Source organism: Xyrauchen texanus, chromosome 33 (genome assembly GCF_025860055.1).
Source record: "Xyrauchen texanus isolate HMW12.3.18 chromosome 33, RBS_HiC_50CHRs, whole genome shotgun sequence".
Classification (NCBI taxonomy): domain Eukaryota; kingdom Metazoa; phylum Chordata; class Actinopteri; order Cypriniformes; family Catostomidae; genus Xyrauchen; species Xyrauchen texanus.
The window spans coordinates 3,059,019-3,131,107 of record NC_068308.1 but is presented as its reverse complement, the minus strand read 5'-3'; the positions used below and the strand labels follow the sequence as shown (position 1 = coordinate 3,131,107).

The following is a 72,089-nucleotide window of genomic DNA, read 5'->3' as shown; positions in this document are numbered from 1 at the left end:
AAAAGAGAAAAGAAGAAAGTAAAATAATAACTAAACTAAAAAGTGGACATTAGTGGAAATATTGTGCTCACCATTTCCTTTCATATTGTCAGAGTTGCTATTAGGGCCCAAAGCGTAGCCTGAAAACAAGACATCTATTGAGTTATGCATCTTTCTCAGCTGAAGAATTCACCATACCAGAAAAAAGAGAATTAGTACCTTTGTTAGGAGGATAACCTGAAAAACAGAATGAAATACAATAAATACTTTATTTAAAAATACAAATGTGTATCTGTCTGTCTGTCTGTCTGTCTGTCTGTCTGTCTGTGTATCTATCGACGTACCGTTAGGTTTGGCAGCTTGTCCATGTGATCCAGCAGGCACAGCTCCATAGTCTGGTGAATATTAATAATCATGATTATGATTATTATAAAGAATTAAAAACTCATAAAACATCAAGACTCATTTTGTCACTATTACAGTATTAATCGATGTACTTACTCTTTCCTCCATATGCGTTACCATTGGACTTTGCACCATAGGCATTCTGTAGCGGCTGCAGCTGGAGTTCCATAACCTTAAAAAAAATATATATATATATATATATATATATTATTATATATAAAAAATACATAAGAGGTAGATACAGCAAACAAGCACTGTGTCACAGACTCTACAGCAAATCAGATGTACCTTTGAATTGAGCTCCATGTGCATTTGCTACCGGACGAGAATCACTCTGACCTGCAGAAGATTCAAGAAGGATGAGGTAATGAAGGAGCAATTATATATACCACTTAATTAATGAACAAGTTATATTGCCACTAGAGCTAGATAAACACTACTGGTTGATATTGGTTTATCAGGGGCTCACCATTATTTTCAGGGGCTACGGCAGGTGGGCTTCCATAACCTGAATCATATGAGAAAACCAGTGAACAAACAAATCTTAAATAACACAATCAGAGAATTTTGTGAAGAATTAATAATGGATTTTTCTCCAGTAATGCAAAGATCTGAGTTAAATTATTAAAAAATATATTTTGAGACTTGAGATCCAAACGATGATCTAACTGACATTAATCCATAACCAGCCCACAAAAGTTTTCTTATTTATATTTTTTGTGCAGCCGGAGGTTCCTTGGGATGTGCACCTCGAGTAAGTGTTCTTTATTCTTTATGTTTACGTGAACTGTGATTCAAAATTTTGAGATACTGGGATCTTTTCCTCACTTGTTTCTCGTTCATCTGCATCAGACTTGCACAAAGACCGCAATTATAAAAATAAGGGTAACACGGGGGTCTGGGTATCTCAGCGAGTATTGTTGCTGATTATCACTCCTGGAGTCTCGAGTTTGAATCCAGGGCATGCTAAGTAAAACCAGTCAGGTCTCCTAAGCAACCAAATTGGCCCAGTTGCTAGGGAGTGTAGAGTCACATGGGGTAACCTCCTCGTGGTGGTGATTAGTGGTTCTCGCTCTCAATGGAGCGTGTGGTGAGTTGTGTGTGGATCGTGGAGAGTAGCACGAGTCTCCACATGCTGAGAGTCTCCACAGTGTCATGCACGACGAGTCACGTGATAAGATTCCGGATTGACGATCTCAGAAGTGGAGGCAACTAACACTTGTCCTCCATAACCGCGCTACCACGAGGAAATACTAAGTTGTGGGAATTGGGCATTCCAAATTGGGAGAAAAGGGGATAAAATAAAAATAAGGTTAACACTTTACATTAATGTTCTCTTTGATAAAGGTTTATAAAAGGATGTATTAATGACTAATAAGTAATTACAAATGCTTTATAAATCAGTTATAACAACATGAATAAAAAGATGACTCGTGCAAACTTGCCAAAATAGTGAGCATTTTAACTTACATTTTACAAATGCTTAATAAATATTCTTATTCATACTTATATTAATCAAAAATGTAAAATGCCCTGATTTATGATTGATGTCACAATGCAGCAAAATCAAACTATTATAGTGAGATTAATGGAATGGATTATGATACTGTGTTTACACTCATGATTGTAATGTCTTGAATCACTTGTGTTGTCACTTTCCTTGTCACATTGATGTCGAAACAATGGTGATATTCTGAGTGTTGTCCCAAGTTTTATTTTTTACTAAAAATGACATAGCGTCCTAGGGTTAGGGATAAACATAACATTATGCAAAACAAATGTAGAGCTTCAAGCTCAGCATATATCATATAATAAAGCCTGATGACCATTAAACCATACTGAACTTTATGTACATAGGTTTCTAAAGTTGAAAATGCCTTAATAAAGATTTTAAGGTAAAGCGGACACATATAAAATACATTTTCATAGGTTATTAATGTTATATAAGTGTTATTGAGCATTTATAACATGAAGTAAAATGTCTCACTATTAGGCAGGAATAGCATGAGTCATCCTTTTTATGCATGTTGTTATAACCACATATAAATGCTTTATAATATATTTATAAATAAGTCACTGGTTATTAATGAACCCATTTATAAACCTTTAACTAAGGAGCTTTAGTGTAGAGTGTAACCAAAATAAGATATTAGAACAAACAAACCCAAATATGAAAACTCAAATGTGAAATAAATAAAAATAATATAATTAATGACTTAACTCTGTGTAATTCATTATTACTAGTTGATGATTAAACCTTGATGATTTAAGAGCACTAGGGCAAGTTAAGATTTCTTCAGTTATTGTGTTCTTCTTTCAGGTGTCACTTCCTGTCACTGAAGCAAACTGATAGTCGGCTATAGATCTGTTATTTCTTATAGCTGATCATTTCAAACATGAAATACTTTAATCAAAAAAGAGAAAAGAAGAAAGTAAAATAATAACTAAACTAAAAAGTGGACATTAGTGGAAATATTGTGCTCACCATTTCCTTTCATATTGTCAGAGTTGCTATTAGGGCCCAAAGCGTAGCCTGAAAACAAGACATCTATTGAGTTATGCATCTTTCTCAGCTGAAGAATTCACCATACCAGAAAAAAGAGAATTAGTACCTTTGTTAGGAGGATAACCTGAAAAACAGAATGAAATACAATAAATACTTTATTTAAAAATACAAATGTGTATCTGTCTGTCTGTCTGTCTGTCTGTCTGTCTGTGTATCTATCGACGTACCGTTAGGTTTGGCAGCTTGTCCATGTGATCCAGCAGGCACAGCTCCATAGTCTGGTGAATATTAATAATCATGATTATGATTATTATAAAGAATTAAAAACTCATAAAACATCAAGACTCATTTTGTCACTATTACAGTATTAATCGATGTACTTACTCTTTCCTCCATATGCGTTACCATTGGACTTTGCACCATAGGCATTCTGTGCGGCTGCAGCTGGAGTTCCATAACCTTAAAAAAAAAAAAAAATTATATATATATATATATACATATTATTATATATAAAAAATACATAAGAGGTAGATACAGCAAACAAGCACTGTGTCACAGACTCTACAGCAAATCAGATGTACCTTTGAATTGAGCTCCATGTGCATTTGCTACGGATCGAGAATCACTCTGACCTGCAGAAGATTCAAGAAGGATGAGGTAATGAAGGAGCAATTATATATACCACTTAATTAATGAACAAGTTATATTGCCACTAGAGCTAGATAAACACTACTGGTTGATATTGGTTTATCAGGGGCTCACCATTATTTTCAGGGGCTACGGCAGGTGGGCTTCCATAACCTGAATCATATGAGAAAACCAGTGAACAAACAAATCTTAAATAACACAATCAGAGAATTTTGTGAAGAATTAATAATGGATTTTTCTCCAGTAATGCAAAGATCTGAGTTAAATTATTAAAAAATATATTTTGAGACTTGAGAACCAAACGATGATCTAACTGACATTAATCCATAACCAGCCCACAAAAGTTTTCTTATTTATATTTTTTGTGCAGCCGGAGGTTCCTTGGGATGTGCACCTCGAGTAAGTGTTCTTTATTCTTTATGTTTACGTGAACTGTGATTCAAAACTTTGAGATACTGGGATCTTTTCCTCACTTGTTTCTCGTTCATCTGCATCAGACTTGCACAAAGACCGCAATTATAAATATAGCTGCGAGCAGCGATGGCGGGCCCAAGCCGGTGGCACTGCCACCCCCGTGCCTTTAGGGTTGCTGTGCACGATGGGCAATAACATAACCTCGCTTTGACCGTCGAGAAGATGTGTGCTGTAGAGCTCGCATCAGTGTGTGCTCTGCAAAAGTGCGCATCGAGGGCACATATCAACCACAAAGTATGCGTGAGCACCCTTCCGATACCTAAAATGAAAAATGAGACACCCTTCGGTCTCATGGAGTTAATGGACACATGAAATAAGTACACAAGACTGAAAATTCATATGAAGTGTGCCATTTAGGACAGGGCCTATGACCGTGAACCACAATAGTCACATCTATGAGATAATTCAAATGTAGAATAATTTTTGATGTCATAGGATGTCATAGGTCAATATCTTTTGCAGCACTTAAATGTGTTAATCCAGAAGGCCAGTATTTATCTGGAGGTCTTTGTACAGGTTTATCAATGTAATTATAATTTACGCTTATGTGTTCCTATGACATGCAATGGAAGTACATTTTTATGTTTAACATGGGTGTATTCACAATACATAGCATACGATATAATATCTTAAGATTATTTATCATTATGTTAAGTACATCACACAAATGTGACTGTATTCACCTGTAATGTCTCCAATAAGTACAGTATATTGGCCTGTATGGCCATGATATATTGCCTTAGCTAGACTTTAGCTAACCTATTACATTAGCTAGTAGCTCATGAGTCATGAATGTTAGCAAGACACAAGTTAACTATATTTGCTTTTGGCTAATTAGCTGTATAGTCGAGGCACTGTACACGACGCGGAGGAGAGAGGGCGGGCATGGACAAAATCTCATCTACCGACCTGATGTTTGATTTTTATTTAATAAATATATTTGTTTGACAGGAAGCTGTGCGCAAACAGGAATATATATATTAATTAATTTATTAAAAAATAAAAATAAACACCCCAGAAAAAAGGGCACTTTCTCTCGAGGAAGAAAAAGGGCAGGTGCTCAAGCCCCCTTTGATGTCTATGTGTGCACGTGCACACGTGAGACATAACAGACTCCTCAATATATCATGTATTTTTACACTTTGTTGTATGAAATTGTCCGTTCAGACGCAAGCAGCAGGCGTTCGAGCGAGCGTTAGACACGACGCGGCTCGATCGCTGTGTCACTCAATCTGCTCGCAAACATGTATTTGAGTTTTTTTCACATTTGTTGAGTTGAATAGTGTAAAATCGCTTGAACGTTCAAACAGGCAAACATTGTATACAACCGACAAACCTTCGTGAAGATGCGAGCAAAAATAATCTGTCAGACATAGAGCTGTCACGATAACTACTTTTTGTTGTGCGATATATTGCACATAAATTAATTGCGATAAACGATATTATTGTAATTTTCAGACCATTTTATGCCACTGATTACATAATGACAATATAATAGCATAATAATGCAAGTACACTGTTTCAAAGAACAAAGAACATTTTATTCTTATTCTATTCAATATTTAGACATTGTGAAATGTGAAAAAATATATCCCAAATAAATAAAACAAGTAAATAAATACACTTTCGTTAACAAAAAAGTGCAAGGTATCAAGAACTAGATCAAAACAAAGTAGGCTAATATGTCAATTTAAACTTTTAAAGTGTCTCACACAAAGGCACAGATGCATCAACAGGACATTTCTGCTGCCAGATTAGTTTTTTAATTGTTAGGCAGATTCCGAGAAAGGAACACCAACATGTTTACCTTGTGGGGCTTAAGGCAGGATCTTACTGGGGTAACAATGTTACCAGCTGTGCTAAACAGTCTTTCTTATAGCGAAGTTAAGCTATCCGTGAGTGTGCGCCATTTCGGCTGTCACGTTTATATTTGCACTGTCGGGAAAAGGCATCTGCATCAGATAACTGTCTGGAAGAAGGCCCCTCTCCAACTCCAGCTGCAGTTGTTGTTCCCAGGTTGAAAAACTGCGTGGGATGGTTATGTTTTAGGTGCGATTTTAAGTTTGTTGTGTTGCCTCTTTACGCTGCTACTGTTTTAAAACACAGTCGACATACCGGCTCGTTCACGTTAATTAGCTCTCCTCTCTCGTTCGGCTTAAAGCCAAAATGTTCCCACACCGAGCTGAAGATTGCGGCTTTGAAATCAATTCCATGTTGGACTCGTTCTTCCTAACTGGCTCGCTGGAGATGTCACGAAACAGAACACTTTAAAATGCAGTTGGTTCACGCCTTCTCTTCACCTGACGGTGTCCGCTCTCTCTCTCTCTCGTGTGTGTGTGTGTGTGTGTGTGTGTGTGTGTGTGTGTGTGTGTGTGTGTGTGGACACGCTGCCTGAGCCCCGCCTCCGACACAGAGTGCAGACAAGATGACAGAGGCAGCGCGATCAACTAAAATGTTGGTGACATTCATTTTAATGTAAAAATGAATCTGGTTATTATTTTTAATAATAAAACAAATTATCAGTTGCAATATATCGCGGCACCAAAAATGATCGCGCTCATTTCCATATATCGTGCGATAAGTCGATATATTGACTATCGCGACAGCTCTAGTCAGACAACCCTAAAACAACATCATACTCGGAAGTTTTGATACGTTAGGATCGATAAGCCCATCCCTACTTTCTTTAGACATATGTTTCATGTGTTGGTTTTAATAAAGACTCGGAGTACTCATAAAACTCACAGAACGAAATATGCGTCACACTTTACTGCGTTCTCAACAACATGTAAGTCTTCTTCATACGTTAAAACAACGAGAATACAGAAAATAGGCTTAGAACTCCACCTAGTGGTTATATTATAGAATTAAAGGAGAAATTACATGAGACAGCTTTATAACTTAAATGGCTTTAACTGAAATAGACTAAAGTTTAATATAACTATTCTGATAAGTGTATATTTCCAACATCATGTTTGTGTTATCCGTTTCTGTAAGTTTTTGTGACGTGTTTCAGAAAGATAATCGCTTAGACAGAGCTGATAGTTTATTTTCATCTTAACCGGACATCACAGTTGATCACTGCAATAATTCATAATTCAATATATTGATACCCGATTTCTTTATCAACTGTTTGTTCAATTGAGACATAAGGGGTGATTTCAAAGCATTTTGAAAGTGACACACTTCCTTCTGCCAGTTGGTGGCGCTATAACTTTGACTCACAGTAGTCACATCCATGTGACACACTGCTGAAGTTTCATCGAGATCAGTTAATATATGCAAAAGTTATAACACACTTCCTTGCTTTTATGCTGCCTTTATGTGCTTTTTGGAGCTTCAAAGTTCATTTGCAATGTGTTCCACATTCAAACCAAAATATCTGACTTTCTGTTGGTCTGTTTGTTCACTTGAGACATAAGAGGGTGATTTCAAAGCATTTTGAAAGTGACACACTTCCTTCTGCCAGTTGGTGGCGCTATAACTTTGTCTCACAATAGTCACATCCATGTGACACACTGCTGAAGTTTCATCGAGATCAGTTAATGTATGCAGAAGTTATATCACACTTCCTTGTGTGCTACCTTTATGTGCTTTTTGGAGCTTCAAAGTTCATTTGCTATGTGTTCCATATTCAAACCACAATATCTGACTTTCTGTTGGTCGGAGCTAATGACTGTAAATTAGAAAGTTGTTCGGCTTGACGAGAACAATATACACGCCAAGTTTTGTAACTGTAGATAGAACTAACTAAGTTATAACACACTTGATGTGTCCATTTTTAGTCATAAATCAATTTCCTCGCCACGGCCAAAACGTTCGAGATATTAAAAATCCGTCCGCAATGTAGCATCCTCAATGACTTGACTTCATGCTGACCGAGTTTGGTGGCGATTGGATTCATTCTCTAGGAGGAATATATATAATTCCAGAGCATGTGTTTCCAAACAACCCATAATAGCCGACTTCCTGTTGGGCTGGCGTAAAACTTAGAGCACGAAAGTTGTTCGGCCCGATGAGATATAGAAGTGTACCGAGTTTCATATTATTACATGCAAGCATGTTGATATATGGACAAGTGTTCAGACCCCGTTCAAGGGCGCTGTCGAAGCTCCCTGCCACGCTCGGGTACCAGATTCAGCCCGGCCCTGATGGCCGCAGGTTCTGACCTGTGTGCAAAGTTTCAAGAGTTTTTGAGTACGTTAAGGGCCCCAAAAGTCCCGGAAACCTTGAAAAACAATATCTTAATGCAAATCTCACCCAACAGAGAAATCCCCTCTCCCTCCCCCTCTCCTCCACTCCCCACACACAGACAATTGGCAGGGGGCACGTTGTCAGAGAGAGACAGAGAGAGAGAAAAACATAGAATGGGAGCGGTCACTCTGTTAGTCAGAGAGAGAAAAATTCCAAGAAATCCACATTCAAACCACAATATCTGACTTTCTGTTGGTCGGAGCTAATGACTGTAAATTAGAAAGTTGTTCGGCTTGACGAGCACAATATACATGCCGAGTTTTGTAACTGTAGATAGAACTAACTAAGTTATAACAGACTTCATGTGTCCTTTTTTAGTCCTAAATCAATTTCCTCGCCACGGCCAAACCGTTCGAGATATCAAAAATCCGTCCGGTATGTAGCATCCTCAATGTCTTGACTTCATGCCGACCGAGTTTGGTGGCGATTGGATTCATTCTCTAGGAGGAATATATATAATTCCAGAGCATGTGTTTCCAAACAACCCATAATAGCCGACTTCCTGTTGGGCTGGCGTAAAACTTAGAGCACGAAAGTTGTTCGGCCCGATGAGATCTACAAGTGTACCGAAGTTTCATATTATTACATGCAAGCATGTTTGATATATGGACAAGTGTTCGAATCCCATTCCAGGGCGCTGTCGAGCCCCCTGCCACGCCCGGGTACCATCTTCGGCCCGGCCCTGATGGCCGCGGGTTCCGAGCCGTGTGCAAAGTTTCAAGAGTTTGAGCACGTTAAGGGCCCCAAAACCTTGAAAAACCAAAATAAAAGCATTCTCATTCAACAGCCAAATCACCCCCCTCCCCCCAGACACAGAGAGACGTAGGGTCAGTGAGAGAGGCAGAGAAAATTCTCCAAAACCAAAATAACTTCCTGTTTCTCTTTTCGCGCCATCATTTCGTTTCCTCGCCACGGCCAAACCGTTCGACATATCAAAAATCCGCCGGCAATTTTTCATCCTCAATGTCTTGACTTCATGCTGACCGAGTTTCGTGGTGATAGGTGGAATTCTCTAGGAGGAGTATTTCAAATTCCATTGCATGCGTTTCCAAAAACCCTAAATAGACGATTTCCTGTTGGGCTGAGGTAAAAAGTAAAAGTATGAAGGATATATGAAACGATGAGATCTATATGTGTACCGAGTTTCATATTATTACATGCAAGCGTGTTTGATTTATGGACCAAGTTTTCGGACCTCGCTCCAGGGGCGCCGTCGAGCCCCCTGCCACGCCCGGTACCAGCTTCAGCCCGGCCCTAATGGCCGCGGGTTCTGACCCACGTGCAAAGTTTCAAGAGTTTTTGAGCACGTTAAGAGCCCCAAAAGTGCCCCAATAGTCGTAAAAAAAATAATAATATTAATCCTAACGAAAACAATAGGGCCTTGCCTTTTCAAGGCTTGGGCCCTAAAAATAAGGGTAACACGGGGGTCTGGGTATCTCAGCGAGTATTGTCGCTGACTATCACTCCTGGAGTCTCGAGTTTGAATCCAGGGCATGCTAAGTAAAACCAGTCAGGTCTCCTAAGCAACCAAATTGGCCCAGTTGCTAGGGAGTGTAGAGTCACATGGGGTAACCTCCTCGTGGTGGTGATTAGTGGTTCTCGCTCTCAATGGAGCGTGTGGTGAGTTGTGTGTGGATCGTGGAGAGTAGCACGAGTCTTCACATGCTGAGAGTCTCCACGGTGTCATGCACAACGAGTCACGTGATAAGATTCCGGATTGACGATCTCAGAAGTGGAGGCAACTAACACTTGTCCTCCATAACCGCGCTACCACGAGGAAATACTAAGTTGTGGGAATTGGGCATTCCAAATTGGGAGAAAAGGGGATAAAATAAAAATAAGGTTAACACTTTACATTAATGTTCTCTTTGATAAAGGTTTATAAAAGGATGTATTAATGACTAATAAGTAATTACAAATGCTTTATAAATCAGTTATAACAACATGAATAAAAAGATGACTCGTGCAAACTTGCCAAAATAGTGAGCATTTTAACTTACATTTTACAAATGCTTAATAAATATTCTTATTCATACTTATATTAATCAAAAATGTAAAATGCCCTGATTTATGATTGATGTCACAATGCAGCAAAAACAAACTATTATAGTGAGATTAATGGAATGGATTATGATACTGTGTTTACACTCATGATTGTAATGTCTTGAATCACTTGTATTGTCACTTTCCTTGTCACATTGATGTCGAAACAATGGTGATATTCTGAGTGTTGTCCCAAGTTTTATTTTTTACTAAAAATGACATAGCGTCCTAGGGTTAGGGATAAACATAACATTATGCAAAACAAATGTAGAGCTTCAAGCTCAGCATATATCATATAATAAAGCCTGATGACCATTAAACCATACTGAACTTTATGTACATAGGTTTCTAAAGTTGAAAATGCCTTAATAAAGATTTTAAGGTAAAGCGGACACATATAAAATACATTTTCATAGGTTATTAATGTTATATAAGTGTTATTGAGCATTTATAACATGAAGTAAAATGTCTCACTATTAGGCAGGAATAGCATGAGTCATCCTTTTTATGCATGTTGTTATAACCACATATAAATGCTTTATAATATATTTATAAATAAGTCACTGGTTATTAATGAACCCATTTATAAACCTTTAACTAAGGAGCTTTAGTGTAGAGTGTAACCAAAATAAGATATTAGAACAAACAAACCCAAATATGAAAACTCAAATGTGAAATAAATAAAAATAATATAATTAATGACTTAACTCTGTGTAATTCATTATTACTAGTTGATGATTAAACCTTGATGATTTAAGAGCACTAGGGCAAGTTAAGATTTCTTCAGTTATTGTGTTCTTCTTTCAGGTGTCACTTCCTGTCACTGAAGCAAACTGATAGTCGGCTATAGATCTGTTATTTCTTATAGCTGATCATTTCAAACATGAAATACTTTAATTAAAAAAGAGAAAAGAAGAAAGTAAAATAATAACTAAACTAAAAAGTGGACATTAGTGGAAATATTGTGCTCACCATTTCCTTTCATATTGTCAGAGTTGCTATTAGGGCCCAAAGCGTAGCCTGAAAACAAGACATCTATTGAGTTATGCATCTTTCTCAGCTGAAGAATTCACCATACCAGAAAAAAGAGAATTAGTACCTTTGTTAGGAGGATAACCTGAAAAACAGAATGAAATACAATAAATACTTTATTTAAAAATACAAATGTGTATCTGTCTGTCTGTCTGTCTGTCTGTCTGTCTGTCTGTCTGTCTGTGTATCTATCGACGTACCGTTAGGTTTGGCAGCTTGTCCATGTGATCCAGCAGGCACAGCTCCATAGTCTGGTGAATATTAATAATCATGATTATGATTATTATAAAGAATTAAAAACTCATAAAACATCAAGACTCATTTTGTCACTATTACAGTATTAATCGATGTACTTACTCTTTCCTCCATATGCGTTACCATTGGACTTTGCACCATAGGCATTCTGTGCGGCTGCAGCTGGAGTTCCATAACCTTAAAAAAAATATATATATATATATATTATTATTATTTATAAAAAATACACAAGAGGTAGATACAGCAAACAAGCACTGTGTCACAGACTCTACAGCAAATCAGATGTACCTTTGAATTGAGCTCCATGTGCATTTGCTACCGGACGAGAATCACTCTGACCTGCAGAAGATTCAAGAAGGATGAGGTAATGAAGGAGCAATTATATATACCACTTAATTAATGAACAAGTTATATTGCCACTAGAGCTAGATAAACACTACTGGTTGATATTGGTTTATCAGGGGGCTCACCATTATTTTCAGGGGCTACGGCAGGTGGGCTTCCATAACCTGAATCATATGAGAAAACCAGTGAACAAACAAATCTTAAATAACACAATCAGAGAATTTTGTGAAGAATTAATAATGGATTTTTCTCCAGTAATGCAAAGATCTGAGTTAAATTATTAAAAAAATATATTTTGAGACTTGAGAACCAAACGATGATCTAACTGACATTAATCCATAACCAGCCCACAAAAGTTTTCTTATTTATATTTTTTGTGCAGCCGGAGGTTCCTTGGGATGTGCACCTCGAGTAAGTGTTCTTTATTCTTTATGTTTACGTGAACTGTGATTCAAAACTTTGAGATACTGGGATCTTTTCCTCACTTGTTTCTCGTTCATCTGCATCAGACTTGCACAACGGCTCCAGCCTCGTCATAATCAAAGACCACGATTGTGCTGTGTGTGTCTGTGTGTCTGTGTGTGTATGGCTGTACTAAAGCCTTTGCTATTTGATGTCCTGCCCTCATTTCCTGTTTCAGTAGGAAATACGTCAAAACACCAAATCAAACTGTACTTGTCAAGGCACTTCACAGGGACTATTGAAACAACTTTAATTAAAATTAAAGCACTCAAGTTAAATATTTCAAGATAATTTCATGATTCTTTCAAAATGAATACATAATTCTGATACTGTTGGGATAATAATCATGTAAATAATCCTGCCTTGATACAGTATGTGTTACATGAACACACAATGATTAATATTACCTCTGGATGGCATTTGTGCTGCACCACCATTTGTATTCTGAGGTTTGTACCCTGAAATAAAAGAGTCATTTAGTCAGAGGACAGACTATAGCAGATCAGTAGGCAGTCCAATTTAAAATAAATTAAAAGAAAAGAGAAAAAATATAAATTCAAATAAAAGTAGGCCTGTCAATTTAACACATTGATTTAGTGTGATTCATTATTGAAAAAATAACCCATATGTAAATTCTGTAATGAAAATATATATTTTGTAATTATCGGAACAATTTAAGGTTATAGTATATGTAGTTTCTGCCTCAGATGGCACGGCCACAGTCTGGGCACAAACGTCTGATGTTTATAGCTCACAAAACTGCAAAACGCTTTCTTGAACAATCGGCCAATATCTGATTGGCTGGTTCCATGGAACTTCCATGAGGGGACGCACACATGATGTTTCATCAGTCCTCCTGGAAGCAGAGTTGCGTTCACAAGTTTCAGTGTTGTGATTGGTGAACCTTGTGAAGTGAACCAACTGTGAATGGAACCAACTGTGATTGGAGTGGTGGTGGCGTAGTGGTCTAAAGCACATAACTGGTAATCAGAAGGTCACTGGTTCGATCCCCACGGCCACCACCATTGTGTCCTTGAGCAAGTCACTTAACTCCAGGTTGCTCCGGGGGGATTGTCCCTGTAATAAGTGCTTTGTAAGTCGCTTCGGATAAAAGCATCTGCCAAATGCATTAATGTTTACATGTCAGTTAGATGGCATTTCGGTTCTTGGCCAATAGAGCGTAACAGTCTGGTTCCGGAAGAAAAATACCATTCATTAAATCTTTAAAGACAGACCTACAGTGAACTATGAGGTTGTTCATTGATGGTAAATGCTTCTGTTGAATCGATTCTAGTCTGTGTTATCTTCATCGTTTAAAAATCAGGTTTGATAGCGGAATTCGTGGTAAACATCTACATTACCCATGGTCCAGCAGAGAAAGATCCACCAACCAGAGAACCACAGCCAAATAAAACCACGAAACATGTTTCGGGGGCAACTACCAACTATGCCGCAGTCATAGGTCTGGTAACGTGAGACTAAAATACATGTAACTTTGTTTTTTTATGAGTTGAGTCGGCAGGAGGCAGTCAGCGCACCTCAATAAAACTCACAAGCAGTGCAGCCACAGAACAAGAGCAAAAGTTTCAACTACTTTTAACTTGACAGAGTTTATGATGCTAAAAACCAGTAAGATGCTGTAAACGCACATAGACTGACAATTACAAATAATGCACATGGAGAACAGGATTAACAAACTCAATTGCGAAATGGATTGCTGTTGACTGTAGGCGTATGTTTAATGGCATGGGAATAAAACAAACTATATATTGTAGTTGAATTATTATGTCTTTTTTATTTATATTGAATTATCTTTACTTGGGGGCCAAATATTAATACATGCGATTAATTATGATTAATTACATGATGTTTAAACGATTAACAGCCCCTTAATAAAATAAATAAAAGAACATCAAGAAAATATCAACATCATATAAAAGTGTCAAATACGTAAGCAAACAAAGATGCTCCAATTGGTTCGTAATTTACCATTTAAAAAAATCTATTTCATATACATAATATCAGTACTATGCAGAATTCTTACAACTGCCAAGATAAATAAAGTGCTTTATATTTCTGTTGCCTTGACATCAAAGTTCATGATTTATCTTTATTTCCTTGTTTTTCTTGGTAAAATGTGTACAAATGAAACTGCTGTGTAATGCCATGCTGTTGGCTGAAGGTTTTAGGTGGATGGCACAAGGCCATGGATGGAGACAGTTGGGGAAGAGCATCAATAGAGTGCCTGTGTACATGTAATAAAATCTCACTCTCACAGAGATGTTACTTTCAGACGGACCCTGCAGGAAACCTCGCTCGCTTTGATTGGGTGTTAAGAAGCATTTGGCAGAGAAAAGATGTTTCACAAAATGCCGTGAGGATTTTCAGGAATTGAACATGCACTTTGGCACAGATATTGGATACCTTGAATGTGTAATTCTTCTTGTGTACATTTATATATTTGAGCATTAACTATTAGATTATTATGTAGCTATAGGTGACAAAAGTTGTTTAATGAATAATCTGTTATTCTACTGTATATTATTAGTTTGTCAATCCTTTCCTAAAGTACCACTTACACTCCACATTTTGGTTTTCTCTTTTATTTAGCACAACTTATTCTACTGATTAGCTAATTAGAAGTGATCCATGATCTGAAATGACTGTTTGAAATAAGTGGAAGTATTAGTGGTACAAGGACATTTGCAGAACTCAATGATCATTCACCTTTTCAATCGTGTTTCTAACCATTTATGAACAAGTTGAAGACCACACATGTGGAAAAATCATTGAAACATAGAAGACAATGAAAGTTTGCTTAAAATATTATTAATTAGTCTTAATTTTTGATATTGAAGTAAAATAAAAATTGGTGGTAAGGATAGACAAATGCTCGAGTCTGATCAATTAAATGATTTGTCTTGACAACAACACTTGACTGCCTGTATGTACAGAATAATGTATTGTATATTTTGAATCATAAATGATAAAACACCTGATTATCACTTGTATTCTCTTTTGAATAATTAGAACCCCAGTATGTAATCATAAAGTGTAATACATGATCAACAGATGATTTCATGTGTTATATCATGCGTTATATCATGCTTATAGTTAGAGTAATATACTTTTTTAAATTGTTATCACATTACTAATTACTTTGAACTTATTGTCTAAAGCACTTTTCACAGAACTACTCCTTCAGCTGGAAATACATATTTATTCATATTTGAAATGTATTATACATAATATATTTTTAAAAGGATTTGTATCCCCAAGTATTTAACTGAAAGTTATTGACTGTAATCTGATTACAAGAAATTGAAATGTAAAGCATTACACTACTTTTTGACTTAAAAAGTCATTAGATTACAGTAACTACTTTTGTAGTCAGATTACACACAACAATAATTATAATGTATTATACTAGTTAAAGTACTATAATATAATTGAGGGTACACTTATTTATTAAAAGATGTCTTTATATTAATCCATTAAGAACACTTTATAATACATACAATATACTGGCTTCATATAAAGTGTTACCACTGTGTCTTTGTGAAATGCATGTCAAATTGGAATTGGATACCCAAAGGAATTCCAATTAAAGAACACCATTTTGTATGTGGGAATACATTTATGGGGTGTCATTTAATACCTTTATGTCTATTTCTAAACCAAGAACACCTTATGATGCAGAAAACCTCTTTTGTTCCTCCACAAATTAAGAAAGAAATGCAGTTCTTAAAAAATGAACTGTAGGCATTCAACCAAATGTCCTCCCAATCACAACATAGTGTTTAAGAAACAGATATACTTTGTTTTCTTATCTGCACTCTTACCTGTGCCACCTTGAAGAGTCACTCTTGTCATCCAAAGCAATAATAGCGTCTGCTGAAGTGTCCATCTCAACATTATGCAGGCGACTAAATGAAAGAATCAAGGAAAATGACCCAATATGTACAGCTTCATTAACAGAATGCACATCCAGCACTGAGATGAGCTTTATAAACCCCTCAGTGGCCAGCGGCACCTCCTCTATGGGCCACCCAAATGAAGACAGCACCCCCCACACACACAAACTTTGGTACCATAAAACTTTATAAATATGCTTAATAACTGGTTGAATAAGGTTGAATTAAGATACAAGTCACTTGTATCACTCAGAACAGTATGTGATTTCTATATATTGATGTATTTATTTGCTAAGTAGCTGTATAATAATCAGAACAATGTACAATAAGCTGGTCAGTGTCACAAAATAAACACTTTCCATATTTATATTAATGATTACTGTCTGATTGTCAGTTGTTAATTTGGAATGTAATCATGCTTTCTACTTTTTGACTCAATGAGTTTACAAGGAAATTGTCTGATGTCACATATGTTTCAGATGATAGAAGCAAAATCAGGTGTCAATGAAACAGTTTCATCTGAAAATGTTCCTATGTGAATGTTAAACAAAGCACAACTGCTGCCGTTCAAGCAGGAATTCACTGTATGCTTTTCAAATTAACCATTACATCTGCACTAGGAAGCGAAAAGACTCACCGTATGTCTCCTAGACATAGTGAATATAAAACCAAGTCACAGTCAGACACTATGTACACATGAGTCTTGTCACTCAAACGCTAATGTACTTGAAACACAATGCACAAACACACAGTGGCTCCCCAATACTTTCCAAGTGCGGTTGGGGGAGTTTAGAAGGAGTCCTGTTTTAAACAGAGACATTTTGCTACATTCATGTCTGATATTAAATGTGCTGTAAGTGATTTTAGCCATTCTGCAATTTCCACAAGCTGTCAAGTTGGATTAGCCACACCCTCTTTTTTCAAAATTATGCACTCCAAAGATACCAAATTAGCTTCATTGAGACCAGCACGAGCACAAATGGTTGTCAAAAACAACAGCACCAAAATAGCACCATCAACTGGCAACTGGTATAAGAAACATGGCATAAAAATGGCATTAGACTTCAATAATTCGCTGCAACTACAGTATTATGTGAATGAGCAAAATGATTGACAGGCAGAAGGCGTCATAGAAGGCGTTTGCTGTTTACAGAGTCTAGAGCTGTCTCAGAGACAGGTGAGATATCTCACGACATGTATTTCATTAATATCTTTCATGGAGTATTAAAGATGTTGCATACCTTTCCATGAAAAAAAAAAACATACCTAACCACATTTTAACAATGATGAAATTAGGAAACTGAAAACAGCAGAAAAGGTTAGTGCAGATTAGTCTGTACGTGGCCTTAATCAGACTGTAGACGTCTATTGAAAATGAGATATAAAATAATACATTTTGTGAGGGTTTTGCTCAAACTAGTGAACATATCTGCCAATCGGTTGGGAGGTTAAGTGCATACACATGCTTTAGGCATGGGCTTAGTGGAACAGAATAAAAAAATTGAATCTTAGAGAAAACATTTTAATTCTCTAAAAAGTTGTAAAATGTTAAATTATCTAAAAAAAAAAACTAAACAAAATGTAATAAAGCCACTTATTGCAATATAAGCTTTTCATTCTCTCTCTCTCACCTCCCTCAATATTCCTCTAAGAATGTCACTTAAATGTATAATCTGCTCATGAGAAAGTACAACAAAGTGGGTAAAGTAAAAGAGAAAAATCCAGCAGTATTTCACTTAACACCGACATTCCACATGCTGCACCTAAATCCTCAAATCAAGAGGTCAAGGGGAGTTGAAAGCTCAAACTTTAAACCCTCAGTCTCCTCTTTTCCGACCTCACATACACTTAACTGATGCATAAAATGACATCACCATGACCTACTCCGACACAAAGTCATTAACAAACAAAAGGCAGTTTGAAACCATACGATGGCAACAAATTGGTGTGCCACACAAATAACACTCCTCATGAGAAGCCCACGGGTACAGAGCCATAAGAATAGTTTTCAGATACTTCTGAAATAGTTTTGTGTTTCCTCACAATTATTTTGGGTCCCTTACTGTAACTTTATCTCGTTCAAAAATGAACCGTTTTACTTCATAAGCCATATTTTAACAATGATATTCATAGTAAAATCAAAGTAATAATACAGAAAAAAGTACATGTATCACAAATTAACCATAGTGTTTTTGAATTTGGCACGAAGTTGTGGTTTTCCAGTATTATTACTGTTGTTTTACCATGAATATCATAGTTAAAATATGGTCACTGTAGTAAAACCATGCTACTACAAATACCATAGCTGAACCATGGTTCATTTTTGTAAGGGGCAGATAAAGCTACTGCGAGGGAAATGCCAAACTTTCTGCAAGGGAACAGAAAACTATTGCGAGTGAACAGAAATAGCGGCGAAAATGCAAATGATTGTGATGGAACAAACCTTTTTTGGAGATCATGAGGGAACACAAAACTGTTGCTTCCTCAGCAAAAGGAAACTATTTCAAATGAACGGAAGCTATTGCGAGGGAATGTAAATATTTTTGAAAGGGTACGTAAACTACTGCAAGAGAACAGAAACTAGTGGTGAGAATGATAAATATTGTGTTTTACCTAAACTCTTTTTTAAAAGGAATGCAAAATGTATTATGAGGGAATGCAAATTTAAGTGAATGTTAACTATTGTGAGTAAATACAAAACAATTTCAGAAAATAATTTCCCTCCCTGTCCTCTAATGAGCTCCATACGGGAGACTAGACACAATGAGTATTAAACAGTCTGATGTTAGCATGTTGCTAAGTTAAAAAAATTATCTAATAATAAGCACAAAAATACACAGCATACAAACATATTTGGTATAAAAAAAATATATTTTAATTAGATTAAATTGTTTGAGTGAAATTCCACTTTTTTATTTCATTAAATAGAGAAAAGAATCAACTTTTCCGGATTTGTCTATGGTTTGCGTCCACCACAAAGGTTACATGTGATGCTGCTTTGCAGTTTGGCCAAAATTAAATTTCTTAGAAGAGAGCATCATTTTGCAACCTACCTGTTGGAACAGCCACAATTGAAACGGATCAATCTGAATGATAAAGCAGACCAACTGGATACTGGAGAATGATGCTTCCTCAGTAAAAACAGTCTTGTCTGTACAAACGTAAAAATTCTTATACTTTTAAGTTGCTATACCAAGACAAACAACTTGTGTGAAATGTAGAAATCCAGATATTAAGCCTGTGGGGACCATACACCTTGTCTGAGCAGCTATAGCATAAACATTTAGTCTACAGCTTCAGTCAATATGACCCTCACTCACCATACAGGAAACCCATAAACTAAACCATTTACTGACAAACCCCTAAAGAGAAGTTGAACTAGGCTGTTTTCTTTTTACTTTAGGATGCACCATCATATCTGTTTGGCTCCATTTTTCATTGATCAAAGAAGTGAGGCTATCATGTCTGGTCCAAACCGACAATGTCTACAGTGGCACGAATAACAGAAAATTTGAATGATGTTACGGGAGGAATGTGTCATCACAGTTCTGCGTATGGAGCGGTGTAGACGCAGACTGCCCATGATGGCCCCTGTCTACCGTCGAAAGCACCCACAATGGGTACGTGTGCATTGGAACTGGACCATGGAACAGTTTGCCTGCTCCGATAATTCCCATTTCCCTTTACAACACATGTGTAGCAAGTTCCCCAGATCTTCATCGGAGCATCTATGGGATGTGCTGGACCAACAAGTCTGATCCATGTAGGAAGGATCTGCTGCTAATGTCTTTGTGCCAGATCCCACAGGACCCCTTCAGGGGTCTTGTAGAGTCCATGCCTCTCTAGTAATCATAAAATACATTGTCACACCATTACAATTCTTGGGTCACTAAAGACACCAAACACTCTTGGTAATGAAGCAATTAGAAAATACATTTTTTTCTTCTTTCCACTGAGAGATTTCTTTTTTTTTTTTTTTTTAAAGTGGGGCATAACTCCAAATAATGGTTGAAGGGGGTGGAAGAGCTCACAAGTCACTAAAGACCTGAGGTATACATTTAAAGATTAATGGTAATATTGTAGCTGTAGAAATCCACTATGGCATGGAATATTGATCACCTTCAGTCAGCAACTTCAATTAAGAAATCAATTATCAATGACACATTAAAAGGCATTGTAAATAATGGTTTCATTTCCTTTATTTTATTATAAACGCATAGTAATGATTTTTGCATTAATTTCTATTGAACTTTTCAAAAATAATCTTAAAATACGTGCATTTATACATTTTACCATGATTCACATTCTCTCCTCCCCCCATAAAATACACAAGTTGCCATCTTTTTCAGATTTTTATTTATTTTTAATTTGCAAGTGCTCTGCAACAGTGAAATTACACATTGAATAAATTAAAGACAAAAATCAAACCATAACACAAACATCACAAATTCACATTTTCTCTAAATTAACACCCAAAACCTTTCTTTGAAAGACAATTGAATTCAGTTTTTTTTTTATTTTTATACAATTACAAATTAAACCCAAAACCTTCTGTGCAACTGTATAATTAAATCAACCCCAACGGCTCACTCTGAAAGACCTGTAGACCACAAATCCAACATGAACGACTTCATCTGTAATGTGAATGCAATTAATAACTGAATATCAGCCACTTTATCTGCCAGTATAAGTGCTAATTAGTGTGCAAAGCAATTCTTGATTGATATGACACTTAAAACTGACAGTTTAAAAATGAGAAATAAAGAAAACAAAAAGGTTATGAAAATTAATACAGATCAAGCTTGGAAGGATATCTTCTGTGGCAGTATTTAGGTCACTTCAATTCTTTGAGTCGTCAAGTGTTTCAGGTTCAGTAACGGGGTCATGAGGTCACATTTATGATGCTACAGCCAGACAGCCTGTAACTGATCTGCAGGGGAAAGAAATCCTAAAATCAGTGTCATTTCACAACAGCTTCAATTCTGTTCTCTGCTAGAAATATTGGGCCTCATTCATGAAAATCATTTGTAAAGTCAGTCTGACAAATTTTGGATTAATTTAAAACATTAGTTGGTACACATAAAATGTACACCTGCCATAGGTTAATCCTGCCCAAGAAATCAGAACGCGTTCTTTCAGACAAACAGTCTGGAAAAAACTGATAAAAAGTAAAAACAATAGTAAACGAAAATGTGTAAAATTAAAAAAAAAAAATCTTTATTTGACAAGCGCCATTATATAGAAGTTAGTATATGCATCGGGAAACTGAGTTCAGTTGACGTTTTGTCAGTGGTAACCCCATGAACAAACACGTCGCGGGCAGGTGTGTATACAATGCAACTAGGGAAATGTTTTTTTTTTAAAAAAGCCTGCACTCAGTTTTGGTTGAAGACCTCCGTCAGGCATTCTGTCAATTTCTTTGAAGATTGTTCCTGTTGCAAGGAAAGTACATCACTGTACAGTCTTGGATTTACTCGATGATGCTGGCGATGCACTCAACTGAACCAGAGAAGATTAATGGTGGTGGACATCCACCTTTCAGAATACACAGAATTTCTCACTTTTTAGATGCGAGTGTTTGCTAAATCAATTTCACCATGTGAATGCACTAAAAAAAATACTATTAAAAGAAATAAAATTATATATTTACTTAACGTTTTCAGGAATCTCCATTTTATGCAGAAATTACTCCCAATTCTTTCATATATTTACAGAATGTTCATGAATAAGGCCCAACGCACGTTGCATTCTCCGCATTTCTGCAAGAGGTACCATCACGGGCAGTGGCTTAACCTTTGCATTGGCCTTCTATGGTCAGTTTTCTTTCAGGAGTCAAAGAGAATCTTGCAAGCTGCTGCCTATACATTTTTCATAACCAATTTTAAAACACTCACTATACAAAGTTAACTTATTCCAAAATATTGGTCTGATTTTACAGAAAACACCACAAATTTTGAAATGGTAATAATTCATAACTATTGTATACACGTGACATTGTATGTTTACAATCGTATTTTTTATCATGTCTTTGAAAGCCTGTGATTCAGGCCATATTTGCTCAGTGTGTCTGCTTAAAGTGCTACTCGCTGCAATCTAAATGGAATGAACCAAGAAAAAAAATTCTCCATCACAAAATACAGATGTGAAATGCAGGTGGCACTCTAATGTAGCAGAGCACACGCCATGTGCTCATAGAAATTCAGTGCATTTTGTGATCGCACGCACCTTCCACGCCGTTTTGTTGAATATATTGGCCTCTGAGTGGAATAGAAGCTTACTCACTGAAAAGCTTTTTTTTAGAATATATAATACTTAATCATTGATGGTCAAGAACATAATTTGTGATTCTTTAATAACAATTTGAACTTGTGTTATGGCAACAAAAATTCCAAAGAAGCTTTCATTTGATATGACATAACCATTTAAGGTCTAAACAAAAAAAAAAAGTTTCATAAATCATTATGAATTCTAAATTCTACAGTAGCACAAGGTGGTGATCATTCGCAACGTAAAAGTTCTCGGGTCTCATCTTGATTTTATTACATGTAACAAATTAAACTTTCAAATGGTACCACAAATGACTATACCTGTCTCCTGGGACTTTTACATTCAAGCAGACAAGTATAGGCTTCACACTACTGGCACCATCCTCAGAGTTTAAGGATTTAAACTGAACAAGTTAATAGATAGTTACCTGAATAACAGATCCAGTTTAAAGATGTCCGTTCACCCAAAAATGAAAGGTCTCATCTACTCACCCTCATGCCATCCCAGATGTACAGTCAGGTCCATAAATATTGGGACATCGACACAATTCTAATCTGTTTGGCTCTATACACCACCACAATGGATTTGAAATGAATTGAACAAGATGTGCTTTAACTGCATACTTTCAGCTTTAATTTGAGGGTATTTACATCCAAATCAGGTGAACGGTGTAGGAATTACAACAGTTTGTATATGTGCCTCCCACTTTTTAAGGGACCAAAAGTAATGGGACAATTGGCTGCTCAGCTGTTCCATGGCCAGGTGTGTGTAATTCCCTCATTATCCCATTTACAAGGAGCAGATAAAAGGTCCAGAATTCATTTCAAGTGTGCTATTTGCATTTGGAATCTGTTGCTGTCAACTCTCAATATGAGATCCAAAGAGCTGTCACTATCAGTGAAGCAAGCCATCATTAGATTGAAAAATCAAAACAAAGCCATAAGAGAGATAGCAAAACATTAGTTGTGGCCAAATCAACTGTTTGGAACATTCTTAAAAAGAAAGAACGCACCGGTGAGCTCAGCAACACCAAAAGACCCGGAAGACCACGGAAAACAACTGTGGTGGATGACCGAAGAATTCTTTCCCTGGTGAAGAAAACACCCTTCACAACAGTTGGCCAGATCAAGAACACTTTCCAGGAGGTAGGTGTATGTGTGTCAAAGTCAACAATCAAGAGAAGATTTCACCAGAGTGAATACAGAGGGTTCACCACAAGATGTAAACCATTGGTGAGCCTTAAAAACAGGAAGGCCAGATTAGAGTTTGCCAAACAACATCTAAAAAAGCCTTCACAGTTCTGGAACAACATCCTATGGACAGATGAGACAAAGATCAACTTGTACCAGAGTGATGGGAAGAGAAGAGTATGGAGAAGGAAAGGAACTGCTCATGATCCAAAGCATACCACCTCATTAGTGAAGCATGGTGGTGGTAGTGTCATGGCGTGGGCATGTATGGCTGCCAATGGAACTGGTTCTCTTGTATTTATTGATGATGTGACTGCTGACAAAAGCAGCAGGATGAATTCTGAAGTGTTTCGGGCAATATTATCTGCTCATATTCAGCCAAATGCTACAGAACTCATTGGATGGCGCTTCACAGTACAGATGGACAATGACCCGAAGCATACTGCGAAAGCAACCAAAGAGTTTAAGGGAAAGAAGTGGAATGTTATGCAATGGCCAAGTCAATCACCTGACCTGAATCCGATTGAGCATGCATTTCACTTGCTGAAGACAAAACTGAAGGGAAAATGCCCCAAGAACAAGCAGGAACTGAAGACAGTTGCAGTAGAGGCCTGGCAGAGCATCACCAGGGATGAAACCCAGCGTCTGGTGATCTCTATGCGTTCCAGACTTCAGGCTGTAATTGACTGCAAAGGATTTCCAACCAAGTATTAAAAAGTTAAAGTTTGATTTATGATTGTTAATCTGTCCCATTACATTTGGTCCCTTAAAAAGTGGGAGGCACATATACCAAAAAGATTAGAATTGTGTCGATGTACCAATATTTATGGACCTGACTCTATGACTTTTCTTCAGCAGAACACATTTGAAGAAAAATATCTCAGCAGGTCCATATAATGGATGTGGATGGTAATAAGATTTTTGATGCTCCTAAAAGCACAGTCATGAGAGCAAGATGGCGCAGAGTATGGCTGCTGCGCTGCGAGCTCCGACTCAATGTTGCAGTTTTTTTGCTTGTTTTGTCTACAACTATGTTTTTCATCTTGGATGTCATCTACCTTATTGCCTACGATAGACAAACACTTTTGGAAATTGGTTCAATTGCACACCGAAAACCAGACTTTAAATTCCTCAATGCCAACCCGCTGTTTTGATATACAACAGCGGAGCACTTTGTCTGGGCTGCCCAGCTGCGTAAACATAGCTGGAAAAGTGGAAGAGCCAGTGTTCTCAGACAAATCTTCCCTGCTACGCAGCATTCTACTGGCAAAATTTTCATTTATGGACAACAAGCTCTGCGAGCAGAGTGTGCTGATCTCTTTCCAATGAGAGACTGATGCATTATCTGCCTTGCAGAAACCTGATGTTTGGCTGAGTCTGCTGCCCCACCCCCACCCCCCACACACACACACACACACACACACACACACACACACACACAGATGTATAAGCAAGCAGGAAACCGTACACCCTGAGGCCGCGTTCATTGTGACTAGGTACATTAACAAAGCCAACTTCAAGTCAATCAAACAATCACACTTGCAACACAAGAGGGGACCGGGTTTTGGACCATTAACCTTTATGCATTTGGCAGACGCTTTTATCCAAAGCGACACAGTGCACTTATTACAGAGTTAAGTGCGTTACTCTAGGACACAATGGTGGTGACTGTGGGGATTGAACCAGTGACCTCCTGATTAACAGTTATGTGCTTTAGTCCACTAAACCACTAGCACTCCATTGCTACTCTCCCTTCCGGGATGGCTACAAATCCCCCCCAAACCCACCATTTGGCAAATCGGACCACTCTTCCATTCTGCCCACTTACAGGCAGAAACTGAAACAGGAAGCACCAGCCCTCAGAATAATACAGTGCTGGTCAGACCAAACTGATTCGATGCTAGAAGGCAGCTGTGATCACGTGGACTGGGAGATGTTCCGGTCCGCCTCTGATGACTTCATCGAGGTCTATACAGATACAGTAACGCGTTTCATCAGGAAGTGAATCGGTGTAGTCCAGACCCAAAAAATACTGATCTGCCCCAACCAGAAACCGTGGATTAACAGCGATGATTGTGTGGCACTTAATGCACAGACTTCCGCTTTTAATTCCAGGAACGCAGGGGAGCATAAACAAGCCCTCCAGAAAACTATCAGAGCAGCCAAACGCCAGTTGAACACCACAGACTCCAGAAGCATTTGGCAGAGAATTAATATAATCACGGCCTTCAAAAGGGAATAAAAACTCTGCCGTGAACACTGCCCTCTCTCTCCCTGATGATACAGTTTTATGCTTGTTTCAAGGGAAATAACACTGCCCTAACGGAGTGCACTCTTGTGGCCGAAGCTATAAAGGTTAGTTCACTCTCCATCTCTGTAGCAGACATAACTCAATCCTTCCGACGGTTGAATGTCCATAAAGACATGGTCCAGACAGCATTCCGGGCAACAGAGCATGCGCAAACCAACTGGCTGCGTTTTTAACCTTTCCCTCTCCTTGTCTGTGGTCCCCACAGGCTTTAAAACATCCACCTTTGTGCCTGTACCGAAACAATCCAAAAATCGCTTGTTAAATGACTGGCGTCTGGTTTCTCTGACACCAAATCAACAGCAAATGCTTTGAGGCCAATCAGAGATTACATCTGCTCTGTACTGCACGCCTCACTGGACTCACTGCAGTTTGCTTACCGTAACAACCGCTCCACTGATGATGCCGTTGCATCTACACTACACACCTGGAAAAAAGGAACACACATGTGAGAATGCGGTTTGTAGACAACAGCATTCAATGCCATAATGCCCTCAAAGCTTGATGAGAAACTCCATGCTCTGGGCTTTAACAGTTCGCTGTGCAGCTGGATCCTGGACTTCCTGTCAGGTAGACGCCAGGTGGTCAGAATGGGATGATTTATAGTTAAAAGTACCTAAATATAGATTTTTTTTTGCACCAAAAAGCAATCGTATCACTTTACAAGACATTAAATTAACCACTTGTGTCATATGGATGACATTAAAGCTGATTGTCTGAGCTTTTTGGAGCATCAAATATCATGTTATCCACATCCATTATAAGGACCTACTGAGCGGAGATATTGTTCCATTTTTCTTTAAATGTGTTCTGCTGGAGAAAGGAAGTCATCTACATCTGGGATGGCATGAGGGTCAGTAAATGAGAATTTTCATTTTTGGGTGAACTATACCTTTAAATGTCAGACGTTTAAAAAAAAAGGTAACTATGGCCTCCTTGAGTACCAATGCTTGTGAATGCCACAGTAATGCAAGTATATCAGTCAAGTGTGTACAACAGGACTGCACATATGCAACAAGTTGGCCAAATTTGTTGGCCGAAATGCAAAGTGTGAAGTATACTCACTCCAAATTGCTCTTCAGTTGGTATACGGTCCGCTTGTCAAGATATCGACAGAAGAGTGTTAGCAGGTTGGATGGCAGCTGAAGGGGCTCGACAAGTGTTGTCTGTGATAACTGCCGGGCCACGTGGAATACTGTATCCGTCCTTAAGGTCAGGAGAAACCAGTTTAAATATTGAATTTACCATTCAATTCATGCCTCAGAAGAACTGAGAAGTATGCATGTTATCCTACTACTACACGACCAGAGAAACAGATTGGAATTTTAATCTTTATTTTATGGAAAATCTTGTTATCCTCAAGAACTTCGGTTTGTGTAAAGCTGGAAATGCAACACTTCATATAAAAAGGAAACATGTACATGTATTTTGAACAACGTTGGGGAAGTTAGTTTGAAAATGTAGCTTCCAAAAGTACTCACTTTATAGTTAAACTATGGTGAAGCTACAAATGAATAGTTAGCTACATTACAAGCTACTACCAAAAAGTACTGTTTTGTGACTACAGCGCTACTCATTGGAAGATTTCACTGGTTACTGGAGTCACTCCTCAAACACTGTGAATTGTGAATGTGACTGGTTTAAAAAGGTGCACAATCGCGAACAGGGCTTGACCATTTATAAAAGAACAATTCAATTTAATTGCATGAAACACACACACACACACACACACACACACTACCAGGTCTCAAAGTCTCCAATGCTGGGCTCCATGGGCAGGTCAGAAGATAGAAGCCTTTCTCCCTGTGAGAGCAGAGCGTACAGCAGGGACAGACCAAACTGCACACAAACAGTCAATTAGAGGAAATGAAATGTCTGCAAATCAATGAAGTCTGATAAAGATGACACAGCAGGTTGTATGTATTGACACACCTTGTTCTGGCAGGCCAGTATTAACCGTGTATCTTTGGAGTCAGGCAGTGATTCTGTAAACTCTTTCAGAATTCTGATCAGCTGACTGAACGACAGTCCACCAATCACAGTGCGGAGAGACGGATACAGAACAGGCAGGGCCTGTGAAGAGGTAAAGCTTGACTTTACGGTCAAAAGTAATAAAATGCACACAGGGGAGACCAGGAGTCATTTGAAATAGTCATAAAAAGAGCCCTTAAGTTACAAAGTCAAAAGTCATTATGTAGCAGTGCTGCTTTGTATACAGATTTCAAACGGTCAAAAACTCAGACATTTGTGAATCCGGTCATCCAAACTAAGTTGTTTATTCAACAGCCATTACAAAAAATAAGTGAACTAGGGCTGCAACAACTAATTTATCAAATCACTGACAACTAACTAGATTAGTTGGATATTTGCAGTGAGCACGGATAAGCTCTGTCAGTGATGTCACTTTACAGCCCAGTGAAAAGTGTTGCATGATAATATCACCCAAGATGCCCATCGCACAAGAGCACTTTAGAAACACTTCAAAGATCATAAGCATACAGTTTAAAGTGTCTGCTGCATCATATGCGTTGAGCTTGTGCCGTTTCATGGACTTGAGACTTGTTTCTCTCCAGTGCATAAAATACATTTTATGTTTTGTAATGTATACATGTTATGAATTCACAATATGGCGCATATTTCCATTTTTGCCAAACCGTCCATTAAACTTTTCTGAGCACGCAAGAGCGAGCATCAACGACAATGAAACCAATTGCAATGGAGAGAGCGCAATCGTTGTAATTGCATGCGTGCAACATCATACCGCGATTTCATGGATGTCACAAGGTCTCAAGAGGTCCAAGTGTCTCATCATGCATGTAAAAACAATGAGCTTAGGATGTCTAGACTTTGCTGAATATAATGTATATTGCTAAAGGTCTTCCTGATGTTTGATAGTCTTGATAATGCCAAATGTCAGAATTTACCAGATAGTATAAATCTATGACAAACATTATTTCAATGTATAAGCATACTCTACCATAATTATTTTTTTTGGGGGGGGGGGGGGGGGTATGGTGTTCCCTTCAAAAGAATAGTTTAGAAACATGACATTTATTTGAAATAACGTAATCAGCAACAATCATGCCTTTTTCAGCTGAGCAGAAGTATTTATATTTTTATTCTGGTGTCATTTTGCCCCCTGCTGGACAATTTTTCCCCACTCCATTCCTGATGGATAATTTTACTCTTTAAAAGAATGGTACTTTTTGTTAAGTTTTACAAGTAAAGGTTTTGCATTTTTCCTGATAGTAGTAATAATATTAATACAATTATTCTTAACTTTCATGATTCAGGCTTTGCTCAAATGTCTGTGAAAGTAGTGTAGTATATATAAATAGTTTTACCACTTACATTGTAGGCATTTCAGCCAAGTTTTTACTGTTTAATGCCAGGTTCCCATTGTGACAACCTGCCCCATTTAGTCTGAAAACATGTTCATGGCTATTGGTAACATCTAAAGCATGACAACTGGCCATGGTCCAGTCTATTCAAATTTGTTCCACACCTCATCTACATCTCTGCTCATCAACACTGGCAGGTTTTTGGTGACCACACCCAGAATATTCAGAGCTGCATCATGTGGCAGGAAGGGGAGGAGTCTGGCCAGCATTCTCTTTCCTTTAGAGATGAGAAGACACGATAGAAACTCTTCACCTGAATCCCTGAAGGGTGAGATACCACGGCAGAGTGTTAAAGATAAAAAAAAAGCCAATCTTAAGTTGCTTATCTTTTGTGAATGTACAGTATGTCTTCATCTTACAGGAGAGTAGGGCAGCGCAGTCGACTGTAGATGTGCTCCACCCGTCTCTGTATGTTCTGCATAAGTCTCCTCTCCTCTTCTTTAGACACTGTCACCTTCACTTTCTCGGACTCTTCCACTTCTAACAACACCATGTACAACTGTACAGGGATCAGAATCATATGGGCCTCAAAGTTTAAACCACAAGACCAATTAATTGCACCCAATTCCCAATTTATGCCATGTGTGTGGAATCTTCAAGACCTCCAATTAGTTAAGGGCATAGTTCTTATGCATTAAATGCGCAATCTTAAAACACTGTCCCTATCAATTAAACCAAACTTCACTCATTTTAACATAATATTAAAGGTGCAGGATGTAACCATTTTCATGTAATATTCGCTCTGTCAATGGGTGAATGGCTTGTAACAACTTAAATTATCCCTTCCTGGACTTCCTAGGTTGCCTATTAAAGCCTGTAGACTGATATAAATGTGAAGGGAGCGGGTTTTTCCCGGTTTTGCCGGGAAAATCGAAAGGGTGAGACGTTTATGTACGCTCTCAAGAGCCTTGCCTCAGTGCTTCTCTTCCGCTAGTCAACAGCGACAACAAACAGTGTGCAATACTAGGTAACATTATCTTAGAGATTGAATCCAGCAAATGCCCGCACAACACTGACTCCTACACAAACTAGTAGGAGTAGGCCAAAATAAAAATAAATTATCTACTGAATCCAGTCTGGCTAGGGGGAACGTGATTGTGCGAAAACTGAAGTGAACTTCGGCAGGGCACTAGATTCCTGGAGGGACCTTCATTCGGTTTTGGGGATCAGAAATCGACCCTGAATTGGTGTTCTTATTGGACAGGTAAACTTACATAACTGCAATCACGTGAAATATAGTGCCATAGGGATTGATCCGTGTCATTTTAGCTAACTTGATTTGCTAAAGCTGATGAATTGCAAGCTACCTTGCTTCGTAACTTTTAAATAACTTCAACGATCTTCTCTTTATACCAAGTTAGGTAAACGGGGTCAATTTAAGCAAATATGCTGGTTTCTTGATCGTAGTACAACATTTGACATTAAAAACATACAATGGTGCAACTGTAAAGTGTCTGGTATAGTGCAGTAGTTTGTAGCTGTATATATGTATCTGTATGTTAGCTGATAAGTAGTTTTAGTTTAGTCTCAAAGTTTGTAGCAAAACAATCATAAATGTAATTTTAATTATGCCAACTCATCTGTCAACATGATGCCAGTGAATCATGTTCAGCCTCTTTGTAAGTTACATCATTGTTTTGGCCGATGCTTGCTCGCCTCCATGTGGAGCGTGCGCTCGAGTGCGAGTGTAACATATAGCTGTCTGCAGTTCACTTAACGGCCACAGGTGTCATTAATAAAAGGTTTCTGAATCTTACATACTGCACCTTTAAATATGAAGTAGCCTAATAATGCCACTAGCAGCAGCAAATGAAATTAAAATGGACTCAATGGCTGAACCAATGGTGCGAGTTTGGGGCAGAACAACCAATTTGCCTGACCAATGGCAGATGGGGAATGCGTTAAAAAAAACCAGTGTCGTATGTTATAATTAATGCACATTATGTAATGAGATTACTTTTCTGTACAAAGTAACATTACTCAAGTTACTTTTCAAGTAAGTCATGAATGTTACTTTTTCATTCAAATTAAGGTGGCTCTAAGGTTGGTTTGTGCCTGCCCGCATCTACAGTAGAGCGAACATAACGGATGGGCATGTCTTCAGTTCCAGCGCAATTGGGGACATGATGATACAATTAGACCCTTTGCTTAACTTGTGCTTGGGGAGGTGGGGGACATAAGGATAATTTGGGCTCCCAGCACCCCCCTATCCGGCCCTGGTGCTGCCCCTGAATTGTGTAAATCCATAATGCTTCAAAGACTTACTAAATCTAGCCCTGACCTACCTCAGCATTTAATATCATAGCTTTTGTTCTGTGCCCCCTTAAAAGTTTAACATTAGCCAGCCAATTATAAGGCGCATCAGAGCCGCCTTAACCTTTGTCGTTATGACACATTAATTCAGTGTGATTACATGAAAAGAAAGCTTTTAAAAAAAATTGATCATGCCACTCTGACCATAAGGACTGTTCAATTTATGTTCCCTGCAGGAAAATCCAGCTTAAGCTGGTAGCTACTAGCTTGAGCTGGATTTTCCAACAGGATTCTCTCAACCCCAACACTGCACATTGTGTATATCTCCCTTTTCGGTCACACCCAGTTCAGGTCTTGGAGACTCCACTAACGAGCAGAGGAGTTGAATCAAGTTTATTTGATTAGGATGATATCCAAATTGTGTAGTGTTGGGGGGGCTCCAGGAACAGGGTTGAGAACCACTGTTCTAGACTAAAGCCAATTTCTGTATAGTCTAATCAACGCTTTACTTACAATATCGGCTATAATATTGTAATACTTTTGAATTCTAAATTATTTATTAAATATATTAAAATGTCTTTTCTAAGGCTGTAGATTTAATGCGATTAATGATCGATCATGTCCCATGACTGTAATAAGGAAGATTCCGGAGCAATTCAAGCTTGAAGTACCACCTGTTTTGTCCAGGGGGCAGCAAGCAAAACTTCAGCTGTACAAGCAGCACGTAGCTTATAATGAGAACAAACCAATCCTTCAGCGGACGCGTCTAGAAGGTACCTAAAGTCTCATGTGAGCACATCGAATGTTTACACACTGTTTTATGTATTTAGAGTCCTACCCCTAACACTACATTAAACCCTAAACCAAACCCTAGTATCAGAGAGAGAGACTCATTCAGATTTAGGCTGCCGTAGGAGGTTACCTTCTAAACACAGACCCTCTTCATAAGACAGCACAACACAAGGATGTGTTCTTGCATTCAAAATACAGCTTGATGGATCAAAATCCAAACTTAGGGATCAAGACGCGAGTATTAAACTGTTGACGTAGTGGCCTTAAAATGTTACTTTTATGAAGCAATGCAAACAAAGTGAGACGCTGCAAAACGCGTCCGTCTGACGCAGGTGTATATTGGCACATCCTTAGACAAGCATTTATAATAAATCTCGCACTCACAAATTCAATTGCAAAATGGATTGCTGTGAACCGTTGGCTTAATATCTTCAATAATATTCAAATAATAAAAATGCATTGGATTCTAAAGCCCTTTTTGTTTTGTATCATTAATTCGTAACTCCTCTGCCACAAAAATATAATGCATTTTAATTATCTCAATACAAATTCTTTATATATTAGTTTGTATCATTTCAAAATAACAAATTATTGAATCATTATATTAATAGTTATTTGAGGGCACACCATTCATTTATAAATCGACTGACAGACCCAATTCAAACAATCAAAAATTGTTGACTTTACCTTCTCAATGGTGCTCAATACCTCCAACCTTTGCTGTTGACTGTCTTTGTGCTCCTGTACAAAAAAAAAAAAAAAATATATATATTTTTTTTTAAATGTACCTGTATGTTGAAAATGATTGATATATATATATAGATATATATTAGTAGACTCAAACTGAAGACAGTCCATCTCACCTCATGTGTGTGTGCATGAACAGCATTAATCGCTCGTCTGGGAGAGAAGCAAGTGGACACTGCGACTTGTCCAAGCGAACCTTCAATGTGGACAACTGCAGCAATACAAGAATTACTGACATTAGTTCATAATGTCACTGAATAAACACCGTGAATGTAACAGTAGGAATTAAATAGTTGTGCCGTGCCAGACCTGGGATGTACGAGTCAGTTTTGGTCACATAAGGTGTGGTGAGTTTAGGTGGTTCCTTCTTTAACCGGTCACCCATCTCCTCCTCAGCTTGTTTAGCTTCCATCCTCTGATAGTATTCCTGCAGAGAACCATCACTACACTAACTTTTCCCAAACTTGTTGAAATGCTTTGGCATTTCTAAATTTTTACACCTTTAAAAACCTAAATGCTCGGTCAAAATTAGACTAGAATTTGACTAATTGGATGATTTGGGAGACATGCCACCTCTCAAATGCATGACTCCTTCGATGAAAGCCATTTAGACAGCAAAAGCAAGGATACCCAAGCCCCAACAGACCTGCTCGTAATGGACCAGACCTCACAGCCCTTTTCCACTGATATTGCAATGGTTCTTGTGCTTGGCTAGTTCACGGCCAGGGTAATCTTGAGCATATCGTAAATTGGCTGCACTTTTCCACTGACTTGAAAATCCAAACGGTCAAGTAGGAAACAAAATTCGGAAGAAGCCAGACTCCAACAAATACACAATGATGGCAAAAGCTCTTTGTTGTACTGGTGAAAAAAACTTGCATCACTAATTCCCGACATACGATTTAAAAATGCATGATATCCAACAAATTAATAAATTTTCTAAACAAACCACAAAAGGGTGTCATTAGTTGACTAACAAATTTATTTTATTAAAATGAATTACAGAAGTTGAAATATATTTGTAAAATCACTGGCTTCCATCATCTTTCCCGTCAATACGCCCCTTCCAACATCCCATCTTGGCAACTCGTGTATAATCTAGAATTCCTGAATCTCCCACTCATAAGTGCTACTTTGCTTGACCGTTCACGTGCTTGGACTTTGAGCTTGATATTGCGACTCCAATTGAAGCAGACAATATTTAAACAAAGATAAGTGCAACCCAGTGTTATTATATTGCTCAAGATTGCCAGAGATGATACTAAGCTCAAGACAAGTAACGAAATTACATTACATTATTTGATCTTTTAAATGTGGCTTAACTTGCCAAGTTCTATAAACCGTAGCAGTGAAATCGTTATTAACATTGGTGTAGCAGATGGTTATATTTAGATTTTTGCCATAGCATATATTATATTTACATCTCGATTAAGAATCCCACCAGTTTACTTTAGATGGAAGCAATCAGCAAACAGTTCGAGAATTCGCACCGGCCCAGGAACCCGCACTCTGACCATGTCGTGGAAACGGGCTAACAGAAGTCAGGCCTGCGGAACATCCCTCGCCTGTTTAGTGCTAACATTAGGAATGCACCGATAACCATCGGCCGATACCGGACCTATACCAGTGGTTTTCATAATCAGTTTAGAATATCTATACCTCACTGAGTGATGCCAATTATATGTAAAGAAACAAACCAACTACACATTTTAAAACTATTAAGAAAAACTGTTAACTAATATACTGGATAATGCTGCAGCAAAATTAACAGTAATTCCAGTATAAGTGTTCAGTAGAAAGGCAGTTTTTTTTTTTGTAAAAATCATTCAACTTGCATCTGGACTTCAAAGGATTTAGATCTGTATTTTTTTTTTTTCAATTTAGTTATAAGACATCGGTCCAACTTTTCGGAACCCATTAAACAGTTATTTGTAAACGATTAACGATACATTATCATTACTGACTTTTAGAATTTTAAGAACAGTAATATTTAAATAGTGCACTTTTTAATCACTCGTGCTTTTATTTTGACATACTGAACTCTTCAGGAAGTCCTTGTGTCTGTTTGTTTCGCTTATTGAAATTCTGGTAAAGGGCACCTCTGGTGCCATTCTAAATGTATATTATAAGTGAACTTAACTATTGAGAATCTACATCTGAGATGTTGTTAGAGAGTAGCGCTCAAATATTGCGCACTGCGTGAAGGCTAAAAATAGCGGCAAGTTTGTGTGTAAACAGAGCAGCGCCATTCAATACAGTGCTGGCGCTGCACGTACATATTATACATTCACTTATTAAACATCCTTTTGTGATTCACAGAGCTAAATCGCACATATTTTTTCATTTTTGTAGCTTAAAGGAACAAACATGACTAACACACTGTATCGGATCTGGATCGGACAGATACCCGATCCATCTAAAAATGTCAGTATCGGAGCCGATCCTGATCCAGGTATCAGGTATCTATTTAACATGATTTCAGAAACATTTTGCATCATTTGATAATCCCGACATCTACCAAGGAGTGTTGTCCTCCCATCTCTATTTAACACATTCTGCAGATTTACTCCCAAAATTAGCACAGAAAATGCAGAGTAGTTCAAAGTCTGCCGGGAAGTGATATAATGGAGACAAGTGCAGGAAAGATAGTCATCGATTTCACCATTCTAGATCATGTTTCTGTAACAACTTACATGGATAATAAAACAGCGATGTGTGGAAAACTGTGTCAGAAACTATCAGCATTGAGTTTAATACATTGAAAGATCGATCTTGTGTTGATATAATGAGTATTGAGGAAGTTTATAACACTTTCCCGCCCAGAATGCTCATTTTTAGCAGCAAGTGAACCGATTTCTTATTAAATTAGATAATGTACCAGAAATTGTCGACATTGTTAGAGTTTAATTCATACATTAACAGAATCATAATAGGATGCAATGAGCACAGCTGTAGTTTCTATAAATGCATGACCATTATTAGAGGCAAAACAAATGATTCCTTGTCAAAGAATATATATACATTTTACTGGCAATTTAGCTCATTGGTGATCAGATTTTCTGAAGCTACGGCCAGTTGTGCAGCCAACCAATAACGTTAGGGTGACCTCAGTAGGAATGCCCAATAGCAACGACAAATAAAAAAGAGACTAGTGACAAAAATCGCTGGCAGTGCGAACTGGGCATAACCCCCAATGCTACTCCTTGACCTCAACATCAGCAGCAGCAAATGTGAATCTTAAGAATCTTGCAGAACACACCACAGATGTCGCAGATCCTGAAAATGTTCACTTGGTTAGCTGGTTACATGTTCAAAAAACAGGACTGTGGTGTGTGAGAAAGTCAATGCTCAGCAGCTTTTACATCAAACCACAAGATTGTGCTCACTGACCTGGTAATAATAGTCATCTAGATGTGGATTCTCACTCTGCAGTTGGATCATCTGCAGTCGGATTATCCACTCCTTCTCTTTATCAGACATGATCTGTGAATAAGGGTCCCAGCTAACTGGCTTCCTGGAAATCACATCAGTTCTCCATTTATAGGAGAGCACCAGCTTTATTGTCCATTATAGGCATTGCTGTTCGCATTCACCTGTGCGGTCTTTGCTGCCGTTGACTCAAAATCCGTTTGTGCTGCGGGTGGAACTGAACGACTGGACCTGGAGGTCTAAAAGTCAATGTGTGACAAAGTCTGTTGAAGTTGTGGCAGGGCTTGAAGGCATTGTCACATTTATCTTTGCACGGTGAAATTATGTGGGTAAAAAAAAAAAAGGTGTGGGCGGAAGGAAAACGAATTAGGAAAAATCGAATTAGCAAGCAGCCTCTTTTTAATGCTGCACTTTATGCTCTGTGAGAGTGAAGATAAAAAGAAACTTGCTGCTAAAATTACATCCTTCTCCATTGTGAATATTCAATGTAGCAGTGTTCGAAGCGCCGTCCACACAGAGGTCACTGTCAAATTTCAAACTAGAACTCCACGTGAAATCCACAAGGGGAAACTCTTCACCACAGAAATCCATCAAGTGAATTTGAACATGTGGATTCTCATTGAGATGAGGATTTCACCTGCTGAATTTCGTTGTGCAAAAGATAAGTGACCGTGCCTTTAGAAGACTTGGAATATAGCACTCAAATTCATATAAACTTTTATTAAAATATTTTTATGGTGCTCTTTTCCATTTTTGGAGCCGGAGAGCTTCTGTGCAATTTCATTGAAAGCAAAAAAGCAGATTAACAAAACATCTTTAGTGATCCACCGAAGACTGACGTCATTACATCAGGAGTAAGTGATCCTGTAAAGAGTGATCACCCACCTGAAGCCCTGCATTATATTGGAGGATGGGCTGTAAAATGGAGCAGGTCTGGGAGAGTCTGTTCCGAATCGCAGGTGCATGTGTTTGGGAGTGTGGGGCATGGGGCTAGAGAGACGAGGACAGGACATTGACAGGAATCCTCCTGGCTGTGGAAGAAAAAGGTATTAAAAGTGTGTAAAAACAAGATTTATAACTTCCAAAATGATGAGAATTGTATGCACATGGCACAGGTTACCCGGTTGTAATGCTGCTGGGGTGTAAAGAGTCTTTGGGGTCGGAATGGAGAGCTAGGCATCATGGGACTCATTTGTGCCTTGGCAACAAACAACAAAAAAAAACTTAAAACTGTACATTTATTTCTCAAGCGCAACAGTAAATATTGCATCTAGATAAGTGTAATTTAAGGAAAACACCAGTTACTGAAGTATTAAACTTCAACAAACAACTCAACGCACAACGCTTAGACATATTTGTTAGAGGGGTGATAAAACCGGTGAAGTAAATCCCATTGTCCTACACTAGGAGGCACCTGAGCCATATGTAGAGCAGAAAATCATACAGACTTGTGAGGTGGACTCTTGACGTGGACCTTTAAGTAATTAAGGCTGTCAACAGGGCAGAGAAACAGATTTAGAAGAAGTTTTCACTGCATTTTACGGAAATTCAAATTATAAAGCCTTTATTTCAGGTAGGGGGGGAAATCTAAAAGTCATCTGATAAGAGACACAACCACCGTAGAACTCTACCTCTGGGGGGCTGTTCACTTTTTTTTTTTTTTTTTTTTTTTGACGCAGTCAATTTAAAACCTTCAAAATGCATCTCAAGACACCCGCATTTTGTTTTATTAGTTGGACTCTGCTAGTTTTAGCCTGAGAACACTTGGCACACATTCAAAATTCAAATGCTCATTTTTGCATCCGAATGTGCATTTTTCTTAAATTCAATTAATATTCAAATTGTAATTTGAAAGCCTTAATAAGTAAACCTTCAAAAACCCAAACACCTAACAGGGGCAGGATTATGATTTGAGGTACCAAGGGACTGTCCAACTGGGGGACCTTTTTGCTGTGACCGTTTGTCACCAAAAATTATATTTTTCAGTCTATTGATGATATTCGATACATCTCAATAATGGTTTATTTTTATTCAACCTAAATTATCTAATTTAAAGAATTTAAAAAAAAAAAAAAAAGCATGTTTTTCACTAAATGAACAAATTGCTTTTTTTTGTGTACATATATTTTACAAAAGAAAAATATATATATTTTCAATGATACTGAAAAACTATTATTTTGAGGATTTGTTTTATCCAATAGAAATATAGGGTCACATGTACTTCATCTGTACCTTTTATTTTGGCGAAACACTGAAAGTGCACTGTAGTGTCAGTGTGTATTTGGCAGTTTACCATGTTTCTCGTAACAAAATCTTGTGAAACTTAGTCACACCCTTTCTGTGATGTTTGGCATTGTGCAAATTAGTGAACCTGCAGCACATTGCCATCACAGTTCACATGAACTCAGACTACAGAGACAGCTGAAAATTGGATCATGAGCCCCGGCAAGTGAACGTACAACAAGCATCACTCCTTGAGCTTTTTATAGTCCATCTGAACGAATGCTCAAGATTAGCATAGATGCTCCAATTATTCTAAAGTCTCATCAGTAATGACAACTGATCCTAATGTTCTAACTTTAAACAGGCAGATTCTCAGATGCTTGCCTTTTATTTCACCTGCAGTCTGCAGGTGGAATAACGAAAATTAATGCTGAAGCAGCATCACCTGAACCTTAACTTAAGAACAAATGTGGATAAAGCATAGTCAGTAGTCAATAATTTATTAATAATTTATGCTGCTCGCTTGCAAAGTAAAAGGTAAATACACTGCAAAGGAGAAATGTGACAAAACTAAAACGCTTCTTATAATCAACAAGGCAGAGACATAATTTGAATAAGTGGTTCACTGTTGTGCAGACTGCTTAATTTATAAAAGGAGCATTTGTAAGAACGTAGAAAGGTGTCTGAAAAGAATCAGGGAGCTCACACTGAACTGCAATGATTCACAGCTTTAGTCGCTTTGCTCGATTTCTGTGTACAATAATTACATTGGAATACTTTTATTTTTGTCATGACTAACTGGGCCAATGTGAAGTTGATTTACTGATGTATAAACAAAAACCATTTAGTATGTGTAGCCTACATAACTTTCCTATAATGTTTGGGCATTTTTGACCGTAATAATTTTTTCCAATGTAATAAAAATTCTTCCTTTATCTGAGCAGTACAAGACTTGGTGACTTTTCTTCCTTTGCCATCCGAATGAACACGCACGTGCACACACGCACAAAGCCTAAGCAGTTGTAAAAAAAGCATCACATTTACAGTTCTGTGAAAATAGACCTACCATAAGAAAGACCTACCATTTTTTTTATGTCAAATACAATATATAAATCAGCCACAGTGCAGAACAAACACATACAGCAGTGAAGAGTGAGACTAGAAAACATGAGTACACACACACACACACACACACACACACACAGTGTACTGTTAAAAGAATCATTTTAGACTCTTGTTGACCGTTCTCGCTGACGTTGCAGAAATAGAAGCCATTCTAAAAATAAACTCCGCAAAAAACAAATGTCCCTTCAGAACCCTGTATTTTAAAGAATTTTGTAAAAATCCAGATAACTCTACAGATCTTTATTGTAAAGGTTTTAAACAATGTTTTCCATGTTTGTTCAATTAACCATAAATAATGAATGAACATGCACCTGTGGAAGGGTTGTTAAGACACTAACAGCTTACAGACGGTAGACAATTAAGATCACAGTTATAAAAACTTCAGACACTAAAGGGACCTTTCTACTGACTCAAACAGCAAAAGAAAGATGCCCAGGGTCCCTGCTCATCTGCATATACGCGTCTTAGGCATGCTGCATGGAGGCATAAGGACTGCAGATGTGGCCAGGGCAATAAATTGCAATATCCGTAATGTGAGATGCCGAAGACAGCGCTACAGGGAGACAGGAAGGACAGCAGGTCCTTACTAGACATCACCAGCAACAATATCGCCTAGGTGGGTTTGTGCTCCTTCACTGGACCAGACAGGACTGGCAAAAAGTGCTTTTCACTGACGAGTCGCGTTTTGTCTCACCAGGAGTGATGGTCGCATAAGCGTTTATCTTTGAATGAATGAGCGTTACACCGAGGCCGGTACTCTGTAGCAGTATCGATTTGGAGGTCCGTCATGGTCTGGGGCAGCGTGTCACAGCATCATCGGACTGCGCTTGTTGTCATTACAGGCAATCTCAAAGCTGTGTGTTACAGGGAAGACATCCTCCTCCCTCATGTTGGACCCTTTCTGCAGGCTCATCCTGACATGTCCCTCCCACATGACAATGCCACCAGTCATACTGCTCCTTCTGTGAGTGATTTCCTGCCAAGACAGGAATGTCAGTGTTCTGCCGTGGCCAGCGAAGTGTCCGGATCTCAATCCCATTGAGCACGTCCGGGACCTGTTGGATCTAAGGGTGAGGGCTAGGGCCATTCTCCTAGCCAGAAATGTCCGGGAACTTGCAAGTGACTTGGTGGAAGAGTGGGGTAACATCTCGGCAAGAACTGGCAAATCTGGCGCAGTCCATGAGGAGATGCACTACAGTACTTGATGAAGCCAGTGACCACACCAGATACTGACTGTCACTTTTGAATTTGACCCCCCCTTTGTTCAGGGACACATTATTCTATTTCTGTTAGTCACATGTCTGTGAAACTTGTTCAGTATATGTCTTTGTTGTTGAATCTTTTTTATGTTCATACAAATATTTACACATGTTAAATTTGCTGAAAATAAAAGCAGTTGAAAGTGAGAGAATGCCTGAAAGTGGAAGTTTAGAAACCAAAGTAAAACCTTCAAGAATGCCTGTGCTTTTTAACAAATTCCAGATAACCTGAAGCCCAAAACCCCTACTACCTGGTAATGACATCTTTGGTTGAAGGAGCCCGTGAAAGGTTGACCTCTTCTTCCCCGACTCGTGGAATAAGGCCAGAGGGGACATGAAGTTCGGAGAGACAGGAGGGACCCTGCAATGTGCCGATCGGTCAATCACGCCAACAATTGCCTGGTCCTGATTAAGCAGAAAATCAAAAATGGTAAACAGCGGGACATGCTGCATAGCTGCAAAAGACACATGTCAGACTTGCACCTGAAGTATAGACGGTGAAGATGATCTACTGGAATTTAAAGATGCTATCATCCACTGTGAGGATGACAGAGACAAATTACACCCCAGGCTGACTCAAATAGCGCAAAATATTGCAGAATATTGAAGTCTACACACGGTTTTTGAATTGAGATCCTCCCAGTATGAGCTGAGGCTGCAATCTACAATAGCGCTATCAATACTCTGGAAAAACAAAAGCAGAAGACAAAGTTACCACCCAAACTAGATTTGCATTTCCAAAAGGACATTTCGGTGCTTGAAGAGAAGATGCAGAAGAGGAAGGAAGGTGGTGGAAATAGTAGTAGAAGTGAAATGCATTGCTGTAGTTTATAAAGTAAAATGACGTAACAGAACATCATGTGAACCTTAAGGCTGGGTCGACCCTTCACAGTCTTCACCACAGCTGGATCTTCAAACAGCTCTCCTCGCCCGGCTCTCCCTCTCTGAGAGCATCCCACTGATGTGTAGGACTGAACGTGAGGTTCAGGTCTGGAGGGTGAAGGGTAACTGCGAGGTGAAGGTGAGCTGGGTGGTGGTGGAGGTGAAGACTGTGGTGTTGGCGAGCGGTCATCACACAGCAACAGGAGATCCGTTGGGTCGGCCTCTGGTCCATCAGCACTCACGTCTACATCTGAAGTATTATGCACAACCAAGTTTGAGTGTTATACATTATTCACTCAAGTGTAAAGCGATTATAATGTCAAGCAACAAACTACTTTATTTCAAGGTATTCAATACTGAACTCTCATTAATAGTTATTGAGAGCCCAAAGCTAGATTAAAAAAAAATATATATATATATATATAGTTCACCCAAAAATGAAGATCATCCCGCAATTTACTCACCCTCTAACCATCCTAGGTGTAAATGACTTTCTTCTTTCAGTCAAACACTTTTTGATGGATGAATGCTTTTTTGGGCTTCAAAATCAAATGCACCATTCATTCCGATTATAACGTTTGTAAGAGCCAGGATATTTCTAATATAACTCTGTGTTTGGCTGAAAGAAGAAAGTCATTTACACCTAGGATGGCTTACATCTCAAATAATTCACGAGTTTTAACAGAAGAGTTAATGAAAGCGCTTTTATATAAATACAAGCTTCACATTTCTGCCTTTAAACCCTCCAAATATTGGCATCATTCACATCCATTGTAAATGCCTCACTGTGACCTCGTTTTTTGCCTTTTTTATTTGAGGAATGAGTCAAAATAATTTTTGTGGTGCACAACATTATTTTAAAGTAAACTGTCCTGCTTTAGACCATTGGCTCATTTTGAAATGTGATCAATTCAATTAGGATTAGTTACAAACCATTCCACAGTTTGCATGTTTGCAATCCAACGCCACAAAGTTAAATGTCTTTTAAAAACAACCAATTGTGTAGTCAATTGAAAGTCGTGTAATTAAATAAAAAGAAAAAAAAAATATGGTCATCACCCTCTTTTTTCAACTTTGTTTGATTCTACTTTAATATACTATGTCATATATGATGCAAAATGTAATGATACAATAGTGCTGCTGTTAAACCTAAACCAAAGGTCTCCTCGTTGTAGAAGTCGATTGCCTCATCTTCTTCAGCCATTTCCAGCAGAAGTCCACAATCGTCCTCCCCGTTATCACTCCACTGATCTCCATCCTCTGGCCAAACAGCATCAGGAACAGAGTCCCCCGGTTTCACCTGAAAACACAGAAACACCTGAAGCATAATAAAACACTGCAAAACTATCATTTACACAGCACTAAACATGCTCGAACTATTTCACACTTACAACATGAAAAAACATTTATGGGTCATATATTTATAAGTGTTAATATTTTACAAAAACATAAAAATGAGATCAATCTGAAACTGTATTTTTTCTGAATGTCAGACTACATAGAATATTAATATTAACAAGACAATTAAAGACGTGAACTGCAAAAAGCTAAAAGGTGATTACTTGGGAACTAAAACATTCCAATATTCATTTTCACTTAAACATTCATATTAATATTAACCTAAAAACGCTCTGCTTAAAACAGTTCAAGTCCATGATATCTGTCAATTAAATGAACTAGAATCATAAACCCCCACCTGTCCTGCATCCCGTATTTATTCATGTAATTATTCATAAATAAAGTCACTCCAAACAGCTCAATCCTTTCACAATGATATTTCATCATCTACTTACGGGATGTTCAGAATCCCCCATTGAAATTCTGTTTAGTTCACTCTCTGTGAAATATTTCGTTTCGATACTGAACTCGTTGCGCGTCTACAGCTCCGCGTGCTGTCACACGTGCTTATCAGTGTTTGTAAATGAACGCACCTGCGCGCTTCTACACGTGCTCCTCGCGGAGGGGTCGAGCTACAGCGTGTATTTTCATAGGTCAGATATGTCTGAGAGCAATAAGAAATTCCAAGATATTCCCGAATGGAAAGCATTATAATTTATGTAATATAATGTTATTTTAAAACCTATAAAAAAACAAAAAACAAATCTAAGGTAACTATTTTATCAAATCAAAAAAATACATTTAATAAACTTGCTGACTAGCTTTACTGATTAGTAGATTATTTAAACTTTATGTATTGATTGCAACCCTGTCCTGTACACATTATTTCATTGGCAATATGCTCATGTAGAATGTGAATTATAAAACCAGGTTTAAAGCTTTCTCGAACAGCGCTGGATAAATAAACTTGCTTAACATATTTACAGGGTTATTTTGTTATTTATTTGTAAAATATGAATTATTTCAAACTTCTCAACTTATATAATATGACATATTTAGTCCCCTGAATGATATCAAACACATTACAATTTAATATCAAAAGGAATTTATTAATGCTGATTTGATGTAAATAAAATGTATTGTAAATAATACAATTATTGTCAAATAAAATATTGTGTTGACAGATACTAATGGGGTGATATAAGTTATATATTCTTATAAATAAATGGAAGGAGATTCACAAATATAAAATGCCATAAATAAAACATAAAACACATAAGTTAACCCTTTAATCTCTGAAGCTGTTTTTAAAGATGTCCTGTTTCAGTAGTTTAACGACTCGACAAAACGACTCGACAAAAAAAAAAAAAAAAAAAAGTGTTTGATATCAAATCAAAAGAAAAAACTGAAATACAGGCCCTTTGTTATGACACTTGTAATTTAGTTCAGGTTCATCCCATTTCTCTGGATCATCTTTGAGATGTTTCTACACTTTGATCCACCTGTGGCAGATTCAATTGATTGGACATGATTTGGAAAGGCACACACCTGTCTTTATAAGGTCTCACAGCTGAAAATGCATATCAGAGCAAAAACCAAGCCATTAGGTCAAAGGAACTGCCTGCAGACCTCAGAGACAGGGTTGCGTTCAAGTGTTCTTAAGAAATGAAATTAAGAAACTTCTTAGGATAAATTGTGAGAAGTTCGTAAGACCTAACCATTTGATAACTTTTCATTTGACATGGAAGAAAAGAAACAAAACCAAAACTTTAGTAGACAAGAGGTTCTTGTAGAGGAAATTACTGCAAGGAAAAAGTTCTCCTTGGGAAGCTTGATAATACGTCGGAAATTAAGAGGCGGGTAAATGGGAAAGGGTGGCAGAGGCTGTCTCCGCTGTGCCCAACTCTGATAGGAATGTGGATAGGGGGAGAAAAAGAAAGTCTCAACTTTCTAATGTTATAATTATTATGTTTCTATGAACTCTAAATATCGCGGGGAGAGAGAGTGTTATATGCAGCGCATCTGTTTTAATTAGCATCATTGGACACCACATTAATAAGCTTCAAAACAACATTTATAATTTGGTGATAATATTTACATGGTTTCAAAACTGAAAATAACAATATCATTAATCAAAAAACAGTCAAAAACATGTTTTGGTCTAAAATCACATTTCTACATAAACAGCCCATTGCGACTTCAGACTCAACATGATAGAACGCATCACATTTAAAACAACCCACTTAATTCATTAAACATCTTATCTTTTAGGCTTAAGATGTTATTTATGATGATTTTTAAGAAAATTAAAATCAGAGAAGTTGAACGCTTTCTCTTAAGAACAATCTTAAGAAAAGAGATCAGAACTTTCTAAAGAAGTTTTTTCGGGAATACCAAATATTCGTAACTTTTTTCTTAAGTTTGAAATTAAGAAGAAAATAGTAGTTAAGAAGAATTTGGATCCTGGAGCTGGCCACCCATCCAAACTGAGCAATGACGGGAGACGGGCCCTGGTAAGAGTGGTGTCCAAGAACCTGATGGTCACTCTGGTTGAGCTCCTCATGTGTTGTGATGGGAGAAACATACAGATGGACAACCATCACTGCAACACTCCACCAATCTGGGCTTTATGGCTGAGTGGCCAGACGGAAGCCTGTCCTCATAGCAAGACACATAAAAAGCACCTAAAGGACTCTCAGATTGTGAGAAACAAGATTCTCTGGTCTGATGAAATGAAGATTGAACTGTTTGGCCTCAATTCCAAGCATCATGCCTAGAGGAAACAAGGCACCTCTCATCACATAAGCAATACCATCCCAATGGTGAATCATGGTGGTGATAGCATCATGCTGTTGCATGTTTTTAAGCTCCAGGGACTGGGGGACTGGTCAGGGTTGAAGGAAAGCTGTATGCAGCAAAATACAGATATGTCCTTAATGAAAACCTGGTCCAGAGCAGTCAGGATTACAGACTGGGGTGAAGGTTCACCTTTCAACAGCACAATGACCCTAAGAACACAGCCAACACAGTGGGGGACAACTTGGGGATAACTCTGTGTGGCAGCGGGGGCGTGGTCAAGCGCCCGTCCGGGAGAGAAAAGCGGTAAGGGCGCTTACACCTGAGCTAAATTATGTCTAAACACCTGTCTCTAATTTCAGTGAGTACGAGGAGAGCGGCATAAAAAGGCAGCGAGAGGGCCCCAGAGGGGAGAGAGATGACATGCGAACCCAGTGTTTGGCATTGTGTTGTATTGTGTATGTAAATAGTGAGATTGTACGGAACAAAAAGGAATTAAAAAAACCTTACCTTGTGGTGAAGACCTGTTTCCTGTCCTCCTTCCTTGGGAAGTGTTACACTGGTGCCGAAACCCGGGAAATTAAAGGAAACATGGAAAGTGGTCGCCCCATAGAGTCCTCCCAGCTGGCAGAAGTCCTCCAGTCCCTCGCGACGCTGCATCAAGGCCACCAACAATCCCTGCTTGAGCTCCGGCAAGACCAAGATCGGCGGTTTTTCGAAATCATGCGGGCTCAGGCAGAGGACCGGCACGCCATCCGGAGCCTCCTCTGCCAGGGGACGCGTCAGCCACAACCGCGACCCCGACACTCACGCTACGCTGCCCCCCCCCATGCTACAGAAGATGGGGGCAGCAGATGATCCTGAGGCCTTCCTCGATTTGTTTGAGCGCTCAGCAGATATCTGGGGCTGGCCCCGCGAACAGTGGGCAGCCCGCCTGATTCCCCTCCTGTCCGGGGAAGCTCAACTTGCGGCACAGAAGCTGCCGGCGACGAACCTCCTGGCATACATCGATCTGAAGAGGTCTATTCTGCAGTGGGTCGGTCGGAGCCCGGAAGAGAATCGCCAGCTCTTCCGGGGCATGAAGCTAGGAATGTCCGATCGCCCCTTCGCGTTCGCTCAACGGCTCCGGGACGCCTGTCGGAGGTGGCTGCTCATGGGGGACCGCGACGTCGAGGGAGTAATTGACCAGGTGGTACTGGAACAGTTCGTTCAACGGCTGCCTCGGAAGACGGCGGGGTGGGTCCAGTGCCATCTGGTTATGCAATGGCGGTTATCCAGCGCCATTGCATAACCATACTTTGCTATGATTAAAGATCGGTTATATAGAGTGATGCAGGACGCTCAAACAAAGGAGGAAGTGACACAATTATTGGTTCCACGAAGCCGCCGGGAAATGGTTTTCCAGGCGGCTCACTACAATCCTATGGCCGGTCACCTAGGGGAACGGAAAACACTTCTCCGTCTAATAGCCCGTTTCTATTGGCCAGGCATTGGCGGTGACGTCCGCAGGTGGTGTGCGGCGTGCCGTGAATGTCAGCTGGTAAACCCACCGGCCACCCCAAAAGCGCCATTGCGCTCTCTACCATTAATCGAGGTCCCCTTCGAGAGAATTGGGATGGACCTCGCCGGGCCATTAGAACGGTCAGCACGCCGGACATCGCTCGTGTTAGTCCTAGTGGATTACGCGACGCGATATCCGGAAGCAGTGCCTCTGAGCAACATCTCCGCACGTAGTGTTGCAGGGGCACTCTTCAAGATAATCTCCCGGTGGGGATTCCGAAAGAAATCCTCACCGATCAAGGCACGACTTTTATGTCACTGAACACTTCGCGAACTTTACGAGCTCTTGGGCATCAAATCGATTCAGCACTAGCGCTTACCACCCGCAGACAGATGGCCTAGTGGAACGATTTAATAAAACGCTCAAGAACATGATTCGTAAATTGCATTACCGAGGACGCTTAGAAATTGGGATAAGTGGCTAGACCCCTGTTATTTGCAGTACGAGAGGTCCCACAAGCCTCCACCGGGTTCTCCCCGCTTGAGCTGCTGTATGGGCGACGCTCCGCGGTGTCCTTGACGTCATCCGCGGCGTGGGAGGAGGGACCTTCTAATAGTAAAAATGAAATTCAGTTCGTTCTCGATCTTAGAGCAAAACTCCACACACTGGGGCGATTAACACAGGAGAATTTGCTCCAAGCTCAAGAACGCCAACGCCGGCTGTATGACAGGGGTGCTCGGCTACGGAATTTGCACCGGAGATAAGGTACTCTTATTACTCCCAACATCGAAGCTCTAAATTACTCGCCAAGTGGCAAGGACCCTTTGAGGTCACACGACGAGTTGGGGATCTCGATTATGAAGTTAAACGCATCGATAGAGGGGGCGACGCCAAATTTATCACCTCAACCTCCTGAAATTATGGAGGGAGGAGGCGGCCTCTGTGACGCTGGCCACGGTAGTTCCGAGAGGGCGGAGCTCGGGCCGGAGGTAAACAAAAACTTCAATCTCAACACTCCGGTTACTTGTGGAGACCAACTCTCACCGCGGCAACTCACAGAGGTTTCTGAATTACAAAAGGAATTTGCGGATGTGTTTTCCCTCTACCGGGCCGCATAACTATCATACAGCACCACATCGAGACCGAGCCGGGCGTGGTGGTGCGTTGTCGCCTTATCGCTAATCCGAACATAAAAAGAAAATAGTACGGAAGAATTAGATGCGATGCTTGATATGGGCGTAATAGAGGAATCTCACAGTGATTGGTCCAGCCCGGTTGTTCTTGTTCCCAAGAGTGATGGGTCTGTTCGATTCTGTGTGGATTACAGAAAAGTCAACGCGGTGTCTAAATTTGACGCATACCCAATGCCCCGGGTTGATGAACTGCTCGATCGGTTAGGTACTGCTCGATTTTATTCGACCTTGGATTTAACAAAGGGTTATTGGCAGATCCCCTTGACACCAATGTCCCGTGAGAAAACAGCCTTCACTACGCCGCTTGGGTTACACCAATTTGTGACGCTTCCTTTCGGTTTGTTTGTGGCACCAGCCACGCTTCAGCTGACTCATGGATCGGATCCTCAGACCGCGACACCGCGTACGCCGCTGCCTATTTAGATGATATTATCATTTATAGCAATGATTGGCAGCGGCATATGCAACATCTGAGGGCCGTCCTGAGATCGCTGCGGCGGGCGGGCTCACGGCAAACCCTAAGAAGTGCTGACGATTGCGGTGGAGGTACGGTATCTGGGGTTCCACTTGGGTCATGGCCAGGTGTGCCCCCAAATTGATAAGACCGCGGTGATTGCGACTTGCCCTAGACCTAAGACCAAAAAGGGGTGAGGCAGTTTCTGGGGCTGGCTGGCTATTATAGAAGGTTTGTGCCTAATTATTCGGACGCCACCAGCCCGCTGACTGACCTCACTAAAAGGGGGCTCCAGATCCGGTCCAGTGGTCGGAGCAGTGCCAACAGGCGTTTATGCAGGTTAAAGCCGCACTTTGTGGGGGCCGCTTCTTCATGCACCTGACTTCTCTCTCCTTTTTATTACAGACGGACGCTTCAGACAGAGGGCTGGGGGCCGTACTCGCGAGGTGGTGGAGGGAGAGGAGCCCGGTGCTGTACATTAGCCGTAAGCTCTCCTTAAGGGAGACTAAGTACAGCACCGTGGAGAAGGAGTGTTTGGCCATCAAGTGGGCGGTCCTCACCCTCCGTTACTACCTGCTGGGGCGGGCCTTCACCCTCTGTTCGGATCACGCCCCACTGCAGTGGCTCCATCGCATGAAGGATACTAACGCCCGGATCACCCGTTGGTATCTAGCTCTCCAGCCCTTTAAATTCAAGGTGGTCCACAGACCGGGGGTGCAGATGGCTGTCGCCGACTTCCTCTCCAGAAATGGGGGAGTGGTAGGCAGGCCGGATGACGCCCCGGCCTGAGTCGGTCGGTGGGGGTATGTGGCAGCGGGGGCGTGGTCAAGCGCCCGTCCGGGAGAGAAAAGCGGTAAGGGCGCTTACACCTGAGCTAAATTATGTCTAAACATCTGTCTCTAATTTCAGTGAGTACGAGGAGAGCGGCATAAAAAGGCAGCGAGAGTGCCCCAGAGGGGAGAGAGATGACATGCGAACCCAATGTTTGGCATTGTGTTGTATTGTGTATGTAAATAGTGAGATTGTACGGAACAAAAAGGGAATTAAAAAAACCTTACCTTGTGGTGAAGACCTGTTTCCTGTCCTCCTTCCTTGGGAAGTGTTACACTCTGTGAATGTCCTTGAGTGGCCCAGCCAGAGCCTGGACTTAAACCCAATCGAACATCTCAGGAGAGACCTGAAAATGTCTGTCCACTGACGGCCCCCATCCAGTCTGACAGAGCTTGAGGGGATCTGCAGGGAAGAATAGCAGAAAAGCTTGTCGCATCATACCCAAAAAGAATTGAGGCTGTTTTCGCTGCTAAAGCTACTGGGTCAAGGGTCTGAATACTTATATCAGTGTGATATTTTAGTGTTTTCTTTTTAATACATTTGCAAAGTTATAAAAAAACGTTTTTTTGCTTTGTCATTATGGGGTATGGAGTGTAGATTAATGTAAAAACATTAATAATGTAAAGCATTTTAGCATAAAGCTGCAACATAACAAAATGTGAAAAAATGAAGGGGTCTGAATGCACTTTATATAAACAAAGTGTTAAATATAGTTCATTAAATAAATCTATTATTGCTTGTGAATATTAGAGGAAAAAATGGAGTCTACACGATATACAGTAGCCTACCTGCGTACAGTTGCATCCTCTTCAGTACAGCGAGAGACATTTTACAGAATGAGTTCTTGAAGAAATACTTAAATTCTCTCTCTGTCCTATGTACCTCTACCAATATAAAGTCATTTGTGTAGCTCAGCTGGTAGAGGATAGTGCTAGCAACGCCATATTTGTTGGTTTGATTCTGTCAAAATGTATACATGAATGCACTTAAAGTTGTTTTTGATTAAAGCATCTGCCAGGATTTGCAGTTATCAGAGTACCAGATTGGCTTTTGTATGATTGATTTCCTGTGTGGATGATTTCTGTTAAATATTCAGGATCAGAGTTGGGTTGGACATACTTTCATGTTCCACATGTTCTAATCAACTGCACTTAGTTTTATCATCTGAGCAACTAATACTTTGCATTAAATAACTGGAATAGGTGATCAGAGATTAAATTTAATTGCTTCTTAAGAATAATTGACTGTTAGATATGCTAATTACTGTCAAAAGAAAACTACACATATCTCAACACAGTCAGCTTATTCTTGTTCTGTGTTTATCTTATTAAAGAGGTAAACAAAAACCTACACCACTAATACCAACATTATACATTACATTTAAATGCTGTAGTATTATACATGCAGAACAATTGAAACGATATGACTTGAATCTAGAGTTTTCAACCTTTGCATTCCCGGAATTCTTCATTGTCATAAATCAAATGGCCCAGGCATCCTCATTGGTCAGAAAGGCCCCTCCGCAACTTGATCTCCTGATCTTCCACACAGAGTTAAAGCAGACTTCTCTTTTGTAAGGTTACAAGGACCATCAGATTTGCACAACTCTAAGACATTTCATCTTAATATAGCCTTGCTAGATAATGCTGAAAATCACTTTGAACTGTGGTAACGTTTGTACCTGACAAATTAATGATTATAGCCTGATGTACCTCTTTAAAATGTGTGTTGCGACGTGCAATCACCTATAACTGATAAATATAATCTTTTTAATGTTGTATGATTCATCTCATTCTACTAAGAATGGTAACTATAAGGTTTAACTTGATAAAATACAATGATGTGTAAAACCAGTTTGATTTTGTAACCAAGGATTTTCATGTTTTGTTACCTACACGTATAACATCCATAAAAAAATGTCATGTTTAGTATGTATGCATTTGTTTGGGTACATAGAGAAAGCTGATGACAATGAAAATCATGTCTCTTGTAACATTAAGCAAGATATAAAAGCTCATGATTAAATATGCACTAATTTTGAGCGGGAAAACAGTGAGAATCTCCAACAAAGGACCATAAATTGACTGTCGGAAAAGACAGCCCAGTCGACCACGTGACTCTGAAAAGTCACTTCTGATTGGCGCAGGACACCTTTGGGGATGCAGCCAATTTCAGTTCAAATAGTTCCAAACAGGAAGAACACGTCTTTCTCTTCCTTCTCTGCTCTTCTCCTGTCTCTTCTCTTCTGCCTTCATGTGCTTCATCGTCTGCTCCGCTGACTGCTCAGACTTCGCTCTTACTCTTCCCCATGTGAGGTCCAAGAAGGGTCAAGCTCATCACTCTCTACGGTTCACAAACCCATGAGAAAGCCTCGCTTCACAGCTAAAATCATCATTCATACAGACAATAAACTCGATCATACAGAAGTCAAAAACATAGACAGAACTAACTTTCGACCAAGCGCCAAGAAACAAGCAACACAAAGAATGCAAGGAAACACCACAAAGACACGCAAGTACATCTCCAATATTGTGCTCAAAGTGCTGGTGTATTAATTAAATAATTTGGGTAATCTGATAGGAAATCGATGTAGACTCAAAGAAGGATAAATGGTTCTTAAGGTATTGTCAACAGACTCCGCAAAGTTCATTTTCACTGTACTGATCATTTTATTTCACATTCTGTCACTTTTCGCCAACCTGTACTATGATAAATAATCTCATCCCTGTTTCTACAAGATTTCGATTCAAAGCTGTACCTAAATGTACATCATGCTAAATGTACCTTTTCAATAAGCCATGAGAATTATATCACACCAATAAGTGAATTAATCATAATTCACTTATTAAAGCTAATTCCTCACAGTAGAAATTGTGAGCTGATACAACTACACGTTGTATTATGATTTAAATGGTGGAGAATCTATTAAGACAAATAACCTAGTTATTGTTATTTATCTAATTTATAATGGTTGTCGAACGCGACTAATTCCGTTATACCTTTCATTACCTAATAAGGTACATTAAGGACAGTTTAATTTAGGTCATAGCGCACATATTTCGAGACCCTAAATTCCCTTCTACATTTAGCATACCAAACATCCATACTCACTTATAATGGAGTGAGAATGAGGTCAAAATAAAGTTCACTTCTAAATGTCGCATTTCCTTTATTCCCTACATATATTGGTGGTAGAATGTATGCAAAGTATCCAACATATTATGGTGTGAGAATGCGGGCATTTTAACTGATCTCATCCGCATCTCTAAATTATAAATATAATACCCTACAATGCATTACAGCATAATTAAGTAAATTTTTCATTAGGAAGTGTTAACTGCTAAAAAAATTTTCGGTCTGGAGGTTTCACATGACTATTAAAAAAATTTTGTTTTTTGAATTTCAAAACTATTTGAAATGTATAAGAAAAAGACTATTTACAAATGGAGAACTTTAGTGTCAAGATGAAAAGGTGTCACTTTGGTTGTAGTGTCAGAATTTAAGAAGTGTGTTGTTACACTGACTCTTGTTCATAATGTGTTATTTGTACTAAAAGTTATATTTGTAAAATTTTCCATGTAGACCATTCATGTAGTTGATTTTTTTTCAGTCCCCTGAAATATTTATTATTTCCTGTCAAAACAATGACCCTGACATATAGAAATTGTAATGGCAATGTCTCCATTTGCTAGTTTGTTTCCTTGTTGTCACATTCTAACCCTGCCAAAACTCCAATTCCATTCTTTTTTTGCAATTCACCCTCTGCTGAGCTCCACCCCCCTTGGTTAATGTTGTTTGTGTAACAGGTCCTAATCGACCCCTTCTGAGCAGGATTCGAACCGGCGTCTTTGTGAGCTTGTGCTATTAGAAGATTTTAAGAACAAGTTGCCAGAAAAAATGGTGTTGTATTTGAATGAGCAAAATATTAACACACTCATGCATGCTGCTGTTTGTGTGGATGAGTTTGTCTCGACACATACCATTTTTTTCGTTCCGTCTGCACGCCTGCGAAACTCCTCAATTCGTGCTCGATAAAATATATATATATTTTTTTTAACTATTCCGTTGAGTCAGACTGTATCATATGTATTTTTTTTACTGTCATGAATTTAGCCACCTCATTTCTGTTTGCATCAGGTTTGAGGAAAAAAAATCAGTCCTCGAAACAGCAGATGCTGAAAGTCAAGGTGGATTTTATTTTCGTTCAACCATATACAGTTAGTATACTACAGATCGAAACTAGACAACGTTCCTCCAGGACCATGTTGCTACATAAAAACAACATAGGACAAACACAGAACCACATGAGACTACACAGATTAAATAACATTTCTACACGAAGTCCACGTGCAAACGTGTGCAAAAAATATGGGAGAGTACAATAATTACTAAAGGAACAGGACAATAGGCACAATAAGAGACAGTGAGAGACCAGTGCAGTGCCGACCAGTACACACTTGTAGTCTGAGTAGTGCAAAAAAATGACACTTTCTAAAAATGCCAAATGTGAATATATCTAATGAAATAGTGTTCTATGGACTTAGCAGTTATTGTGGTAGCAGCCAGGTATATGAATATAAATTAAAGTGCCATGTGGACATGTATGAAAGTTGGATGGTGTACATGTGTGTTTGTCAGTCCAGTCTCTGAGTATTGAGGAGTCTGATGTGTAGGGTGTGAACAGGTCAGGTTTGGGGAATGTACAATTAATATTACTGATCGAAATCAATGATTAATCATACAGTGTGACCCGAACACCCATACATGTAAAAACGCCCCAAACGGGCTTATATAGTCCAAGAGTCTGCTTCAAATATATATAGATAATTAAACACAACGAATTATGATTAATTAGAAATATACATCATATGCAGACAGGCTATATTAATTTTAATAACACCTCAATGGAATTGACCCGTAGGCTACCGCAACCAGTCAGTTCGTCCCACGAACCACTTTATTTGGTACTTTTGATCAATTCTCCAGAGGGGTTATTCCTAGTTATAAGCTCACTCATCAAAAGCACGTTAACTTACTTTGATAATATCAGCTCGTAGCTTAAAATCGCACATTAAAGAGGCTTTGTTTTATGACCAACAAACACAGGCAATTACGCGTATAATTGATTTTAATACAAGGCACTATGATATATCACTACACTTGACAAACATACATGTAACATAGAATAAACATAAAATAAACAAAATAAATGCAGTAAGGGAAAGTGAAGAATTATTGGAGGTATGGCAAACTTATTACAACAATTAACCCTTTAAGAGCCAGCAACTGGAATTACACACTTTAACGCGTTGGAATTTCAGGTGAAATCATACTTGCACACTAGACCTTTTTGTGTTGCTTGAGCGAGACTGCGTGTCCTCGTGGCGTTCTTGAGACAGAGGACTTCGGTGCGGTGTTTCCAGAGCGTGGAGGTGAATAGTTGACGAGTGTTCCGGGGAGTTGCCGAAGATCGGGAGAAGAAGTGAGAGAGTGTGAGATGGCTTGAAGAGATCCAGGAGAAGTCCAAGGGAGGTCCAGAAGTGAAGTTGGGAGTTGGAAAGACAAGGCCGTAGCCTGGCGCACGCTTGGGAGTCCTTGAGGGCTTCCTAGTTCAGCATCATTCAGCAAGAGGGCAGGAAGCAAGAGAGAAAGAGGAAGAAGATCGGAGCGTTCGAAGAAGAGAAGAGAGAAGGTCCGTTGTTGGTGCAATTTATGCCCTTAGAAAATGTGTCCCACCTCTCATTGGCTCGACCAATAAGAAGAGTGGAAGTTTCAGGCGGGAATTTGGTTTATTGCCCCTTTGTTCGGTCACGGCTCATTTGCATACTTCATGATTTGGTCAGACCTTTGCTTTGAACAACTCAAAAGATGGTAAAAACCTAACAGAACACAGTTCTAAGGTTATCTTATATGTATATTCCGTTAGGACACATCGTAAGGTTTAATTTGATACCAAGAAAAATGTGTTTGGTATCACTTAAAAGGAATATACACCCTTGGGCTATTAAATATGAAACCTCAGGGTTTAAAACTACACACATGTTAAACCATTCTACTAGTTTTGATCTAACACCAAAATACACAGCACACAGGGATTAAAACATATTTCATTAAAACTAAGCCCTTTTAGGCTTTATAAGAAAGACACACATTTTTACGTTCAAAGTTTAACATGGTTAAGCACGTGGTGAGCGGCTAGTCACATGAGCAAGGGGGTTTTTGCAGGCACGAGGATTTTCTGTCAATGGCTGGATTGTCTCTCTGACAACAGTTCCTTGTACTAACACAGACCATTTCCGTGATCTTACAGAGGTCCTTTTGTCTCCAAAATAGCCGAGTCCATGATTCTCCATTCATTGATTCCTCCAGACGCTACAGTCCCCCTTTTTCGTCAGGTGACGTCCCTGTTGGAGACATCATCGGACGACAATCATCACAATGGCGGATGGCAAGTGAATCATGAGGTTGTTGTAGTAGGTGTTTATTCAGACGGAGGGCTCAATTTGATGAGGTTCAAAGTGATCTCTGTTGTGGTCCCCTCTTTCCGGGGGTTCCGTCGGAAACCGACGGACATGGCTTTCGTGAGCTTGGCTGTGGATGTTTGCATCTCGTTGAGCCTCCTGTACAGGATGAAGGCCAGGCCTAGTGTCAGGAGGTGGCTGATTCCCATAGAGATACACAGCGCAGTGTCCGCTGCGGTCCAGGCTCGGACAACAGGTGAGGTGGTCAAGATGGGCATTCGAGACAAGGCTTGGAGGGCTGTGTCGATAGGAGCAATGTCAATTAACTGGGAGCCCTCTCTTTCGATCCATAGTTCCAGTTCTGGATCTAGGGTGAGGTTTTGATTCTGGAAGAAAGATGGGATTTCCAGTTCTGTTTCGTACTCTTCACCTGGGAGATGGTATAGTGCCAGGTCATCGAGGTGGAGGATTGCACCTTTCGGGACTTGAATCCACATGCTCTGGTTGGGCAAGGTGAGACGGGTGGCGGTGTCATGCTGGTCGTAGGTGAGTGTAGCTGCGCGCACAGGAGTGTTAACGAGCCACCTGTCGCCTACGATCTCGGCTTGTGTCTCGCTGACTTGAGTGCGAGGCTTGGCATCGCGGGGCAGCGGGTATCGCTGCCCAGGTGTTGCAGCCCGCAGATTCCGCCAGTGTTGTCTCTGAGGAAGGGTTTGCTGGGGCAGAGGTAGTGAATGTCTTTGGTCAACGTGCACATGTGCAGATTTGGGGCCAGGTACAGCCGTGGGTCGCTGTCGTGGTAGGCCACCACGTCTGGGGTGTGGATCTTTATGTGTGTGTTACTTTTCCAAAACCCGATGTTGACAATGTCCTTGAGTCGGTAGATTTGGCTTGACTCTATGATGGGTAGGTTCAGGAGAAAACCCACTTCCCTCTGCTCGGGGTCGACGTAGAGTGGGATGGCGCTACCCAGAGAGTAGGCAAGGTGTAGTTGTAACGGGTCAGTCGTTGTGGTGATGGCGGAAGCCAGCACGGTTTGTACAAGGCTTAAGGGTATCAGGTTAGTTTGCATTGGCCCCTCCCCGCTTTTCCCTGTCAGCCATATGTCGTTTTATTAGATTACGGTGGACCCATTTGAGAACCGGCTCTTTCTGTCTCCGGTTTAGTTGGATTCGGTACGCCTCTGGGGAGAGTTTGTCAATGATCTCATGGGGTCCCGTCCAGTGGGGCAGTAATTTCTTTGACAGCTGATGGGAGGCTGTGCGGGATGGCTGAATTAAGCTATAATACCAGACCCTGTCGCCCACGTCCAGTTCTTGGTGCGACGCTTTCTGATCATAGTATGCTTTCTGTCCTTCGGCACTCTTTTGAAGCTGTTGTTGTGCAAAAGCAAATGTTGCTTTCAGGTGCCAGTGTAGCTCGTCGAGGTACTGGTGAATGGTGCAGGCTGTGACGAGGCTGGAGTCTCCTGGCTGATACAGCAGATGCAGTGGCAGTGTCATCTGCCGCCCAGTCATTAGTTCGAAGGGAGACACGTGAGTCGAGTTCTGCGGGGTGGCTCTGAGAGCCATTAGCACCAGCGGGAGTTTTACATCCCAGTCCTTCTGATTGGCAGACACATACTTCTTCAACATACTGACCACGGTTCGGTTCAATCGTTCCACTTGGCCAGATGAGATTGGATGATGACTGACGTGTAGTTGAACTTGGACTCCCAGGAGTTTCCAGATCTGTTGCATAATCTCAGCCGTAAAGTGAGTGCCTCTGTCTGAGTTGACTCTCAGGGGCAGTCTGAACCTGGAGAAGATGTGGTTCAACAGGAGGTATGCCGTGGTCTGGGCAGTGTCGTTGGGTGCTGGAAGACACTCTACCCACTTTGTGAACTGGCACACGACTGTGAGGAAGTATTTGTTGCCCCTTGTCGACCTGGGCAGAGGTCCTACCCAGTCGATTTGGAGGTCTGACCATGGGAATGTGACTCTCCTGCGTTGCAGTGGAGCTCTGTGGTTTGGGTTTGCCGGTTGAAACTGGCAGCAAACCAGGCATTCTCTGACATATTCTGTCACATGTTCCTGCATGCGGGGCCAATATGCCACTTGTTTCAGTGTCTCATAAGTGGCTCTGGCGCCGTGGTGCCCGGCACATGGTGCGTCGTGGGCATAACTTAGCATGACCCCCCTTAGGCACTGTGGCACCACGAGCCTTGGCGCTGTGATGTCATCAGGTGCATACCACAAAATGTTGTTGATCACACGCAGCATGTGCTTTATGTCATGCAGTCGTCTGAGGCACGGGTTGTCAGTGATGTCAGACAGCGGTAGAGGGTGGTTGGTGGGGTCAGAGAGGTGGTTTAGGAAAGTCTTTATGGATGTGTCAGAGGCTTGCATGTCCGCTATGTCGTTGTTTGACATCTGTGGAGTCAGTGTTAGAGGCTGTGAGGGTGGCACTGTTGCAGGGAAAGTTAGTTTGCTTCGGGTTATCACTGCAACGTTCACGGTGGGTGGGAGGGTTGGAGGTGACCATAGAGTACCGTGCAGTGCGCCAGTCTTGGCAAGTGCATCGGTTTGGTCGTTCAAGTCTTTGTCAAGGCCTGGTTGCCTTGAGTGTCCTTTCACCTTCTTCCAGTAGACAATCATGTTGTGATTTCTTGTGATGTCATCACATTCTTGGAACAGGTGTTGGTGTTTGATAGGCTTGTTGTTCGAAGTTTTAAAGCCATTTTGTTTCCAGTTTGGAAGGTGGCATGTGAAACTGAGTCTGGCGTAGTTTGAGTCTGTGCAGATCAGGAGTTCTTTGATGTTATGGGTCGATGCGATTTGCAGAGTTATGAGAATGGCTGCGACCTCCGCATATTGTGATGACTGCGGGCCCAGCTTGAAGTGTTGTGGTGGGCACGGCAGGTCATTTACCCATAATACACCTGCTCCTGCTTGGTTGTAGGAGCATCCATCGACGTAGGCTGTGGGCATACCTTGGCACGCATTTTCTTCAAAGAACCTGTGACAGGTTAGTTGTTGTTGTTGGGGTTCTTCCATATCCATCGTTGCAGCTGGTGTGTTATCAGAGCAGTTCTGGCAGGCAGCCAGGCCATTGCCTAGCGCCGACTTATGATTCTGAGCATATCGTGCCTCAACATTGCGCCCTTGGAGGGCCATTAACCACGTGGCTATGCGTGAATTGGTGACCACGCCATCTCGGATACGCTGGCTGTTGAGAAACATCACAGGCTGGTGGCAAGTCTCTATGATAACCTTTTGGGCTCCAATGTAGTTGGAGAATCTCTGGATGGCCCATACAGTGCAGAGCAGAGCTTTTTCACAGTCTGAGAATTTACTCTGGGTGGAAGAAGTGTCTTGCTGGCATATGCGATTACTCTCTTGTCTTGGTCATGCCGTTGGTACAGGCCAGCACTGAGACAGTGGCTGGAGAATCCAGCTTCTCAGTAGAACTCTTTTTGTGGGTCCGGGTAAGCCAGGCACGGAGCGGTGCAGAGGTGTCGTTTTAGCTCGTCCATGGCCTGTTTTTGGACCTCTGTCCATACAAATGGGCAGTCTTTTTTCAGAAGGGCAGTTAGAGGTTTTGCAATGTCTGAGTAGCTCTTGATGAACTGCCGTGAGTAATTGCACACCCCTAGGAAACTTCGCAGCTCTGAGATGTTGGAGGGTGGCTTGATGTTTTGAACGGCTTGAATACGGCTGGACTGTGGTTCGATGCCCTGTGATCCTATGAGTAGGCCCACGTAGTTGACCTTGGTTTGGCACCACTGTCCTTTGTGGAGGGCGATCTTGGCGCCGGCAGTGGACAATTGGTTCAAAACATAGTCTATTTCTTTCATGTGGTCAGCCACCGTTGTGCTTTTCATGAGAACATCGTCTACGTAGATAAGATTGCCTCTTGTTCTGGCATCTGGGCATGCTTTGTTCAGGAAGATGTTGAACTCAGCAGGTGAGTTGGCATAGCCAAACGGACACCTTGTGAAAGTGAATTGTCTGTTTCCGAAAGTGAAAGCTAGCTTGTGCTGATCTTCTGGATGCACTGGTATGGTCCAGAATCCAGAGGCCACATCGAGTGTAGAGAAGATGGTGGCTCCTCTGATTCTGGGTATTTCCTGCTCCAGCTGAGTCATGGGCCATCGTGACAGTGGCACTTGTTGATTCAGTTTCCTGTTGTCAATGGTGGGTCGCCACTTGCCGTTTGGTTTGAGGACGGGCCAGATGGGGGCAGAATAGGTGCTGTTGCATGGACGGATGACACCTTTTTCAAGCATGGAGTCGATGATCTCTTGCACCGGTTCGTGTGACGCGATGGGGATCTTGTACTGCCTGACAAACGTGAGAGGAGCATTAGGGTGCGTTGGGATGCACACGGTGTGGAGCTCAGTGAGACCACAATCTAAAGAGTCTTTGGCAAATGATGCTTTGAACTTGTAAAGGACTCGTCTGAGTTCTTGTCGATCTGCATCGTTGTTAATTGCGTCAGCGTCTTTTAGAATTTGCTGAACTTGAGACTCAAATCCTGGGTATGGCTCCTCTGTCGGTGTGTCGTCTGTCGTGTTGGTAGGCAGAGGTGCGGCAGTGTCGTCAATCTCGCAGGTAGGCTGTTTGGAGACTGTGTATACTGCAAGGTGTTGGTCCTTTGTCAGTTCTTTTCTGCATACCTGGTCTTTGTCCACTGGCATGACTGAAGTTATGGAGATGATTTTGAAGGGGTTGTGAAGACGGTGTTGTCTGTGTGCCCTTCGGGTATCATTGAAGCTGGGATGGGTCCAATGATTGGTAATGTTAGTTCAAAGTCATGAAAGTCGTGGCTCACTAGCCATCCTGCCTGGTAGGCTTTTGGAATTGTGATGTCCATTGCCATGCAGTTGTTGAAGAGGATGTAAACAGCACGGGATGACACTTCAGTGAGGGGCGTGGCTTCCAGCGTGAGTCCAAGTTCAACGAATTCGGGTGAAGGTTGAAAGAAACCCAGCGTGTGGTTTAGGGTTTGACCACAGCACATGTTGAGCCGAACAGCGACCCCTTTGGTGTATGCTGGTACTACAGTTTCCTGTTCGTTGACCAAGGTGCAGACCTCTGGAATGTCTGGCCTGACCAGAGGTTAGCAGTGTTGGTTGGAATCACAGGAGGCTGTAAAGTCAGTGGGGCCCATAAGACCTCATTAATAATGTCTACATGAGCGTTGAGGCGAATCAGAATGTCTGCTCCAATGTAGACATCATGGGGCAGGTCTGGAAGGACCAAGAAGTAGTGAGTCAGACACCGGTAGTTCCACTTCAAGTTCAAGGCACAGATCCTTTTGGCAGTCACCATTGTTGATGGGCATGAGGTCAAAGGAAAACGGGTGCGCTTGCTGGCAGATGGAAGGTCCGGTGTGTCTTCAATGAGAGCATTGTATAGGGAGAGGCTGATGGCTGAGTTGTCTGCCCATAGTGCTAGTATGATGTCAGAGGCAGTTACACCATTCAAGTGCAGGTCAGCTGTAACCTTGGGGCAGAAGGAGTCAAAGTCTTGGGTGAGTTGAAATGTGCAGAGTAGCTGAACTTGAATGTCGCTCGGGTGCTGATGCTGTGTCACTGTGGCTGGCTGTGAGAGTTCCCGTGACCTTTGTGACCTGACAGTCTGGTTCAGGTGATCGGGGTGGCTGAAGGGGAGAGGTTCTCGCACTTGAGCCCACATCTTCAGCTGTCTGAAGTCCAGCAGGGGCTCGAGCGGTCTAGTAGATCTTTTCCGATAAGGAGGGGATATGTGTTCATTGGTGAGATGTACACAGGGTGTACCACACTCATAGGGCCAATGGTCAAGTGAATGGGAGCTATCTGTTCAAGCCGGACGTCATTTTGGCTGTATGACTGTACATTTAGCACACAATTTTGAGATTTTAGAGTTCGATTTTGCCTCTTAGCTTCAAATTTGAGTCTTTCAAAAAGTTCAGCTGATATCAAAGTGAGGTCTGCTCCAGTGTCTACCAGGGCTTCGAGTCTCACCTCATGTTCCACAGTGATGGCGAGATAGAGTTTTCGTGCTACTCCATTTTCGATCAGATTCCCCAGGAGTTTTGGTGTTGGGGCTTGTATGGTTATCGATAGGCAGTTAGGCTCGGTCTCTTGTGGTTCGTTGTGGAGACCCACAACCAAAACAGCACTTTCTGGTATCTTAGGGGCTTGGTCACTGGTGTGACGGATTGGGTTGTCCGCTGCAGGATGTGTGGTTGTCAACTGCAGTGAGTGGGTGTTGCTGTCACTTGGTGATGTGATAGCTGGTTTGGTAGTCTGTGTCTGAAGAGCGGTGCTCTGGGTGCTTGGTTCAGTAGGAGGGCAGTCAGGAAGGGTGTTGGTTACGGGCCTTACACTTAGTCATGCGGAGTCTGACCTGTCCTCTTTGTCTTTTTTGTGAGGTGTTCTATGAAGAAGCTCTTTCAGAACCTTCAGGATCTCTGCGGTCTCCGCCGTGGCCTCACTGTTTTTCTGTGGGGTAGGCTCGGACTTGAACTTGCCTGATGCATGCCGCGAGGTGTTCCGCTGCGGGCTGTCTGGGCTTGACGTTCTCGTCGACGGGGTTCGGTTCTGTCTGGGCCGTCAGTTGGCTTCCCACGTGGCTCCACCCTTTTGGTTGTGGGGTGGCCGTGGGCCGTCGTAGAATCTTTCAGAGCGCCCGCTTTGGTGCTTAGGACGGGCACCATCACGGTTGTGCTGCCCTCTTCTGTCATGGAACGGTCTTGACTCGTGGTAAAAAGGTCTGTTACTGTGGTGCTGGTGGGCTCCCTCTAGGGCCAGCTCTGAGCGCTGATCAGTGACAGGGCAAATGGTTGGATTTTTTACAGTCTTTTCAGAAGCAATCTTCTGTTTGGTGAAAGCTTTATGGGCTAAGTCTCGCAGCTGTTGGGTAGTCATGCTACGAGGGCAGGCCAGGACCCCTAAGTGATGGCTCACCAAGGGATGCAGGTTTCGGAGAAACAGAGTTTTGAAGTTGAAATCTTCTTCCATACCAGGTTCGTTCCGTGCTCCGAAGTAGGCTCATCGGATGCGGCCGTAATAGGCCTGTGGAGTTTCCAGTTGGGCCTGTTTGAGGTCCATAGCGGCGATGAGTCCTTGTTCTGACTCTGGGTCGCAGAATTCTCTGATGAAGGCCTGCCGTAGCTGTAGGTAGTCTGATTTGATAGTCTCTGGTTGTCGATCCAGGAAGCTGCGCACGTCGCGGCTAGACGTAATTCTCAGCAGGTACACTCTGTCCCGCATGGTCACGTTGGGAACAGTGTGCAAGTGAAAGTCTATGTCTTGCAGGTAGGCGTGCACGTCGTGGCCTCCTGCAGGATATGGGGTGAATGTAGGGATGTTTCTGGCCAGCTTGTCAAGTTCTTTGGGAGCCATGCCGTGGTTAGTGACCAGGCTTTGGTGTGCGGGCTCCCACCGTTTTGTTGCTGACAGGGGTTCTTGGAGGCTGGCTGGTGACATGTTGAACAGTGGGCTTTCACCCCCCTTGTCAGCTCTGAGTTCTTGGCTGAAAAGATTGGGCCCACTGGTCAGGGGAAACTCTGTGGTGTGCGTTTCCCTTTTCTGTTCACTTTGCAGTTTATAAGAATGTTTCAGTTCATTGTGAACAGTGTCAAGTTCATATTGGAGCTGGTCTCTGTGCTGAATAAGTTCATGGATTTCAGCTCGGGCCATGTTCAGATGCTTTTCACAGGCTCTGGCTTTAGCATCTCTGTCTTTTAATGCAGTCTCTGCTCTTGTAAGGAGAGACTCGGCTTGTTGCAACTTGTCATCGAGTTCTTCTCTGGCTTTTCTTTCCAACTGTTCTCTTTTGTCTGTGTCTCGGAGAAGTTTTTCCAGGGCATTTTTAAGTCTTTCTACTTCCTTTTCCTGTTCTGGGTCCGTTTCATCCTCTTCCTTTCGCTGTTCCTTGGTTTCGAGGCGTAGCTGATCTAGATGACTCTGAGTTTTTGCTTGGTTCCTACGGGCCTCCTCAGCTTGGAGTTTTAGTGCTGCGGCCTCCTGCTCCAGGTCGAGGTTGCTTTTCTCATTTATCTGTGCCTGGGCGACGAGATTGTGGGCAAGACTTCCGATGATCTTGGTCCATTCTTTGTGGTTGTAGCTCTGTGTTGGGTCGTGGGCCATTAGGCTGTCCAATTCAGCGTCCAGTTGCTCTCGACCGAGGGGCTGTAGGTCCCTGGCGTCCTTGGGTAGGATGGTGTCCGTCATTGCGCTCAACCAGGCCTCAAGGTGATCCCAGTGGGCTGCGGGACTGGACGAATGGGACATACTGGCTTACTGTAGGCGAGAGAAAAGAACAGCACACACAAAGAGGCCAATGCAAGTACGCGTAGGGTTAGCGAGCTACAATGAGGTGGCTATTTTCCCTAGAACCCTCGTGAGAGTGGCCCCTCTTTAGGCCCTGGTTTAGGTAATTATTCCAAACTTGCCGTGTGTGTCGACTGACGGGGTTGACTCTCTTTGGAGTGCCAAATTGCTGATGTCGTTGCGTGCCGCACCAATGAAAAGAGACAGAAGAGTCCGAGATTCACATACAGCCAGCGTCGGTAACGCCGGTCGGACCAACCAGCTTGCTGGGAACCAACCAGAGATGACGGTCGAATCACCACAGCACACTAGGGAATTCTACATACAAATACAGAACAGGATTCAGCAAGTGAAAGTCTTAAAGTGAATCAAGGCTTTCTTGTTTAAACCAAATTGAGTAATTATGTGTGTATAAATAACAGGCAAAGCTTTACCAATTGATGATAAATCGAGAAGTTTGATAATGATGTTAATTATCAAACAATTTGACCACAAGAAAAGACAGAAGTAAACAAGGCAGGGTTAACAGACAAACTTAATTTAAATTGAATTCAACTTTTTAAACTCAATTTAAATAAGCTTGTAAAGAGATGTTAAGTAGCATCTAAGATAGTAAGGATACAGTCATAATAAAGTATCAAAGAGGGAGGGGAAAAGAAAAAAAAAATTTTTTTTGGAATTTTTTGTTTTGTTTATATCAATAATAATTAATAATAATTAATCATATTAATTATTAATTATTGACATGAGAGACTTAATTCAGATTTACATTCGACATTTGTTTGTTTCAAACCAAATTTGAATAAGTGTAAGAAAAGTTAGAGATCAGAATTGTGTCCGACGATAATCAGATTGCTGTAAGATATCAGTGATGGTATCTGAAATAAACCAACTGGACTGAGACTTAACTTAAAATTTTTAATTCAAGTTTTGTTTGAAACCAATTAAATGTAACAGTCGGAGGTAGAGGAATTGTTTAACATCCAATAATATTAGCACATGCAAAGCTTGAAAATGCCAATATGTATTGACAGTTAAACTGCCCTGTAAATCTTCACAGGGTGAAAGGGTTTTGAGAAAAGAGATGACCTACAATGAATGTCCACACGATGGCGTACTTGTGCTCACGCACAATGACGTCATGGGGTGGAAGTAATTTGAGAACTAAATTAACTAAATATATATGATCTGTCTGCTAATGTCCACACGATGGCGTACTTGCGCACGTGCAAGATGACGTCATGGGGTGGGAATAACTTGAGAACTAATCAAGCTTTTACAGGCTGCCCTCTATTGTTTGTTAGCAAAATAACACCCTATATTTCGGTGTGACTCAAATCTGGGTGTGTTACGCTGTGATTTTCTGCAAAATCACACTTATTCAATTGAGACCTCGGCAGGTCTTTTCTTTCTTTGTTTCTGGTGCTATGCTTTACATAAATGGCGTGGCAGATTCTTTTTTCCTGCCCTACGAGTAAATGTGAACGACAGGAATTGTACGTCTGTGTTCGGCTCCCATACACATTAGAAATATAGCACTTATTCAAAATGTATTAGGTTTCCAATTGATTAGCTACGTCAATGTAAACCAGGAGTTAATTTTATAACGTTATAATCTCAGGCCTTATTAAGATGAGAAAAGGAGCATCGCTTCACCCAGTCTTCTATCATTCATTCACAAAACAAAGCTTAAAATGTGCCCGCATAATCTCCACCATTAATATGTAGGGTGTGAACAGGTCAGGTTTGGGGAATGTACAATTAATATTACTGATCGAAATCAATGATTAATCATACAGTGTGACCCGAACACCCATACATGTAAAAACGCCCCAAACGGGCTTATATAGTCCAAGAGTCTGCTTCAAATATATATAGATAATTAAACACAATGAATTATGATTAATTAGGAATATACATCATATGCAGACAGGCTATATTAATTTTAATAACACCTCAATGGAATTGACCCGTGAGGCTACACGTAACCAGTCAGTTAGATCCACTGAACCACTTTATTTGGTACTTTTGATCAATTCTCCAGAGGGGTTATTCCTAGTTATAAGCTCACTCATCAAAAGCACGTTAACTTACTTTGATAATATCAGCTCGTAGCTTAAAATCGCACATTATAGAGGCTTTGTTTTATGACCAACAAACACAGGCAATTACGCGTATAATTGATTTTAATACAAGGCACTATGATATATCACTACACTTGACAAACATACATGTAACATAGAATAAACATAAAATAAACAAAATAAATGCAGTAAGGGAAAGTGAAGAATTATTGGAGGTATGGCAAACTTATTACAACAATTAACCCTTTAAGAGCCAGCAACTGGAATTACACACTTTAACACGTTGGAATTTCAGGTGAAATCATACTTGCACACTAGACCTTTTTGTGTTGCTTGAGCGAGACTGCGTGTCCTCGTGGCATTCTTGAGACAGAGGACTTCGGTGCAGTGTTTCCAGAGCGTGGAGGTGAATAGTTGACGAGTGTTCCGGGGAGTTGCCGAAGATCGGGAGAAGAAGTGAGAGAGTGTGAGATGGCTTAAAGAGATCCAGGAGAAGTCCAAGGGAGGTCCAGAAGTGAAGTTGGGAGTTGGAAAGTCAAGGCCGTAGCCTGGCGCACGCTTGGGAGTCCTTGAGGGCTTCCTAGTTCAGCATCATTCAGCAAGAGGGCAGGAAGCAAGAGAGAGAGAGGAAGAAGATCGAAGCTTTCGAAGAAGAGAAGAGAGAAGGTCCGTTGTTGGTGCAATTTATGCCCTTAGAAAATGTGTCCCACCTCTCATTGGCTCGACCAATAAGAAGAGTGGAAGTTTCAGGCGGGAATTTGGTTTATTGCCCCTTTGTTCGGTCACGGCTCATTTGCATACTTCATGATTTGGTCAGACCTTTGCTTTGAACAACTCAAAAGATGGTAAAAACCTAACAGAACACAGTTCTAAGGTTATCTTATATGTATATTCCGTTAGGACACATCGTAAGGTTTAATTTGATACCAAGAAAAATGTGTTTGGTATCACTTAAAAGGAATATACACCCTTGGGCTATTAAATATGAAACCTCAGGGTTTAAAACTACACACATGTTAAACCATTCTACTAGTTTTGATCTAACACCAAAATACACAGCACACAGGGATTAAAACATATTTCATTAAAACTAAGCCCTTTTAGGCTTTATAAGAAAGACACACACATTTTTACATTCAAAGTTTAACATGGTTAAGCACGTGGTGAGCGGCTAGTCACATGGGCAAGGGGGTTTTTGCAGGCACGAGGATTTTCTGTCAATGGCTGGATTGTCTCTCTGACAACAGTTCCTTGTACTAACACAGACCATTTCCGTGATCTTACAGAGGTCCTTTTGTCTCCAAAATAGTCCATGATTCTCCATTCATTGATTCCTCCAGACGCTACAGATGGCTTGGGGGAAGAAGCTGTTCCACAATGCTGGTTGCTTTGCAGATGCAGCGTTTTTTGTAAATGTCTTTGATGGAGGGAAGGGAGACCCCTATGATCTTCTCAGCTGTCCTCACTATACTCTGCAGGGCTTTGCGGTGCAAGTCCCAAACCAGGCAGTGAAGCAGCTGGTCAGCATGCTCTCAATAGTCCCTCTAAAGAATGTAGTGAGGATGGGGGGTGGGAGATGTGCTTTTCTCAGCCTTCGAAGGAAGTAGAGATGCTGCTGGGCTTTCTTGCTAATAGAGCTGGTGTTGAGGGACCATGTGAGGTTCTCTGCCAGGTGAACACCAAGGAATTTGGTGCTTTTGATGATCTCTACAGAGGAGCCGTCGATGTTTAGCAGAGAGTGGTCACTCTGTGCTCTCCTAAAGTCAACAACCATCTCTTTTGTTTTGTCCACATTCAGAGACAGGTTGTTGGGTCTACACCAGCCCATTAGCCACTGCACCTCCTCTCTGTATGCTGACTTGTCGTTCTTGCTGATGAGACCACCACGGTTGTGTCATCGGCAAAACTTGATAATGTGGTTTGAGCTGTGCATTGCTGCACAGTCGTGAGTCAGCAGAGTGAACAGCAGTTGACTGAGCACACAGCCCTGGGGGGCCCCAGTGCTCGGTGTGGTGGTGGTGGGTATGCTGTTCCCTATTCGGACTTACTGAGGACTCCCAGTCAGGAGGTCAAGAATCCAGTTGCAGAGGGAGGTGTCCAGGCCAAGTAGGTTCAGCTTTCCAATCAGGTGCTGAGGAATGATTGTTTTGAATGCTGAGCTGAAGTCTACGAACAGCATTCGAACGTATGTGTTCTTTTTTATCTAGATGGGTGAGGGCCAGATGGAGGGTTGTGGCGATGGCATCATCTGTTGAACGGTTAGGACGATATGCAAACTGCAATGGGCCTAGTGAGGGGGGCAGCTGGGTCTTAATGTGCCTCATGACGAGCCTCTCGAAGCACTTCATGATGATGGTGTGAGTGCGACGGGACGGTAGTCGTTGAGGCAGGACACTGAAGACTTCTTCAGTATGGGGAGGATGGTGGTGGCCTTGAAGCACGTTGGAACAATGGTGCTGCTCAGAGAGATGTTGAGGATGTCGGTAAGAACATCTGCCAGCTGGTCTGCACAACCTCTGAGCTAGGAATGTTGTCTGGTCCAGCAGCCTTCCATGGGTTGACTCTACGTAGAGTTTTCCTCACATCAGGCGTGGTAAGCCAGAACACCTGGTCATTGGGAGGAGGGGTGGTCTTCCTCGCCACCACGTCGTTCTGCGCTCAAACCGAGTGTAGACATCTTTGTCACAGGCAACTGATGTTGTCCTATAGTTGGTGATGGCCTGGATGCCCTGCCACATGCGCCGCGGGTCGCCGCTGTCCTAGAAGTGACTGTGGATTATCTGGGCGTGTGCACGCTTTGCCTCTCTGATGGCCCGGGACAGTTTGGCCCACGCTGTTCTTAGGGCCACCTTGTCACCTGCTCCGAAGGCGGAGTCTCGGGTCCTCAGAAGCGCACGCACCTCCGCTGTCATCCACGGCTTCTGGTTGGAGCGTGTGGTGATGGTCTTGGAGAAAGTGACATCATCAATGCACTTGCTGATGTAGCTGATCACTGATGCTGTATATTCCTCCAAGTTGGTAGAGTCACCATATGTTGCAGCCTCCCTGAACATGTGCCAGTCAGTACACTCAAAACAGTCCTGAAGAGCAGAGATGGCTCCTGCTGGCCAGGTTTTCACCTGCTTCTGAAGCGGTTTTGTGCGCCTGACATGCGGTCTGTATGCTGGGATTAGCATAACAGAGATGTGGTCTGAGTAGCCGAGGTATGGGCGGGGCTCCACCCAGTATGCGCCTGGGATGTTTGTGTAATCAAGTTCTAGCATGTTCGCCCCTCTCGTTGCAAAGTCCACATACTGATGGAATTTAGAGAGCACTGTCTTGAGATTCGCATTGTTGAAATCTCCGGCAACAATAAACAGTCCGTCAAGGTGGGCGTTCTGCAGTTCACAGAGTGCTTCCTTAGCATTAGCACTGGGGGGAATGTAAAGTCCGGTTATAATGACAGTGGTGAATTCCCATTACAAATAAAAAGGTCTGCATCTGACAGTCAAAAGCTCCACCAGCGATGAGCAGTAGCTAGAGACTTGCATAGAGCTCTTGCACCATTCCGTGTTGATGTTAACACACAAGCCACCACTGCGAGTCTTACCGCACAGAGCTGCGTTTCTGTTGGCATGAAACAAGGCGAGTCCATCTAGCTGAATGGCGGTGTACTTATCTCTGCCACTAAGCCACGTCTCCATGAAAACAAAGACACAGCAGTCTCTAAACTCACGCTGCGTAGTCCAGGGAGCAAACATTTGAGAGCAGGATAGATGGGAGAGACCCGGCTGGCTAGGCTTTGTTTTTAGCTTAGCATGGACCCCCGCCCTCTTGCCTCGCTTCCGCTACCTCGCACACCGTTTATGATGTCCCCTCCCCCGGCCACCGGCATCAGGCGAAGCCGAGGACTGGAGGCCTGGTCTCCGCAGCAAGCTGAGGTCGCGTAGCTTCTCCTGCAGATCATCATGCAAGTTGGTTGTTGCATGGATCTTATATTTAAGCAGTGTCTGGCAATGGTAAACACGAACGCTTGTTGCTCCGATGTCCAAGTGCCGTAAGTAAAAAAAAAAAAAAGTGTTGGTCAAGTGTTGGTTTTGCTTGCACCATGAGTCAACAATTTGGTTTGGGCAGACAAGAAATAGATTCTGTATATGATTAATTTGTTTTTGAAGGGGTAGTTTTCCTTACCGGCCAAGAGGAAAACAAAGTCTCCATTCCCATTCTTTTAGATACTGGTGCAGCCCAATAATTTGCTCACGGAAGTATTTTACCGTTTACAGAAAACACGTTTTGTGGTTTGGATGTACTAGTTCAAGGGATTGAACTAGGCATAGTTAAGAGTGTGAATCTTCAGTCTGATTTGGTGTCCGGTTCTGTTAAGATTGCTGTTCATTCTCGGTTGCCTATTAAAGGTATTGATCTTATCCTCATTAATGATCTTGCTGGAGGAATAGTACTGACATTTCCAGAAGTAATTGACGATCCAATTTTTAAACCACAAAACTCTGTAGAGCCGATTTCTTAATGTTTTTCTGTGATTCCTGCATGTCGTTACGTGGGCACAGTCATGTAATTAAGACTGTGTGGGACTGTTGCATAGAACTAAGTCCAGATGTGTTAACAATGATGTGCACTAACATGAGTTTTCTGGAAGCTGTGCCTTTGTGTGTGTGAAAAACCAAAGCATTTGTGCAACTTTTAAGTTATTTTCTACCTTTGGTTTGCCAAGGTTTGTGCAAACCAATTGAGGCACAAAATGTTTGTCCCGGTTATTTGAATAAGTACTGGCCCAGATTAACATCAAACATGAAGTCTCAGTGTGTATCACCCAGAATCGCAGGGAGCTTTAGAGAGATTCCACCAGACAATGATGTCAATGTTGCGTTTATATAGTGCATAGTGAGAAAAGCATTGGGATGAGGGTTTACCTTTGCTTTTGTTTGCAACATGCGAGACT

At 40.9% G+C, this 72,089-nt stretch overlaps 1 protein-coding gene across 1 annotated transcript; it reads right to left on the bottom strand.

The window, feature by feature from the left end:
- Window positions 1-21,124: 21,124 nt before the first annotated feature.
- Window positions 21,125-63,475, bottom strand: patl2 (PAT1 homolog 2). The gene is given in 21 exon segments (XM_052103487.1): window positions 21,125-21,247; window positions 27,148-27,288; window positions 27,824-27,921; window positions 28,015-28,155; window positions 29,588-29,744; window positions 29,843-29,982; window positions 33,216-33,269; window positions 33,392-33,486; window positions 33,585-33,702; window positions 36,666-36,789; window positions 36,869-36,943; window positions 37,590-37,735; window positions 37,825-37,902; window positions 41,563-41,635; window positions 41,637-41,716; window positions 41,795-41,848; window positions 41,930-41,995; window positions 42,178-42,443; window positions 43,343-43,493; window positions 61,056-61,384; window positions 63,361-63,475. Coding segments are annotated over 21 exon segments (2,535 nt in total). The 3' UTR covers window positions 21,125-21,213.
- Window positions 63,476-72,089: the final 8,614 nt, after the last annotated feature.